Source organism: Salvia hispanica, chromosome 4 (genome assembly GCF_029641045.1).
Source record: "Salvia hispanica isolate PSC_SH4W2 chromosome 4, Shi_PSC_v1, whole genome shotgun sequence".
In the NCBI taxonomy this organism is placed as follows: Eukaryota; Viridiplantae; Streptophyta; class Magnoliopsida; order Lamiales; family Lamiaceae; genus Salvia; species Salvia hispanica.
Window position 1 is genome coordinate 10,444,069 of NC_142695.1, and position 60,948 is coordinate 10,505,016.

Sequence of the window (60,948 nt, forward strand, 5' to 3'; positions counted from 1 at the left end):
ATGAAGAATGAAACAGGAAATGAAATGACCTTGAGGGAATTGGGAGGGTAATAAATACCAGCATGGATAACTTCACTGTTGCGAGAACTGGACCCACTCCCAAAAGTCGGCGCCGACTCCACCACTAAAACCTCTCTTCCGGCCTTCATCGCCAGCTCACGCGCCACCGCCAACCCCACCACTCCGGCGCCTATCACTACAGCTTCTGCCGTTTCCTTGGGTACCGATTCCAAACTACTGCAAACCCACCCATCTTTCCCGGCCGCTGACATTAGGCGCCGGTAAATCTTGATTGAGCTGCTCAATCTCATCTTTTTTTTTTTGCAAAGTAATAAAAGATTAAATATAAATAAAATGAAAATACAAGTCTTCCTTCATTTTAGGATTTCAGTCAGTTATCGTTATAAGAGAAAGTATTTCCACTCCACCAGGCTAGCGAGAATTTTAATGTCTGGGATCAAATTACTATTAATTGAATATTGTATAATACCATAATTATGGAGTATTTTTATTATTGTTTTCAGATATAACTATTACATAAGCGGTACGAATGAAAAAAAAAAACAATTAAAGATGAAAGATAAATTAGAGATGTACTACAGTGGCTATTGGTAAAAGCAGAGTTGACGTTTAAAGAAATTGATATATTTATATGATATATTCATACATTTCAGCTTAGATCATTTTATTAAATCTTAAATTAACTTTTTACACAAATTTATAATAAAATTTGGGAAATAACAAAAATAAACAAGTAGAGAATGAATACAAAAATAACAATATTTTAGATTGCAAAAATTTTTATTTAATGATCTTAGATTATTTTTTACCATAAGTTAGGGTGAAGTTACGGAAACTACAAAAGTAAACAATGGGAGAATACATACATAAATAACACATTACAGTAATTTTTATGTCACATACGAACGTGCATTCTTTCTTTTTATTTAGAGCATCCATAATAAGAATAGGTCAGCCACTCTCTCTCCTTGCCACGTCAGCAGCACTAAAAATCCACCTGTCACGTCAGCATTTACTCAAATAGGCCAACCATAGGCCAGCCACAATAAAAATAATTCAAAACAACTACATTTACGGAATTAAATTTACGATTAAATACGAAATTAAATTTACGAGACATATACGGGAAAATTCATTAATTGCATTAAAAAAAAGTACATTCATTTAAAAAAATAAATTACATAATAAAGAAAAAAAAACTATCGTCGTGCAGTCCTCCGTGCCCACAACTCTTCAATTATATCCTTTTGGAGTAGAATATGGGCATCCACTTGGCGCATGTCGGCATATTCCTGGAGGCGGCCGACTTCATCAAGAGGTACCCCATGTCGTACGCTAGGGGTGGCCGTTCCGTGGCTTGGACCAGCTTCATCGTCATTGGCCCAACTAGTCAGTTGTACGCCTTCGTCTTCGACGATCATGTTGTGCATGATAATGCAGGTGTACATTATATCAGCAACGCATTTGACATCCCACAAACGCGTTGGACCCTTAATTGCCGCCCATCGAGACTGGAGCACACCAAATGCGCGCTCCACGTCCTTGCGCGCCGACTCCTGTCGTTCTGCAAAGTAGGCCTTCTTGTCATCCGCCGAGTGCCTAATCGTCTTCACAAAGACAGGCTACCTAGGGTATATCCCACCCGCCAAGTAGTAGCCCATATCATGCCGGTTGTCGTTGGCCACAAATGAGACGGCTGGACCGATGCCCTGATACTTCTCGTTGAAGAGGGGCGACGAGTTGAGGACGTTGAGGTCGTTGTTCGACCCGGCTACCCCAAAATACGCATGCCAGATCCACAGCCGGTAATCAGCTACGGCCTCGAGGATCATCGTGGGATTCTTTCCCTTGTAGCTGGTCGTGTAGGCCCCTTTCCAAGCAGTTGGACAGTTCTTCCACTCCCAATGCATACAATCTATGCTGCCTAACATCCCGGGGAACCCACGCTGCTCCCCGTGCATCTGCATCAGATTCTGACAATCTTGGGGGGTAAGGCTTCAAAGGTACTGCTCACCAAAAATTTGAGTCACGCCCTGACAGAAAAACTTCAGACATTCCAGAGAAGTCGTCTCACCGATGTGGAGGTACTCATCCCACATATCTGCCGCGCCTCCGTAGGCCACCTGTCTGATTGCCGTCGTGCACTTTTGGATAGGGGTGTGGCCGTGTCTGCTAGCCGCATCGTGCCTGAAGCGAAAATAAATATATCGACGCTCCAAAGCGTCAACGACACGCATAAACAACTTCCTGCGCATTCTAAAACGCCGTCTGAACATGGTTGCTGGAAACCGCGGGTCCGGGGCGAGGTAGTCGTCATATAGCCGCTGATGTGCAGCTACGTGATCCCGATCAATCACTGCTCGGCGGTGGACAACCGGTGGAGGGCGACGTACCGCCTGCTGTTCGACCCTTCGCATGTACCGCTCTAGCTCGCGGTTCATGTAGGCCTCCATAGCCTCGTTCATCTGCCCTTCGTTCTCCTCAGTATCCCTACCACTACCACCACTGCTACCACCCGTGTTACTCATCGCTCGATGTTGCTCTTGTACAGTGACTCAACTTTATTTTACCCAAATAATACCAGCAAGTGTACGGGGTTATCGTAGCAAATAGCAAGCAAGAGTATATCGTATCACACAGAGACAATTAAGTGTAAACCTAAGTACCACGAACAAATTTCAACTACTATCCAGACGATCCAGATTTTTGGTTTGAAACTAACACTACTAAAAGCATATAAATCAAAGATTAAAAAGACAAAAACTTAAACAAGAGAACAAAGAAGCAAGTTGCAAACAAAGATGAAGAAATATGCAGAATTCAAGGATCCGATGCACAACTCATAGCCTAACCCAACTGACATTCAATTACCATTTAAAGTCTCCAGAATTGTTGAATCAATCACATATATGAATTTAACCCTTTTCCAAGGTGAGAAATCCGCAGATTAAGTGTAACAATTGAAGTCCCCTTCTAATTCTTAGACTTAACTCCCAACAGATCGATTAGATTAATGAACCCACTCAGAATCTCAACTCTCCCGAGTTTTATTGAATTAAGGTGTGAATTATTCCTATTTCCAGATTAATTATTTCACCTCCTGATTACTCTAAGAAACCCTACACTACCAATTGGTGATCAAGCAATTGACAGGAAAAAGCACAGGAATAAACCAAACAATTACAAGAGCTAGATAAAAACGAAATCAATTGGATTAAAACTATGAATTAATGCACCTTCACCAAGAATTCTACACAAAAGAAGTTTAGCTAATCATATTCATGGAAGAAAACAAGTCTAAACTAAAGAAAACAACGGAAAACATGATACGGAGTACAACTGGCGGAGGAATTGAAGCTTGAATCTTCAATCTTCTTCCAAGAGTGCTTGAGAGAGATGGGTTGTGTGTTTCACGGCGGTAGAGAATGAGTAGAGTTGCCCTAACTTTTCTTTCTTATTCCCCTCTTTCAAAATCGCGTTTCACTTCAGAAAATCGCCAGAAATACGTACCCGGCCGGGTGGATTTATTGTACTGGAAAATCACCCGGCCTGGTGGGACTCTTTCGGTACTCTCTGGAATTGCGCACGCCAAATTGTGCCACCCGGCCAGGTACAATTGTTGTACTGTAAAATCACCCGGTCGGGTGGGACTTCTTCCGAGCTCTCTGGAATTGCGCAGGCTTTTAAATTCCACCCGGTCGGCTGGCTTTTCTGCACAAAACCTCACCCGATCGGGTGAGACCCTCTTGCACCCCAATTTTGCCCATTTTGTCTAAAACACTCAACAAACACGTGAACTCCAAAACATATAGTAATTGGCTGGAAATAACCATTTTGAGCACAAAAACTCAACAATTAAGCATATCAACACACCAATCATGACACTAAAATGTGAGTTTGTCAACTTCCCCAAACTTAGACTCTTATTTGTCCTCAAATAAGAATAAGAAATCATGAAGAACAAACTCATGCATAGAGGTGGGATTGATGTTTTGCTTCAGAAAGTTTTTCAAAAAAGTTCGGATGTAGGATACATACAAGAATCAACCAAACATTAATTGAAGCTACTGTCTCGTATGTCACCTGATATCAATGCTCTCACAAGGTTTAGGAAGTGTGATTTTTTCCCTTTTATTCTTTCTCACTCAAGTGTATAAGAGGTACCATAAACACTCAAATTAAGTAACATGTAATGCTTACCATAGGCTTGCTCAACGTCAAACGTCTCCTCTGTTCTGGTGTGAAAGTGAACCTAAGATCAGAAAGGTCTTTATTTGGGTTGTAATGTAGGCTCTTTGGACGGTAGGGTGAATTTAGGCTATAACGACTAAAGAATATAATTGAATCACACATCTCCACAACAACCATTCCCCCAAATGATTCTCAATACTTGGCTTTATCAAGCTTCCTTCCAAGACCCACTTATTCAAAACTCCATCACACTTTCTATTTATTTACAATACTTCTCTCTTTTTCTTTTTTTTTTCTTCTAGACTTCGTCTAGCTTATACCTCCATTTTTTTTTATATACATATCTTCCCATCCTTTGTAACATTGTGTTTTTCTCCCCTCTTATAGGTTTTTCGAACATTCCCTTTCAACTATCAAACACATTTTTGGCTATGAAGGCTAACTAGGGATTTCTAAGCGTATGAGGATAATCAAAGAATACCTAACTTCATCCCTTAAGTTCACATCCACAATATAGACTTGACATGACGAGGAGCAAGTTCTAGAAACAAAAGCAAGTACCCAATCAAATCACACATGAACAAAGTATGGCTCAAATCTACCGGGATTAGCTTGACCAAGCAAACAAGCACTTCACTCGCAATTAAATCATGAAATAATCACGCAGTCTCTAACCATTCTAACCACAATTTTTAAGACAAAAACAATTATCATCATAAGCCATCAACCCCGTACTTAGCATCAATTATCTTACATTCATCCATATTCGAATTTGAGTTCCACAGGTGGGACTTACACCAAATGACATGAAATAAAACATTAAAAAGAAAAAGTCTCAAGAACACAAATACACATCATTAGCAAATGGAGAAAGGGAACAACCAATCCACAGAAACCCCCCCCCCCCCCTCCCCCTCCCCCAAACTTATTCAAGCCAGAGGATAGAATAAGTTTGAAGAGAAGTGGATGGTTGAGATACCTCTATTCGGCCGACGGTGGGAACCTCGCGTAGTAGGCATGGTAGAAGGCCTGGCGGTTGGCATCACTAGCATCAAAACGAGTCTGTAGCTGCTGAAGCTGCTCTCCATAGTGATCCAGCCGAGTTCCAAAGTTGTCAAGTCGAGTGTCGCACAGGGACCTCCATGCCTCGGCATTCGCGTTCCACTGCTGTGCCTGGATCCACCGGGCCTCCTGCTGGTCTCGGCTCACCTGAAGTGATCGAACTCCTGCAGCAATTTCTGCCAAGTAACTGTCGTTGGATGGCCTCCCTCGTGGTCGGCTCCTCTTGGGCTGGCTGCTCTGGCCTTCTTCATACTCCGTGGCGGGCTCTTCATCATCCTCGTTCATAGCTGCTGGGGCGTTCTCTATCTGCATGAGCTCCTCAGGGATATGTGGTTGCGGAAGATAGGCGGGGTCGACATAATTGGGCACGACATCCGCGGCTCCTTCTCCTTGAGGGGGGTCAGTCTCGATTTTCTCCAAATGGTCTGGAGTATCCATCTTCCAATTGGTCTGGTAGCCCCATTCGCTGACCGCGAAAAGCTGGGGGTCGGGGAACCTAATGCACGTGTTTTGATCTATCCTGAAGTACCCTGCGCCTCGTCTATCAACCAGAATGATGTTGGACCTCTTAAAGCTTACTCCAAATTTGAAGGCCAACGCCGCTACAATTCCTTCACAACACAACTTGTCGCTTTGTCTCTTTGACTGCCTTTCCAGGTTTTTGATTATATAATGCCGAATGTTGATCCTCCTTCGTTTGAGCATTCCCCACAACACAAATAGTATTTTTCTGTGGACATGCTGTCTGCTTCTGTGTGAGCTAAAGGGTAGTAGACCAAGGCCTTTGCCATGTACTGAAGGACAGAGTTTCTGATTGTGTTAATCTTGGCTCTGGATGGGATGAACACCGCTTCGCTGCTGATCAAGCTCCATAACTCGTTTCTATTATAATCCTCAGGCTGGGGATCCTCGAGAATGCCTTCCTCACCGTCTTCCATCAGTTGGAAGAGTTCATTGAACTCTTCGACAGAAATTGTGTGTTCTTCGTTAACGAGGCGGAAGGACATTGAGTTGATGTTCCTCCCCGAGTACTCCACTGTGAGGGTAGTGAAGAACTCCACCGTGAGGGCCTTATAGGACCCGTGCTTCAAGGAGAACAAATGGCCAAGGTGTCCAGCTTGGACAAGGATATCCCAGGAGTACTGAATTCCAAGTCCGTTTAAAGTGCCTCGATTTTGATACTTGGACGGTAGGCTGTCTAGAGCCGCCAAGGCCTCCCATTTCCTGTTCTCTCCTTTTCGAAGGGTGACACCAACCTTCTGCGGTTTGAGAGTTCTCGGGGCCATCAGTAGTAGGTACCTAGAAAGAGAAATATTAGTGACTCCCCCAAACTTAGGTTACAGACAGGGATGTAGGAAGATAGACTCTATTCCCAACATTTTTCAATACCAATCACAACATTTAGGGCATACGAGCAATCTAGCTAGAAATTAGAAAGATAGACTCGATTTCTAAAATCTATAAACACAACTTAACCAATTTTTGGGAGATAGACTCAATCCCTATGCCCATTGTTCACCAAAATCCTTGAAGGGAGATAGACTCAATCCCTGAACTCACATAAATTAACAAATTCAACAATACTATCCTCACATCTAAAGAATAGCAACAATGTTCATGCCCAAACTCAAACTCAACTCAAAAAGGACAATGTAAACTCTCAAGTCAACAATGCATACTTAATGACTTCACCACAAGCAAAATTCATACCAAAACCCATACAATTTCACAAATTAAGCACAAGACTATCATATCCATGGATAGAGAGGGTTGGAGGTTAAGAACATACCTTTGTTGCTTATAGTGAGAGAAAATTCGAAAATTAGGGCTCCTTCTTGAGTTTGTTGGTAAAACTCCTCCAAATACACAAATTAATCGGACCAAAACACTCTAGCAAGATGGAATTGAAGCTAGGAGGGTGGAATATGTGGTGGGTGTGTGAGATGTGAGTGAATTTGTGTGTGTTTGTGAGAAATCGGGTGGGGGAGAGAGGCGGGTGAGAGTGAAAAGATAAAAAAAAAACGCACCTGCTTTATACCTAGGGCGTGCGGCGACGGACCCGGCCGGGTGGCATTTCACAACTAATAATCCACCCGGTCGGGTGAAAGAAATTTAGTACTCTCTGGAATCCCGACGCTGTTCGGACCCGACCCGGCCGGGTACCATTGTTGAACTGAAAAATCACCCTGCCGGGTGAACCCTTTCGACCCCTCTCTGGAACTTTTCTTCACGATTTGGATGACCCAGCCGGGTGGTATTTTGTTTGTGGTAAAATCACCCGGCCGGGTGAGACTTTCTGGGCAGATTTTTATGCTTATTCCGAGTCTACATTCCCTTCTAGCCAGTATTTACAACCCAATCCTGTAAAACATCAGTTTCCAAGCAAAACCAAGTCCACATTCCACTGAGATACTTGAGAAAGAAAACAAAACAAAGAGACTAAAGATACAAGAACCAAAAGAAAGAAGGAAAAAACAAACACACCAAAAATCGAAAGACAAATCACACAAAAAGCGATAGAGTTACCTACTAGGGGTTGCCTCCCCTAAAACGCTTTTGGTTAAAGTCGTTAGCTCGACATCTCCATAGTGCATCACTGCGCCTCCAAGGAGAGACGGAACACCTCTTCCTTTTGTTCCATAGAGTGGAACTTCTTCACATTCTGACCATTGGCCGTGAACACTCGCCCATCATCAGCTTCGAGCTCCAAAGCTCCATTCTTCATTACTGTCTTGACTTTGAAAGGGCCGGACCACCTTGACTTGAGCTTTCCGGGGAAGAGTTTTAGACGTGCATTGAACAGTAGCACCAAATCTTCGGGGAAAAACTCCCTCTTGTCTATCATCTTGTCATGGTACGTCTGGAGGCGCTCCTTGTAAATTGCCGAGTTCTCAAATGCCTCGTTCTTAAACTCATCAAGCAAGTTCAGATAAGCTTGCCTCTCCTTTCCGGCCTTATAGTAGTCGGCATTCAACTGTTTCACCGCCCAATATGATTTGTGCTCAAGCTCCATGGAAGATGACAAGATTTCCCAAACACCAATTGATAAGGTGACATGCCGATCGGCGTTTTATAAGCCGTCCTATATGCCCAAAGTGCATCATCGAGCTTCAAAGCCCAATCCTTTCTATTGACATTCACCGTCTTCTCCAAGATGCCTTTGATTTCTCGATTGGCCACTTCAGTTTGACCATTGACTTGAGGATGATAGGGAGAAGTGATTCGGTGCTTGACACCATATTTGCCCAACACAACTTCCAGCCACTTGTTTTTGAAATGATACCCCCCATCACTATGTAAGGCTCTCGGCGCCCCGAACCTCGTGAAAAATGTTCTTTTTCACAAATTTTATCACCACCTTAGAGGAATTGACCAGAGTAGGAATTGTCTCCACCCAACGGGAGACATAGTCAATTGCCAATAGGATGTATTGATGACCGAAGGATGGCGGGAAGGGACCCATGAAATCGATCCCCAATACATCGAAAAGCTCTATCTCCATAATAGTAGTCATCGGCATTTCCTTCTTCTTAGAGATACCCCCCGTCCTCTGGCATTCATTACAGTGGAGAACAAACTTCTGACAGTCTCCATAAATGCTTGGCCAATAAAATCTGCACTGGAGCACCTTCATCGCCGTCCGATTTGCTCCAAAATGACCTCCGGTGGGGCTTGAATGGCAATTTCTGATCACAGCTTCCCATTGTTCATCGGGGGTACACCTTCGAATGACCATATCTGCACATCTTCTAAACAAGAGCGGCTCATCCCAAAAATAGAATTTGATATCATGAAAGAACTTCCTCGTTTGATACTTGTTGAGGCCTTCTGGGACCACCTTGGCTACTAGGAAATTTACGATGTCCGTGTACCATGGCAACGAGCTTTGAGCATAGAAGAGGTGCTCGTCGGGGAACTCCTCGTTTATCGGCCTCTTCAAATTCTCTCCTTCAAAGCAATGCTCCAATCTAGATAAGTGGTCGGCTACCACATTCTCACACCTCTTTCGATCCCGGATCTCCAAGTCGAATTCTTGAAGCAAAAGAACCCAACGAATTAGACGGGGTTTGGCATCCACCTTAGCAAACAAAAAGCGGATGGCGGCATGATCAGTGAACACAATAGTTTTCGCTCCAATGAGATATGGGCGAAATTTTTCGAAGGAATACACCACAGCTAGCATCTCCTTCTCCGTGGTGGTGTAATTTGCCTGAGCTGGATCTAGAGTTCGGCTTGCATAATAAATCACTCTGAACACTTTATCTCTTTTCTGCCCCAGCGCCGAACCTACAGCCACATCACTAGCGTCGCACATGATCTCGAAAGGTTGAGACCAATCTGGAGCTATGAGCACGGGGGCACTCACCAACGCCTTCTTCAAAATTTCGAAGGCTTGTAAACATTCTTCGGAAAAATGGAACTTGACATCCTTAGCTAGCAAACTGGTCAGAGGGTGAGCTATCTGAGAGAAATCCTTGATGAATCGCCTATAAAATCCCGCGTGCCCCAAGAAGCTCCTCACAACTTTCTCATTAGATGGTTGTGGCATTTGCTCAATCGCCACTATCTTGGCTCTATCAACTTCTAGACTTGCAGCAGATATTTTGTGCCCAAGCACAATACCATCACGTACCATGAAGTGACACTTCTCCCAGTTGAGCACTAAGTTGGTCTCCTCGCATCTCTGCAATACTCTGGTCAGATTATCCAAGCACTGATCATAAGACGATCCGAAGACCGAGAAGTCATCCATGAACACCTCCATAATATCTTCCACCATGTCGTGAAAGATGGACATCATACATCTTTGAAATGTGGCTGGGGCGTTGCAAAGCCCAAAAGACATCTTTCGGAAGGCGCAGACACCGTAGGGACAAATAAAGGCCGACTTGTGCTGGTCCTCCGGAGCGATCAAGATCTGATTGTATCCGGAATATCCATCTAGGAAGCAGTAGTACTCATACCCCCTCAATCTGTCAAGCATCTGATCAATAAACGGGAGAGGGAAATGGTCCTTCCTCGTGGCTGCATTAAGTGTCCTATAGTCTATGCAAACTCGTCACCCGGTCACCAATCTTGTGGCTATCATCTCATCATTGCCACCTTGTACAACAGTCATCCCACCCTTCTTGGCCACGACTTGGGTGGGGCTTACCCAATCACTGTCGGATATCGCATATATGATTCCAGCTTTCAACCACTTCAATACCTCCTTTCTGACCACCTCTTGCATTATCGGATTTAGCCTTCTTTGCTTCTGTGCCTTAGTCTTGGATCCTTCCTCCAATAAAATTTTGTGCATGCAAACAGTGAAGGAACTGGCAGCGGAAGCGCACACATAAATCAATTACAGATAATTCAAATCTATTTAGCGGATTATTAAGACAAATTCTATTCGCGTAATTATCTCACGTATCATGCTCATAACTCAAATAATAACATGCTTTAAATTAATTGAAACCTAAAACATGCTTTTCTAAGGTTCAGCCATTATACCTTGATGATTCTCCAAAGAATCGAAGATGGCTAGCTTCTTCTCCACGTGAAGATCTTTAGTACAAAACCACGGATCTTCTAACTGGTTCCCGGACTGTGAACTGATATCAGGGTGGGCTGATCTCACCAGTGCACTAGGACTTAAATAGAGAAGACAAAAATCCTTTTCCTCGGAGGAGAGAAAAATTCGACCACTACAGCAGTAGGGGGGCCAAAAATTTAAGAAAATAATTAAGTGTATTTTCTGTCTCCTTTATTCTCCTATTTATAATAAGTCACATATTGGGCCCAGGCAGGGATCTATGGAAGGCTTTGGATATGGGCTCCTCCAATTAGCTTTTTACTAATTAAATTAAACCCAATTTAATATAAGCTAAAAATTGGAATATTACGAGCAGCCACTACAGAAGTAATACTGCACTCCCCATCCAAATCCGAAATTATAAGTACTTCGGGTTTCCATTACTTTATATTTATTTCTCGCGCTTAAGATAGAAACATCCATTAATTAATTATTGTCTGCTACGGACTTAATTAATTAATATCTTTATTTATTCCAAGAGAGGACTCAGCAAGAAAATCTTATTTATTATTCATAGAGTAATTAAACTCCAACTAGCTAGGTTCCGAATAACAAAACTTTATTTCAAGCTTCTCTTGAGGATGTTATCAAACGAGACTCACCTCGCGCACGATTCAACGTAATAGCAATCCTAGCACCGCTAGGTATTAATCACCACTACCCAATATACCAGGCTTATTGGGTTACGAAAAACCCGCACCATTTGGTAAGTCAAAGTAGTGCATAATCAATACCGTATGCTCAATGCTAACGTACATTGATTGAGAAATAATTTACGAGACCTCGTCTTTCATTAGATATCATAAAGACTGTCTCGCTGTTAGATCCATTCAGTGCTATACCACACGAATGTCATCTTATTTCAGTAAGGCTTAAAAATAATCGGACTGACATTGCAACCTTTCACGATAGGTAGTCTAAGCCTATCTAGGTTGTGAAATTATTCTTTTTCTTTGTTTAGAACTGACCGTGTTACCTTAAAGTGAACGACGCCCACAACCGGTCTACTAAAACAAAGACTTAGACTTTGTTAAGTTACTTATACATTTAAATATGCAATAAACATCCATTAAATGTAAAACATAACAACATTATGACAAAAATAATCTGTTTATTCATTTGGAAAATAAAATAAGAGTTTTAACAGTATTCAATCACTCGAAAGGTGATTTCTAGTATACAAACTCTAACAATCTCCCACTTATACTCAAAACAGCTTTCGAGTATACAAAAAAAATGTGCACTACGTCTAATTCTCCCACTTATACTGAAAGCGAGTTGAGGTCTTGAGCGAGTCGAACTCCCATTCCTTCTATATGGCGCTCGAACGGTTTGACCGCCAATGCCTTAGTAAAAGGATCTGCCAAGTTGTTCTCTGACGCAATCTTGACCACTTGTATGTCTCCTCTCTGCACTATATCTCTGATGATATGATACTTCCTTTCAATGTGTTTGCTCGCTTTGTGAGCTCTTGGTTCCTTCGAATTTGCCGCAACACCAGAATTGTCACAATAAATGGTGATGCTCTTGGGCAGATTCGTAACCACACCTAAGTCCATAAGAAAGTTCTTGAGCCATACAGCCTCCTTTGCAGCCTCCGAAGCGGCCACATATTCGGCTTCCATGGTAGAGTCTGCAAGGCATTTCTGCTTTACACTCTTCCAAATTACGGCTCGACCTCCTAAGGTAAACACATAACCAGAAGTAGATTTCCTCGAGTCTTGATCAGCTTGAAAGTCTGAATCAGTATATCCCAAAGGACACAGCTCGCCTGCTTTGTAAACTAGAACATAGTCCTTAGTCCGTTTAAGGTACTTGAGTATGTTCTTTACTGCAGTCCAATGTCCTTGGCCCGGACTTGACTGATATCTTGCTACCATGCCAACAGCAAAGCAAATATCAGGCCTTATACAAAGCATAGCATACATGAGACTACCAACTACTGAAGCGTATGGTATCCTTCTCATCTCTGCTATCTCAGATGCAGTCTTAGGACACATCTCTTGAGATAAATGGATGCCATGTCTAAAAGGTAAGAAACCTTTCTTGGCATCTTGCATGCTAAAACGACTAAGTACAGTATCGATGTAGGGTTCTTGGGATAAGCACAACATCCTTTTCTCACGATCCCTAAGGACCTTGATACCTAGGATGTGTCCCGCATCTCTCATATCCTTCATCTTGAACTGGTTTGACAACCAAGTTCGAACTGATGACAACATCTTTTTATTGTTTCCAATTAGAAGAATGTCATCTACATATAAAACTAAGAACACCACATTCCCTTTTTCTACCTTCTTGTACACGCAGCTCTCGTTAGGGCATTTTTCGAATCCAAACTTATTAACAGTTTGATCGAAGCACTGGTTCCATGATCTAGATGCTTGCTTGAGGCCATAAATGGCCTTCTTAAGCTTCCAAACTATGTGCTCTTTGCCCTTCACGGCATAACCCTCGGGTTGTTCCATGTAGATGGTCTCCTCAAGACTACCGTTCAAGAACGCAGTCTTAACGTCCATCTGTCATACATCTCAATCCATATGAGCTGCTATAGACAACAGTATCCAGATCGATTTGAGCATGGCTACCGGGGAGAAGGTCTCGTCGTAGTCGACACCTTCCTTTTGGGTATACCCCTTAGCCACTAGTCTTGCCTTAAAGACTTTAACTCGTCCATCGGGTCCACGTTTACGCTTGTATATCCACTTACTCCCAATGGCAGTACAGCCATCGGGTAGGACGGACAAATCGTAGACGTCTTTGTCTATCATGGATTGTAGTTTCGAATCCATTGCTTTCACCCATTCACAATGATCGACATCTGTCTGCGCCTCTGCAAAATTCCAGGGATCTAGTACACTGCTGTCCGAGGAGTGATCCATAGATTCTCCCAAACCAATGTACCTTTCGGGCTCATGAGAGACCCCCCCACTACGGCGCGGTACTACAATATTAGGTGTAGAAGTTGAAGGTTCGGGAATTGGTTGTACTATAGGTACTTGTTCTTGGTTAATGGAACTTGTGACTGAAGTGAGCTCTTCAAGAGCTACCTCACTGCTGGGTTTATGATTCATAACAAAGTCTTCCTCTAAGAATGTCGCGTGAGTACTCACAATGACTTTCTTGTCTCGGAGACTATAGAATTCATAAGCTACGTGATCCCGATCAATCACTGCTCGGCGGTGGACAACCGGTGGAGGGCGAGGTACCGCCCGCTGTTCGACCCTTCGCATGTACCGCTCTAGCTCGCGGTTCATGTAGGCCTCCATAGTTTCGTTCATCTGCCCTTCGTTCTCCTCAGTATCCCTACCACTACCACCACTGCTACCACCCGTGTTACTCATCGCTCGATGTTGCTCTTGTACAGTGACTCAACTTTATTTTACCCAAATAATACCCGCAAGTGTACGGGTTTATCGTAGCAAATAGCAAGCAAGAGTATATCGTATCCCACAAAGACAATTAAGTGTAAACCTAAGTACCACGAACAAATTTCAACTACTATCCAGACGATCCAGATTTTTGGTTCGAAACTAACACTACTAAAAGCATATAAATCAAAGATTAAAAAGACAAAAACTTAAACAAGAGAACAAAGAAGCAAGTTGCAAACAGAGATGAAGAAATATGCAGAATTCAAGGATTCGATGCACAACTCATAGCCTAACCCAACTGACATTCAATTACCATTTAAAGTCTCCAGAATTGTTGAATCAATCACATAGATGAATTTAACCCTTTCCCAAGGTGAGAAATCCGCATATTAAGTGTAACAATTGAAGTCCCCTTCTAATTTTTAGACTTAACTCCCAACAGATCGATTAGATTAATGAACCCACTCAGAATCTCAACTCTCCCGAGTTTTTATTGAATTAAGGTGTGAATTATTCCTATTTCCAGATTAATTATTTCACCTCATGATTACTCTAAGAAACCCTACACTACCAATTGGTGATCAAGCAATTGACAGGAAAAAGCACAGGAATAAACCAAACAATTACAAGAGCTAGATAAAAACGAAATCAATTGGATTAAAACTATGAATTAATGCACTTTCACCAAGAATTCTACACAAAGGAAGTTTAGCTACTCATATTCATGGAAGAAAACAAGTCTAAACTAAAGAAAACAATGGAAAACATGATACGGAGTACAACTGGCGGAGGAATTGAAGCTTGAATCTTCAATCTTCTTCCAAGAGTGCTTGAGAGAGATGGGTTGTGTGTATCACGGCGGTAGAGAATGAGTAGAGTTGCCCTAACTTTTCTTTCTTATTCCCCTCTTTCAAAATCGCGTTTCACTTCAGAAAATCGCCAGAAATACGTACCCGGCCGGGTGGATTTATTGTACTAGAAAATCACCCGGCCGAGTGGGACTCTTTCGGTACTCTCTGGAATTGCGCAGGCCAAATTGTGCCACCCGGCTGGGTACAATTTTTGTACTGTAAAATCACTCGGCCGGGTGGGACTTCTTCCGAGCTCTCTGGAATTGCACAGGCTTTTAAATTCCACCCGGCCGGGTGGCTTTTCTGCACAAAACCTCACCCGGTCGGGTGAGACCCTCTTGCACCCCATTTTTGCCCAATTTGTCTAAAACACTCAACAAACACGTGAACTCCAAAACATATAGTAATTGGCTGGAAATAACCATTTTGAGCACAAAAACTCAACAATTAAGCATATCAACACGCCACAATGGCGGCCAGCGCATCGTCCAGTGCATCGGCTAGCCCACGTCGAATTTCTCGCCGATTCTCGGCTGGCTGGTTGCAATGGTTCGGCTAGCCGACCGGCTAACGACGCGGATCGGCTAGCCGCTATTGTGGATGCTCTTATCCATCCTCTATGGAGTATTTTATAATTTTGAAGATTTATTTTATATTCATTTCACTCATTTAACACAATATCTTATTCTTTGTTCCGAAGAAACACATCAACTTAAATGATACAGAGGAAGTGTAAAATATAGAAATTGTTGGAGGGACAATGGCCCCCCGCCCTAAACATGACTTCGCCACCGGACTCAATCCTCATTAAACGATAAATATGTTACTTACATATATCTATAAAAATTAATTTTATTATTTAATTATTTTAAGTTATCTATCAAAATTAGAAAAAAATTTCTTCACCGTTTTTCCTTTTTTTCTCTCTTAATTTTAGTAAATTTATTCCTCACCTTTTCTCCTTTTCTTCATCCTAATTTTATCAACGTCTTATTTTTCTTTTTATCACTTTTATTTAAGGCCATGTTTAGTTGGCGGGAAAGTAAATTTGGCAAGAAATATGATTCCTGGGAAAATGAATCCCGAAAATATGATTCCTAGTAACTTTACTTTCCTGTGTTTGGAAAATATCAAGATTTTAAATTTATATTTAATTTAAACACCAAATTAAAAATATATTTATTATTATTTTATTTATAAAAAGAATAATATTGTAAATTTTTTATTACATTATTAATTAAAAATAATAATAATTATATTATTATATTTATTATTACGATGGATAGTTTAAATATGGATTATCCATCATAATATATAATAATATAATTATAATTATAGTTACATGGAGTATTATAGTACTCATTTATTATAACAATAAATATAATAATTATTATATTATAATTTTAATATTTATGAATATTATAATTGAATAAATTTTATAAATTAAAATTGCACTATGACTTTATTGATTAATTTTTAATTTATAAAATAAAATATTAATTATTTATTATAAGATTTATATTATTTAATTATATTTTAATTATTTAATAAATTATTATTTTATTATGAATTATTATAAAATAAGTTATAATTATGATATTTTAATCATAGTTTTTTTATTATAGTGAAATTAAGTATGATTTATAATTTTAAATTATTTTAAAAACATTGTAATTATTATTATTATTATTATGATTATTATTATGTTATTATTATTATTATCATTATTATTAATAAAACTATACTATATTGCTTAAATATGTAAGAATCCTAAAACTGAGAAAAAGAATACCTAAGAAAAGTTAGGATTCAGAATGTTGGAAAGTTGTACTAACTTTCCTTGTTCTCGGATTCTGATTAAAAACCAAAACAAACACAGAAATTTAAAATTTAAAGAATTAGATTACTTTCCCAGACAAAATCCTGACAACCAAACATGGCCCAAATGGATATCACATTTCATGAAATATTCATTCTTTTGATAAGCAAGTTTAATTTGAATGTTTTGGGCCTGAGATTATTCGACCAGGAGGCCAATTTAGGTTATGAAAAATAAATTATGGTATCAATTAGCCCATTACCTGAAATGGATTTCAGAAAAATAACTTCTAATACCAAAATAGTTATTCTCAGATGAAGAAGATTGATTTTGTCATTTTTTAGACCCAATTTCCTCGATTACATGTCCTAATATTTTCAGCTTCGCCCGGCCCATAATTTGACAGTTGAACATGATACTAAAATAGGGCTGGTTTTGGTTACATCACCACATTTACACTAATGTATTCTCATTATAATAAAGATCATAACCCAAAATTTATAATTTAATTTAATTGACTTCTTAATCAACCAATCAAGTTCTCAAGGGGCAGGAAAAATCTATACATCCCTATAACTATAAGGTATTATTTCGAGTTGATTTCATATATGGTGTTTGTTTTGTACTTTGTTTTTAAAATAATTTGTTTCAATTTGAATTTCGTGTGACTGGTAATATTTATCAGAAAATCACATTCAAGTATGCATAAAATATCTCGAATAAATGAATTCATGATTCTGTCAAGAAGAAATATACGTTCCCTGCACTGCATAGCATCTTCTTCAGATAGCAGCAAAAGATCAGATATGGGGAATATAAGTATTTTTTATAGTTTAAATATTTTTAGATATGAATGTAGGGAAGGGATATAAGTACAATATTCCCGAAATAAATATCCATGCATCCCTTAAGAAATCAACACTACATTTGTACCATATAAGTCTATTTTTCAAAAATAATAGTAGTTTAAATGCATTATACATTTCTTTCCTATATTTTATTTGTAAGTAAACTATGCTTAACAAAAGAATTACTACTAGAATAACTTGATAACTTTTTCTTTCCTTTTGAGCAAACACCACACATTTCTCGATTGACAGAATTTAAGGCAGCTGGTTAAAAAGACTAATAAGTGGAAAATTAAATTTTTTTTAAGGTTAAAAATAAAAGAAAGCACCACAAATTGAAGATGACAAGACTAGACATCCCCATGCTTGTCGGGGCGTTGGGCCCCCAACCCACCTGCTCCTCTTCCCAGTTGCAGGCACAAATATATACACATTTATTTACAAAAAATAAGACTATATTCGCATTTAATTGTATGATAGAAATTCAATGAATTAGAGTAGTTGATGAAGAACAGTGGTTGGAAGTGTATATATATGTGGCTATATTCGATGAAAATATTTCCTAGACTGGTTGGAACTAGAATCCTTTGGTAATTAATTTAGATTGGTGAGAAATATTGATCTCAAACAAATAAAAATAATACTCCTCCGTATTAACATTAAAATGTCACTGTTACTAGAATGGATATGAATGTTAACCCACTATATATATCCACAATGTGCAATGATGGAAATACTAGGCAAAGTAAAAGACTAATGCAAATATAAAAGATTAGAAGAATCGTTTACATCCAACTCTTTATGTGGACTTTAATTCTAGATTAATAAGTAAATAATCTATGGCTCGATTATCATTGATTGATCTAGGCTGATTTTTTCTTTCTTTCTTGAATAGGCTCTAATTATAGTCTTGTTGATTATTTTAATCACACATCTTTTCTTCATTTCAACAATCCCCTGCAAATTGAGTACTAGGAGTAGTACTTAACTTGCAAGGATTTTCAGATTGATAAATACTCCCTCCGTCCCGGCTAAGATGACACATTGCTTAGCCGGCACGAGATTTTAGGAGTTATTAGTTAAAGTGTTTAATTGGAGAGAGAGAAGGTGGGTGTAAGTATTAAAGTAGAGAGATAAAGAAAGATGGTATTTTAATAGGAGTGAGAAAAAGTGGTTGAGTGTATCAATTGGAGAGAGAAAGTTACCAAAAAAGAAAACAAAAAAGGAAATGTGTCATCTTAGTTGGGACAAACTAAAAAGGAAAACGTATCATCTTAAGCGGGACGGAGGGAGTAGTTTATACTCATATTCAAGAGTTCTTCAACTTTCATTAATAATTTATTTCCGCATCATGGAGTTTTGGAGTTTTTTCATTCTTCAATGACAATTTAGGCTCATTTCAAGGAGTTTTTGCAAATCTATTGATAGTTCAGATTAAGGAGCTTATCAGTTTTTGGTTAATATATTTGACTTAGATCCTAGAGCCACTTTACTTTTCCTTTTGATAGTGTTTAGGAGCCCATCAAAACTACTTTTGCTCATATTTAGGAGCCAATCATTGACAGTTTAAGCTCGTCTCTAGGAATATTTCTTTTTTTCGTCGGCAATTTTGCTCTTGTTAAGGAGCTTCCAGTTGTTTTTAATCATTTTTATGGATGGTTAAAATCAATCAACTGTAGGTATTATAATGAACCAACTAAAGATTAATTATAAATAGCTAACTGTTCTGATAGTACTCTCTCTGTCCGTCATCAAATGTCCCATTTCACTTTTTCTGTCCGTCCGCTAATAAATGTTCAATTTCACTTTTACTATATTTGGTAAGTAGATCCTACATTGCTCTCATATTTTATTATAAAATTAATATATACAAGTAGACTCCAATTCCACCAATATTTCTACCCACTTTACATAAAAAGTTAAATAACTTTTTAAAACTCATGTTGGTTTAATATGGAACATTTAATCATGGATGGAGGGAGCATAATAAAATGGTAATACATAAAATAAATGTCTTTATTTATTAGTACTGTATATCATTATAAAGCTAGCTAGCTCGAGGAAGTTAACATCGATTTTTTTTTTTTTTTAAAGAATGTTAATATTGAATATGTGAAAAGTATAGTAGTGAATGGAGGGTTTTTAAGCTCTCCCAGCTCCCCTTCTGTAAATAGTGCACAATATTAATGAATGCACCATAAATTGAAGTAACAGACATTGGAAATTCAAGAGAATTATGCAGACAATTTAATTTGTCGACTTCTTAAAAAGCCTGCAGTTGATGTTAGGTTAATTTAAGTCACCCGCAACATTTGACAGTAACATAGTTTCGTGAAGAGTACATGCATGTTGTTGTCTGAACCTATAGTTGGTCACCAAATAATTAATAATTGGGCCACAAATATTTGTTGTGACTTCTATTTGACTGATTTAGAGGCTAGACAGATCATATTATTTCTGCAGATAAAGTGATAAATAATTAAAATAATGAATGATCCATCAGCAAATGTTTTCCGGGCACTGATTACTACAACTCACTAATAACACAAGAAACACACTAATCAAAAACTCAGGTGGAAATTTTGTTTTTACATTATTAGTTAATAACGTCATATAAATTCCAAATCACAATGGTATTATAGATTTCATAAATGCTAACTTTATATCAACTTTTCTATCAAACAAGAGCCTTCTCATCCGTATAAGGACAAACCCCAAGAGATAAAGAGTTGTAAGGTATCTTCACAAGTAACCGAAAAAGATTAAATCTAATGACTATTCGGTAGAGACAATGTTATAATTGAGTCATTCCACTCCTTATAATCCACTTAATTATAGAAGAGCCAGGATCATTATTTTATTATTGTGGGATAATAAAGGGTTTTGATGCCCCTACAATGTATGGGCCAGAATGATTATTGCACTTCCACACTTGCAACAAAGAAACTAATTACTGACTTGTCTCCGTTTTGATAACATATAAGAAAATGAATCACTTACCCCCTTATAAGGCTTTTTAAGATGGTGAATGACTCATTTCTACGTACAACATATATTACCAAAGGTAGGATTTGAAAAGAATTCTCTCGTTACTTCTTTTTATAAAAAATAACAAACTGAATTATATTAATGCAATGAAAATCCCATGGACATATATATTTTTCCAATAAAATTAATACTAGTAGGTCTGTTGAAATTATATTTGTAAAGTTACGTGTGTTGGATGTAGACATGCATGTAAAAGTGCAAATGTAGGATAGTAAATGATAGCATTGACAAAAAAACATAGGAGTAGGAAAATTGATTGAGAGGAAGCAAAGGGCATGCATGGGGAAATCTTTATAACTGTAGTGAAGGAGCAGTAGTAAAGAAAGATGGGTCAATGCCAATTCAAAGGCAAAAAGAATGAAGAGCCACCAAACAACTGCTTCACTAAATGAATTTCATCACATCACCATCATCTATTTATTAAATTTAGGACTACTACTATTAAATTTCATATCACTTAATTTATTCACTACTGTTAATTTTTTCTTAAAGTTTTATAAAAATAATTATAATTAAACGGTGCAGTACGTGAAAATCAGTGCAATGGTGATGATAAAAACATTTAACAGCGAAAACTGCTACTTGAAAGGCAGTACAAATGTGGTGTGTGGAATAGAGGTATTCTGGATTCAGACACGTGTCAGACGATCTGAGGTCTAGGTGGAGAGAGATAGAGTGAGTGAGTGAGTGAGTGATAAGGAGAGGTCACGGTCAATAGTCATTATCATATCCTTCACATGCATTTATGGAGTTGTCAAATCAGATGCGAAAATAAAAGAAATTGAATAAAATAAAAGAAATTACTTACATATTCAAAGCACCCCGACTTCCGTTATATGTCTGCCTACCCTAAGTCCCTAACCCCTAAACCGTGTGCAGCTGCTCCTTGACCGGTCACCAACCGTACTTTTTTGGATAAGACAACTACGTCAACATTTACATTTTCATAATCACATTCCTTAGGTTGAAATTAATTTTTTTTTATCTTTATATTTAATTATTCTTGGTCCCACTTAATTTATCTTTTTTTCATTTTTAATTTTTTAATTTATTTATATTAACTTCATTAAAATACTAAATTCATTAAAAAATTTAAATTTATACTCCCTCCGTCCCAAGTTACTTGAGTCGTATTTCTTTTTGGATTGTCCTAAGTTACTTGAGTCATTTATCTTTTTGGCTAAAAATAAAACATCTAATCACACATATTTTATTCATTCTTTTACTTTACTCTCTCTTCTTTCTCTACCTTATCCCCTCTTCTACTTTATTTAACTCACTAAACACATTTTTCTTAAATCTCGTGCCAAAAAGAAACGTATCAAGTAACGTGGGACGAAGGAGTAGTAAGTATTTGATTGAAATCCAAAAAGACATAATTGAAATCCTAGTAAGTACTCCCTCCGTCCCACTCAAGATGACCACATTCTTGAGTGGCAAGGGATTTTAGGAAGTGTTGTTAGGTGGAATAAAGTAGAGAAGAAAAAGGTTGTTGAATATTTTATTGAGAAGAAAGGAGAGAGGAGATTATTTCAAAAATTGGAAAATGGTCATATTGATTGGGACAAATAAAAAAGGAAATGTGGCTATCTTGAATGGGACAGGGGGAGTATTCGATTTGGTCTCTATTAATTGTCTCATTCTACTCATCGTTACTGCAAAACTAATTCTATATATATAAAAAAATGAGACTCGTATTTCACTAACTTTTTCCTCTCACTTACTTAACAAAATCACACAATTCATAAAGCTCGCATCGATAAAAAAAATGGAACAATTAATGAAAACCGGAGGAATAATTTGTTAATGAGAAAAATACTAAGTTACTATGAGAAGAGCAATAAGCTATCTAGAATGGATCATCTTGGATTACCGAACTTTATGTTCAGATAACTACTTATATCAAATGTAATAGTTTTGTGTTTATCTTTGATTGTATGATAGAGATAGAGCAGGAATGGTTCCATCCCAATGTCGCGTATTAGACCTAATGTTACTCTGTTTTAGATTTTGGGACACTCCACTTTTGGGAGCTAGGGTTCGATGTAACATGCGTTTTAGTAGTATATATGGGATGAGGGTTCGGCTAATTCTCCACCATGAGAGTGTTTGATTTTTTTTTAAAGCAATAAGCTATCTACAAGTATAAGGAAGATTTGTAGTATTAACTAGGGATGTCAATCGGGCTAGTCCATCGGGTTTCCGGCCAACCCTATTCGGATTGCGGGTCAATTGGGTGCGGGCTAATCGGACTGTGATTTTTTCGGGTTACAAGAGTTCAACCCTAACCCTAAAAGCTCGGGTTTCGGGCTAGCCCAACGGGCTAATCGGGTTGCTACCGATAAAATTAACATGCGTTCAATCCTATAAATAATAGTGAAAATTAGTTATATTTATAGAATGTAAAATATTTAATCATGATAAATTTGATATATATGCTTAAACTCAAATATAAACATGATCAAATACTAATATTTGAGATTTATGTAAAATAAAACATAAACATCAAGAAATTTTAAAGCATGTTTTAGAAATTTAAATATATATTTTTAGTGAATTTGAAGTTTCTAGTTTATATATCTATTATTATGTTAATAAAAATTTAACATATAATTTATATATTTAATATATAAAAATAAAAGTTATTTTTTAGTAATCTATATTATAAAATAACCAATGAAGTGTCGAATTAGAGTCAAACAAATAGAACGATAGAAATTTTATCGGGTTTCTGGGCCAGCCCATCGGGTTTATGGGTCTGGCCCTGACGGGTTGCGGGTTAATCAGGTGCGGGCTAATCGGGCTGTAATTTTATCGGGCTAGAAATTTTCAGCCCTAACCCTGTAAATTTGGCGGGCTATTCGGCCCGACCCACGGATTGCGGGCTACATTGACATCCCTAGTATTAACAAAGACTGAAAACCCTCAAAATTAATGTTTTATTGTCCAGCTAATTGATATTAAGAGTCTACCTATTTTTCGTGGGTGTCTTTTTCATTTATATGTTTGTAATTTATTACATAACAAAGTAAAAGGTAAAGCAAAAGAACAAAGACACGAAATTGTTAGTATTTTTTCCATAACCAAAGTCTATTTGCTAAATTGATCTCTCTCTCTCTCTCCACCCAAGTAATACTTAATAATCTTTTGTTTAAAGCCACAAACCCAAAAGTATGTAAAATGACGTCCACATCGAAAAGATGAAGAAGATAACAAATTGTGATTTTGTGCATAAATTAACCTATACCAGATTCGTAATACATTTCCACCTAGTATAACATTTCAACTTTCCTTTTCCTAATTAGGAAACTATAGGCGACCAGGTTAATTAAATATCAATACATTTAAACTATGCATCAAAGAAATGATTGCAGACCCTACATGTGACAACTTGATTTAGTTTATATTATTCCTATCTACAAATGCAAATATCACACTAAGACTTGTGGAGACAACTTGATTTAGTTTATATTATTCCTATCTACAAATGCAAATATCACACTAAGACTTGTGGAGAGAATATTTATATTAATGTGATCTTTTTTTTTTTAAAAGAAAATGTGATATATTTTTGTAGAATAACTAAAAAAAAAAGTATAACATCTATTTTGTTTCATTATCTATTTTCTTATAATTTTTTATTAAATGTTGACCCTTACATTAATTTATTTGTTTTATTAGATTATTTTCAATTTTTTGTTTTATTAGCTTCTTATACTAATTCATTTTTATTTACTCCCTCCGTCTCCAAAAAATATGCACTTTGGATTCAACACGAGTTTTAATGTAAATTTGATAAAGTAAGAGAGATGTAGAGAGAAAAAGTAGTAATTAAAGTATTGTTAGTGGAGAATAGGTCCCACCTTATAAGACTTTCCAAAATTAGAAAGTGCATATTCTTGTGGGACGGACTAAAAACGAAAAAATGCATATTCTTGTAGGACGGAAGGAGTATGAGATACTTTGCTTGAATCTTTATTTAACGTACTATATATATAATCTAAATATTGATCTTTTTATAGTATTACTTGATTTACTTTCTTTCTTTATTTATTTTGAAAGTAATCCAATTACAATATCAATTGAATCATTTAAAAATAATATATATATAGAGAGAGAAATATATATATATAAGTTGATAACGAGAATATCAATAAAATTTTAATTATTTTAATGATTTTTGAGTCGATACTAGAGCAAATTAGTTTCAAAATAAATATGAGAAAGAAAGAATAAATCAGTGACACGAGAAAAGTTAATGAAATTATGAAGTTCATTAAATACATATCCAACCAATTTAAAAATAGTATTATAAAAACTTTTTATATCAAAATACATTAGTATAATGATTTAATGAAACAAAATAATTGTAAAGAATTTAATAAAACAAAATGCATTGATACAAAAGATTTAATAATCCAAAAGGACCTAATAAATAAAAAGTATTAGTACAAATATCTCCAAATGTATTTTGTCGAAATCAATTTGAATTATCATTTAGTGACTTCCATTAAGTATTATTTAGTTGTGTAGACTCTTACAGAAGATTAGTAAAAACTGGTTATGATGCGTTGGCCATCAAATTATACATATATCTACAATGTATTATGATATAATTTTTATTCAAAATTAAGTAGTATGATATTCCTTCCGTCCCATTAAAGATGTCCATCTTTCCTTTTTAGTTTATCTAATTTAAGATGTCCATTTTCTATATTTATAATTAAATCCCTTTTTCCTCTCTACTCATCAAAATATTCAATCATTTTTTCCACTCCACAAATAATTAATCCAATTAAAACTTCGTGTCACTCAAGAATGTGGTCATCTTGAGTAGGACGGAAGGAGTAATAAAATAAATATATACTCCATCCATTCCACAGTAGTGAAGACATTTCTTTTTGGCACGAAAATTAAGAAAATGATGTGTAATGTATTACAGTAAATAAAAAAAGAAAGAGAGAATTAAGTAAGAGATGTGGAAAAATAAGTGAGAAAAAATATATTGACTTTTACTAAAAAGAAAAATGACTTTACTACTATGGAATGTAGCAAAATGACAAAATGACTCCACTACCGTAGAATGAGAGTACTATAGTAGTATAAAGTAAATCTATAATATGTGTTTTTATTATAAAATAGTATGAGGCTACAGTGTAATAATAAAATAAATGTATATGTATATGTATATGTATATGTATATGTATATGTATATGTATATATGGAGTATAACAGAGCATAAACTAAATTTTTATGTTTAAATAGACGATAACCAATTATTGTTTTACTTTTAATACAGTAGCCTCTCATTTTGTTTGAAGATGCAGTGTGACCATTATTCTTTTGCGATTGAGAATTCATGGAAAACAACGTTGCATATGCTTTCTGGTTTGTTATACTCCCTCGATCCCCTATTACATCTCCTATTACTCCACTTTTATCATTTTCATCTGTCATCTATTAATTATTTATTTTTACTTTTTTATTATAAATAGTAAGTAGATATAGTCCACTAACTTTCCATTCATATGTTGTTATAAAACTAATATACAAAATTGAGACTCGTATTTTACTAATTTTTTAATTAACTTTTCTTTATAATTTTTAAAATTCGTGTCAAAATCAAAGTGGACAATTATTAAAGGACGGGAAATCCTAGAATCATATACCATCTATAAATTACAGTATATTTTTGTGGGGAGTATATTGACAAGCCCAATACTCACTCTAATTCTATGAGTAATTAATTGCAATTGATTGTCACCTCACCTCAATCGATTTATATGTGTAGAAATATTAAAAAATGTCACCTCACCATATTTGACTTATTTGTGCTGCAATATTAAAAATGTCATGCAATCCTGGGCCAATAGATTTGGTGATCCAATTAGTCTCATATCAAATAATTTTTACCATGACCAACTACAACGAAATTGTCAAACCCCATTGTGTCAGTGTATGGGACATCATTTCATCAGGTCAAACATGGTCGACCTTCCATTTAAATGTGCTGCATATTGGGATAATTTTTTCGTAAAAAAGCCTCAAATTCGGTTGGTATTAATTTCCCAACTTTCATGATCCTCCAATAAATGGAGATTACTTTGAATTTGACTTTTGCATCGATTCCATTATTACATATTTTCGCCTTCCATGAAAATAGTCTTATATTTTTATTTTAAGATGTACATGAAAGATAGATTTATTCAAAATTGACAAGTTTCTATCAAATTATTATTACTCCTACTATTTTATCTATGTTTACTCTTTCTCTTTTATACTTTGCCTACTTTTCCTTCTTCCCTTTTTCAGTTTATCAAGTCCTCATTAAAATTTATATTGTCCACCTATAAGACTATATTTAGTGGATGAATGGAGTATATGATTTATACATATTCTTCGATCTCCAATACTATCTACCTTTGCAATTTATTAGTTATGATGCTATAAGGGATTCTTATTAAACTATATACTCAAAACACAAGAATTGGAAAAAAAAAATATTTAGATTAATTACTATACCTTATAGCTAGATATCCATATCAATCATGTATAGATATCTAATAGGATTAGAATTATGTCTTCCCCACTCTCTGTATAAAGGGAACATAATACATGATGTATGGAATAACCAAGCATAATATAGTGTAGCCTTTATAATTCTTCGAGTATTTATGTTAATATTAGTCTTTTACTTCCTCCGTTCCATAGTAATAGAGGCTCATTTTGCACACTCGTTTTGAAAAAATAATTATAAATAGTTAAAATGGAGAAAAAGTAGAGTAAGAGAGAGAATAATGTAGAGAAGAGTCTTATCTATAATATTCTCTCTCTTACTTTACTTTTTCTCAACTTTAACTATTTATAATTATTTTTTCAAAACGAGTGCGCAAAATGAAATGTCTCTATTACTATGGAACGGAGGGAGTATATATTATCCTCATTGTATTGTCTATCATTGTTTTAGAGCATCTAATGATCAATCATTAATCGTTAGTTCGTTCATTGTTACACCTAGTTTATCGTACCGAAAGTCTATATGAAGTTGATATCTTGAATGGTTCATGCAAAGTCTCTTGAAGAGGAATAATTAATCTACCGCCGTGGAAAAATTTCGAGAGGTTGTGAGTGCTTTGTATCGTGTAAAAACTTAATTTCTATTAGTGAGAAAAATATTTATTTCAATTCACACTATGTGTTTCACTTTAATAGATAGTGGCCGTTTTATATAATTAAATCATCCAAAAGTACAAGTCTAAGTATTCTGTATTATAAATTGAGTAGTGTAACATGTCATCACAGTAGATGACTCAGTTAATTCCTTATAGAAGTAAAACAGTTTCACAACACGGCTTTGGCTACCTACATGAAAGGTTGCAGTTTAAGTCCGAAAGTTTTCCTTACCTTGAAAAAAACTAACGACACTAGTGTGGTACAACATTAAATGGATCTTAAGTACCAATAAGTCTTTAATGCTATCTACTAAAAGAAGAAATTTGGTGAATAATATTTCTCAATCTTTGTAGATAACATTGATCATACGTTATTTGTTTTATAGACTATTTAGATTTATCAAAGAGGTGTGAGTTTTCAGTAACCCAGTAAACATGATATCTAAAGTTGTGGTAATTAATGACTAGAGGAAGTTAGTTTTGATACCATCATAGGAGCTAAGGATGAGGAGCAAGTGATCCCAAACCCGTTAAAGTCCTTTGGAGGACCTACAACACGCTCGTTGTCCAAGAAGGAGCTCGAGAGCCTATCCGTGCAAGTCAAGAGGGACGAAGAGGAAGCAAGGATGAAGCTTGGCAAATGAAGCCAAGTTTAGATGATGTCGAATCTCGAGAAGGGAAGGGAGGACAACAGGTTGGAGCGGACCGCTCAAGAATAGGGTAGCCAAAGAGGGAACAAGGCGGACCGCTCCGAACCAACGCCGAAGTGGAGCGGCCTGCTCTGGATAGAGAGAGATAAGTTTGGAGTCCAGGGAGTTCGAGCAGACCGCACCAAACCTACACCGAAGTGGAGTGGCCTGCTCAGAAAGGTAGTCGAACATAGGGGTGGCAAATCGTGTGTGTTGAGTTGTTATCGAGTCAACATGATAACGACCCGACCCAATAAGGACAAATGCGAACAGGACCTGTTAAGAAAACTCCAAACCAGAACACGAACCCGACCTGCTACCCTCAAACCCGAACGCGACACGAACCTGACACGAACCCATTAATGACACTAACCACCTTGTGTCAATACGACACGACAACCCATGTACATGACACGACACTATAACAACACCACCTGATAACACGGTTAGAACATGTTAACACGATAAGAACCTGATAATAATTGTTCTTGATTAACAAAAGTGACAAAATGTTGAATCTGATCATTAAGAGTCTAATTAAAAATCCAAAATTTGATTACACAATCTAATATGATGAACAATAACATCAATATATTCATAGCAACAAAATAAAAAAAAATATCATTTTTAAAATACTAAATATTAATAGTAATATTATAGTATATTATTTTTTAACGGGTAATATGAACACAACATGAAATTTTCGTGTTCTTAACGGGTCGACCCGATAAGGACACGAACCCAATAAGCTTTGACCCAAATCCACTAATTTCGTGCGGATTCGTGTCGGATTATTGTGTTAAGCCAAAAATTTCCAACCCTAGTCGAACAGTAGGGGAGTGTAGAGAGATCAAGCGGACCGCTCAGAGAAAAAAAAAATCATATCAGTTTTGTTATTGCACTGAATCGTGTGCCTGCATACTATTCTATCCGTCTCACTTTAGCAATCTCGTTGACTTTTTTGCACTTGTTTTATAAATCTTCTCTACATTATTCCATCTGTTACTTTATCATTTATTCACTTTAACTATTATTATCATTGTTTATAAAACAAGTGCAAAAAAGTCAACGGAACTGCTAAAGTGGGATGAATGGAGTATTATTCAAGAAATCCGTTCGGTTTGGATTTAATTAAATTATTTGTCTATAGTGGACTTTGGATTAATTAATGGGTGTTGTTATCTTAGACACAAGAAGTAACTTATTAAAGAGGTAACTCGGGTTGTTTGTAGCCTTAGATTGGACGAACTGGACCACTATTTGAAAAAAAAGAATTAATTAAATTATTTGTCTATGGTAGACTTTGGATTAATTAATGATGTTGTTATCTTAGACACGAGAAGTAACTTATTAAGGAGTTAACTTGGGTTGTATGTAATCTTAGATTGGGCGACGGTTAATATTTCTTCTATGGTGGTACAAGATAATATTCCTCTGGGGTTGGATAAAATTAAGGGTTATAATTTTAATGAAAAAAGTTAAAAGGGGAGCCCAGTCCAAGTTTCCAAAGACACCTAACCTAGCCTAACAACAAAACTCTAACAAAAGGAGATGAAGGAATACAAAAAACCAAAGTCTCCAAAAGATTGTTGCCTGATTCTTGTGTTCATATTTTGCTCTCTCCAATAATAGAGGAATTGATTTTTGCCTTGTTATTGTGTTTATATTGTGCTCTTCTCTTTCAAGATTAGTCCTTTGTTTCTGTCAAGCTTCTCCAACAAGAAAGTCAAATCTAGAGTGTGGGAAATAGTTAGAAGATCTGAGACCTAACATTCAAACACGACACATGGACAAATAGCGAGCCACTTCGATTCTTTGGAAAATCATCAAGTAAGATTTAATTCCGTAAATTTGATTTGTTATGTGAAACTAAACGCGCAATCAACAAGTTCTTATGTGTTCTTAATGCGTATTGAATTGATCCATATAATAAGCTAAATTGATAATATTGTGAATTTATTTAAATTACAATTTTCGTTATGGAAACCCAACAATTATGATAAGTCTCGTTTTAGTCCTTGGTTACTGGTCAGGATAACGCGCTTAATTGGATAATATCTGCAAAATAGTTGCTATAGTGTGCAAGGTGGGGTACTAGTCAGGAGGAAAGGGTCGGAAAAGATTCAAGTGAAAATAACGCCAAAAGGGTGTTATAAATGATCACAAGATGGAGCAGATTGCTATAAATGATCATCTATCTAGAAGGGGCAGAATTGTCAACTCAAGAGAATGAGCAACCTTAGGAAATTCTCTTAGCTTAGCGTAGCTAGTGTTACTTGAAGTTGCCGACCACCTGTCGGGAGAGGGAGTCTACCATCCGTCCAGTCAGTCCACCACTGCAGTTACAGAATTTCATCCAGCTTACGAGGAGCACAACACCCCTTTATATGCTTTCTTTAATGCTTTCTTAGTTTAAATACTTGTTTCTTAGTTTTAATGACTTGGATTTCATTAGCTAATTAGTTAAAACATCTTTTGGTTTGAATATCTTGAGAGCAATGAAGTTTATTATGGTTTTATGTTGTGTTTCAGCTTACTTATCCTTTCTTTCAGCCTAGTTAGACAGATCTAGCCGTTATACGTTGTTTTTTGTTAGCCAAGCATTTGGATTTGCCTTAGTTAAGTTAGATCTAGTGTTTCTTCAAGTTTTTAAAGGTTTCAATTGGTCGTATTTTCTGAAAAATGCATAGATCTGAGTTTTCCGCCACCTTGCATGCTGATCTGTTTGCACGCTTGTTGCTTCCTGCTAGACCAGTTGCATTAGTTTAATCTATCGCCTAGACCAGTTGCACGCTTGTTGCTTTCCGCCAAGGCATTGGAAAATAATCAAACCAGCAGCACATCAAACCAATCAAATTTCATCAAAGGGCATGCTCACATGAACAATAAAAGCTCTCAGTATAATTTCATCAGAGGGCCATGAAAAATAATCGAACACCACAAGTAAATAATAAACACAGTGGGAAAAATTATACTATAATAGAGGAGTGATTAAACCTCCAAACCTAAACTGGGAGTGGTTGGATCACAGGACCACTAAACCCCTCGGAAACCCAGAAACATCCCAACTCAACATAACCTCAAAACCCTAAATTGGGGGTGGCCAAATCGTAAAAACACCAAACCCCTCGGAAGCCCAGAAACATGTAAACCAAACATAAGCTTCTCTACATTATTCTCTCTCTAATTTTACTTTTTCTTCACTTTAACTATTTATTAGTATTATTATTCTAAAATGAGTGTAGAAAATAAAACACTTATATTAACATGGAACGAAGGGAGTATTTTTTGCGAAATGAACATTTTTTCTCTTTTGAAATATCTACCAATATGTACTATTATAATATTTGCAAAATTAAAAGTTAGGAATTAAAAAACAATAGTTTTAAACATATAGTATATGGCATAATACGATAGACTTCCCCTAAAAAAGAGTATTTTTTCAATTTTTACTTTGTAAAAAAAGGAGCAATTTTTACTATGAATAATTATTCTCTCTAAAATTTTATTGTGAATCTATTAATAACTAATGATATTTTCAAGAATAAAATTAATTACATATTTTTTAAAATAATAATAAATTATTAAGAATAATTGTAGTAGTACAATTTTTTCCTACAATTACAAATAGGGTCAAATTATTCTTAGATGTATGTATGTAACTAATTATACTTCTAATTCAAAATAATTTGATCTTATTCTATTCGATACAATTTTTCATTATTCTAAAAACATAGCTATGTCATTAGTGATATGTATTGTTCTTTAATCATTATCATGCATCAAACTCTTATATAAGCATCATTTACGACCTTTTTAGGCGTAAGCATCATTTAAGACTTAATATTATCTCAATGATAGTTCGACTATCATTGGAGGAGGAACGAAACCATTATTAATATTTCTTTTAGGAAAAATAAGACCGTTACTGAAAATATACCTAAACTAAATACTTCTTATATATTTTTCTATCATAAAATATTACATATTCGCTTCTTAGAGTTGACTAGCCGACGATTCTATTCTGTTGACAAAAGTTGCAATATATAATAATAGTAATAAAATAAAATTACTTCTTTCAGGAAATTTTTTATTATCATAGTATTAAGTTAAATCCAATGATAGGATGTCCGAACAATCTTAGAATATGACATGAGCTAATTAAATACCTCATTTTTTACGGTAAATTTAAATACTTTAATAATTTCTCCAAAATCAATAGTAGATTAAGTAGGTGAGAGTATTTTCAATTTCCTTGTAGCTTTCATTTTAATTGTTGCTTTTTAAGTAACACTGATATATTCTAAAATTAGTTCCAACTCAAATTTTATACACGAATTAACATGTGTAATTAATGACAAATTTCATAAAAGGAAGGCTATCGACGGTGCATTTAAGAAATATAAAAGGAAAGGCAGTGATAAACTCCAAGAAAAATCATTAATCAGGAGCACTAATGTGTAATTAGAAACATGGTTAGACCTAATTAATTTAATGTCATATGTTTCCATATATTTAAATGTGTAATTAGGCCCGAAATGAAGGACCAAGTTAATGAATAAAAAAAAGTGAAGAATATTAATCTGAGCCGCCCAAAGTAGCCATTTGTATTACTACTCACATCATAGTCTCTCTCTAGAAATATCTCACCACATAGGTAGAGTGAAAGAGAGAAACAAATAAGCACAGCACAGTAGATCATCAATCAACAGAGTTGAATTGAATTGAAGAAGAGGAATCATTAGAACAAGCAAGCTCCTCGACCTCGATCTATCTCCCTCTCTCACTTCAGATATATACATACATACATATATATATCCATCCATCCATCAATCTGCTGCACAGAAAAAGCAAAAAAAAGAAAACAATGAGCCCAGAAGAGTCGTTAAGATCTCTCTCTCTAGACTACCTGAATCTGCTGATCAACGGGCAGGCCTTCAGCGACGTCACCTTCAGCGTGGAGGGGCGTATGGTCCACGCGCACCGTTGCATTCTGGCTGCCCGGAGCCTCTTCTTCCGCAAGTTCTTCTGCGGGCCCGATGCGCAGGACCCGCTCCGGATGGGCCCCGGCCCAGCCTCCTCTCCTCGAGGGCCTGGCCCGGCTGTCATACCGGTGAACTCGGTGGGATATGAGGTTTTTCTCCTCATGCTTCAGTTCTTGTACAGCGGGCAGGTCTCGATTGTACCTCAGAAACACGAGCCGCGCCCCAATTGCGGCGAGCGCGGCTGCTGGCACACGCATTGCACCTCCGCCGTCGATCTCGCCCTCGACACCCTCGCCGCCGCTAGATCTTTCGGCGTCGAACAGCTCGCTTTGCTTACCCAGGTTTTGATTTTTCTTTTTTTTCTTTTTTATTTTAAAAATACGAGTAGAATATATTTATTGGTTGCACTGTTTATCAGCAGTGTTGAAATTTTTGAATGCGGTAGCTAGTAATTGTCGAGGGCGTTGGAAATTGGATCCTTAAAATAAAATTTAGTGATGCGAGTGGGGAGAAGAATTTCTGTTATTTCTTGCTCAAATCCATGATTGAATTAATTGTATCCTCAAATCTACTGCTTTCGGAAGAATCCACGTTTAATGAATTCACCTTCTTCTTTTCAAATTTCTTGATTTCATGTGCTTTTGTTGAATGGATTTTGCCCAACTTTCTGATCCTTCACTGCAAAGTTTCTACATTTGGCTCTCTCTATCTCTAGTCTTGTCTCTCCACAGTGATCACATTAATTATTCATTTCTCCCCACACAACCTAGCTTTTCCCCATTTGGTTTTTTAGTTGAAAAGCAAACCAAAACCTTTAATGCCAATATTGAAATCAAACTACATAATAAAATTGTTTTTGAAATTAAATAAAATGTGCAGAAACAATTGGCTAGCATGGTGGAGAAGGCCTCAATTGAGGATGTGATGAAGGTCCTAATCGCTTCTAGAAAGCAGGAAATGCACCAGCTATGGACCACCTGCTCCCACCTCGTCGGCAAATCCGGGCTCCCACCGGAGGTCCTCGCAAAGCACCTCCCCATCGACGTGGTAGCCAAGATCGAGGAGCTCCGGCTCAAATCCTCGCTGGCGCGGCGCTCCCTAATGCCGCACCAGCACCACCAGCAGCACGACCACCTCGGGGAGCACCTCGACGACCAGAAGATCCGCCGCATGCGCCGCGCCCTCGACTCGTCCGACGTGGAGCTCGTGAAGCTGATGGTGATGGGAGAAGGCCTCAATCTGGACGAGGCATTAGCCTTGCATTACGCGGTCGAAAATTGCAGCCGCGAGGTCGTCAAGGCGCTGCTGGAGCTCGGCGCCGCCGACGTGAATTACCCGGCGGGCCCCGCCGGGAAGACGCCGCTGCACGTGGCGGCCGACATGGTGTCGCCGGACATGGTGGCGGTGCTGCTCGACCACCACGCCGACCCCAATGTGAGGACGGTCGATGGGATCACGCCCCTTGACGTCCTCCGAACCCTAACATCGGATTTCCTCTTCAAGGGGGCCGTCCCGGGGCTCACTCACATCGAGCCGAACAAGCTCAGGCTTTGCCTCGAGCTTGTTCAGTCGGCCGCGATGGTTATATCAAGGGAGGAGGGGAATGTGGAGGAAGGGACGGGGGCGTCTGCCTCCATATACCCCCCGATGAGTGGCCGGGATCAGAATCTTGATTCGAGAATGGTGTATTTGAAGATGAGTGAAGGGGAGGAGACTAGCAGCCATGGAAGCCAAAGAGAAGCAGCTATCAATAGACATGATGCTTCTTCAATGTATCATCATCAGCATCAGTACTGAAAACAATCATAATTCTCTCTCTTGGGGTATGTATGCTCTTGTCTTTTGTTTCCAATATATGACTAATTAGTTGAATGAAATCAATTCCTTTCTCTCATTTCATGGGATGAGGTTTTAGTTGAGTAGTAATATGGATTTTGTCTGCTGTGTCTGTCACTTCTGTTTTTTATTTTCTTTGATGAATTGGATTTAGGCATTAACATGATATACAATGATAAGAAGTTGAGAGATGGGGACAAGTTCAGTACCAGTATCCAAGTTCTTTGCTGTGATGGATGGAGGACACAGGTCAATCTTTTCAACCTGTCAATCCATTTTGTTTCATGGCTACATTTTCAATAAATAAATTTAATTAAATAATATACACACATTATCTATCAAATATGCATGGAATCGATTATTGAATTCAATCATTGTTTAGAAACTGATATATATTATTTTATTGTAGCTAACCTTACCCTCAATTATATTCTAGTTTATATACGAATTTATTGTCTGTTTTTATTCCATTCAATATTATAATCATGATAATTTTTTTCCAAGAATGGATGTTTTGGTTTCTAGTAGTGATGGTGGGGTATTGGTCTTTTGGGACTTTGTTGGGGCATTAGACTTTGTTTAAAACAAATTAATAATTAGAAAGAAGAAAAACAAAAGAGCAGAATTTTTTATAATGAGGGAGGTGAGCTGTCTCTTCCTTTTCTCACTTCTTCTATGTATGATTTAATAATTATGCATATTTATATTACAATTTGTGTGAGTGTGTATACATATATTATAATGCATTTATATTGGGTGATGAGAGGTTTGATTGGAATTTTTGTGGATTTTAAGAGGGGCATCATTTAGCTTTAGACAAATTGATTGGTTGTCTAGCATGAATGCAACATTGAGTGTGACATAACAAAGCAATTTATTTTAGTTGGTAAATCGTGATTTTGGATTCCTTCCATATTTGATCCCCCTTTTGTCTCCACTTTGACTTGTTTGGGGCTCAGCCAAAAAATTATAGCATGATAAGAAATTATTTTATGAAACCCTAGATAGATATTTCAACGATTTTTGCCTTAGAATACTTGTTGATTCTAACTAATAAATTGCCACCAAGCTTATTACTAGAGACTTGTTTCACAAATAACTCATTGCATCGGTATAAATTTAAGTTTGGAATAAAATATAAGGTAATATTGAATTAACATTGAATTTCGAATATCGTATTAATTCTTGTTACCCCTAAATTAATTTGCTCTATCTCTAATTTGTTTATTTTTGGGATTGATATTGACTAGGGCAAATTGCAGAGCTGTTTCATGCATTCTGGAAATAATGTAACAATTTTATTTTTATTTTTTTTTATATAATCCTATTCTACACGTTTGATAGTTTGAACGCCCCCCTAATATTGTCTTTTGAATTAATTTAGTGATGAGATTCTAATGATGGGATAAACAAACACACTCCGTTTTCACTTATTCCATGATTAATTATTTTTCAAATAGTATTATTTAAGTTTCTTCACTTGACACTACCTTCTTGAGTTCACAAACAGTATATGTTGTTTTATCAGATAGTATTAATAAATGGTTCAGTTCGTGAAATCGCTTTTGCTCCCGTGTGAATATTCCAAAAGTTAAAATGAAAAATATTTCCATTTTGCTTATGTCCGTTTGGTATTATGGAATTGAGGATGTGAAATTGGATACCTCAATTTTAATTCAACGTTTAGTACTATAAAATATTTGGAATTGAATTACAATTTCAAATCATCTCGATTTCACATTTTAAATTTCATATCTAAAGTAGATATTTGAAATTTCATACTCATATATATAACTATAAAATTAGACATATTCACACATTCCACACACACAGAGTGTTCATACACCCACACGATACACATACATAGAGTGCACACACTCACGCAATACATACACAACGCAATTTGTGTGTGTGCAATGTGTGATCTATGTATTGAGTGTGTGTGTGTCTATGTGTGTTCAGTGAGTGTGTCTAGTGAGTGTATTATGTGTGTGGTTGCATGGAGTGTGTGTATTGTATGTGTGATTACATGTAGTGTGTCTATTCAATGAGTGTGTAATTCTTTAAATCAAATTATCTTCATTTTATAACCAAACAATGAATCTGAAATTGAATTAAAATTCAGTTCCTTCAAATTCAATTCTATAGAATATCAATTCAATTCTAATTTCATATATCCAACGGACCCTTAATTTAAGTATTTTTCATTCTTATTCATTTTTGTGTGTATGTATTTGTTTAATACAGCTAAAGGAAATTGTTGTTTTCTGGTTGTAGATGTGTACGTATTATTGATCTTCTTATTTCTTTGAACGGGATTATATAGACCGAAATCATACTAGTACTATTACCTAGTAAATGTGACACAGTACTTTTAAAAACCTAGTAAATGTGATACTCTTTTTTGGAGATGTTATACTTTGTGTTTACAATTTGAACTTTGCATCATTAAAAGATGTATTTTTATTCGTAACTAACTGATTCCCATCCATACATAAACCTCTGATCAGTTTGACAAGAGGCATATGTGGGTTCTTTGTTTGTTAGAAGAATATAGTAGAATATAGATTCTTCAAATGGAAACTTTTTGCTAGTAATTTGCAAAATTGGTAAAAATGAATAGCCAAAACTGGTTTTTAAAAAAAATGTAAGTGAAACTCATTTTTTAAAACGCATTACGCCTATGCATTTCAAAACAAATTTTACTTGCACGTTTTATACTTAAGTAAAATTTGAGCAAAAGTACTACTATGACATAACTGCTCAATTGGCTAAGGATGGCGCTTGTTTTCTTAAGGACATGGTTTCAAATCCCTCCTCCACAATTCCTAACCATATTAATTATGATTTTATTTTCTTGGATTTTAATTTGTTTTTAAAAACGAGAAGGTGAAATGCAATAATAAAAGCATGTTTTGGCTACATGTTTTTACCAATTCTACAAATTAAAAAAAATCGGCTTACGTGGGGATGTTTTGAAAAATTTATAAAAAATGAAATAGTACTCCCCCTCTGTGTTCGAGGTAGTTTAGTCTTTTTTGTTATGATAAAAAACTTCATTCTATCCTACTTTATTCTCCTATACTACACTTTAATTTTTAAATATTAATTTCTTAAATTTTATGCTAAAAAAATATCTCAACTAAGGAACGAAGAGAATATATGTGAAGAAATTTGAGATGGTAATTTGCCCCAAATAGTGATAAGGTTGATCCGCCATTATTCGGGATGGAATATCAAATTTTTATTTTTTATAAATATTTTTTTGGTGATGGTTCCACAGTGACGAACTGATTTCTTAATGTGAGAATGAAGTTGCAAATATTGTCATTGAGTTTAAAATTTTAAATTTAATTGAATATAAATCATGCAAATGAAAAATTTAAGTAAATTTGTGGTAAATGTTACTTAACATAAAGTAGTTAAGCAACTGAAACACTGATTTTTTTAAAAAAAAAATAAATATATAAAGCTATATCTAACCAATTATCTACACATATTTACATTTTTTTTTTCTGTTTAGACCCTTTTACCATTTAAAAAGAAAGGGATACTAATATACTATTTATAAGTTCATGAGGAAATAAGATACTAGTATTAGATTATTGCATTTTCCTGAATAAAATAATGAGGAAATAAGAGAGAGAGAGAGAGAGAGAGAGAGAGAGAGAGAGTTTGGATGAAAAGCTTATAAACAATCCCATATTATGCTAAATTAAAAAAAATAAAGACTAGACTTCGTTCAATCAATAATAATGCTGTTGTGATTTAAATAAATCGTGTAGGCCACGCAGAAATAATTTTGGTGGAATAATTACAAGGAAAGGGGCCATCATAATTTATTTTATTGACAGGTTTTTCAATATTGGAGATTATGACCGAAACCAAAATAAACTAATCTGGTGATTCGTTTGATATTGATGATTTCAACTCGTTTTAAGTTGAGATATTCTATAGCCTTAAGAAATAAAATAAATATCACTCTTAATTTATTTATAATGTAAATAAAATAAAATTTATCAATGTACTTTTTTTATGAGCTGTATCAGTTTATATCAGAACGGGCCAAGCCTGATATTTTTAGGCCTATAGATCAGAATGGCCCAACTATTGCAGTCCCCACTAACGTTTAAAAATATTACTACTACTACTTGTAGGAAAAAAATAATGTGTCACGTAATAATTTGCAAGAATAAAATTAGATTGAAAAAATAGCTCATACTACATGGTTCTAATAATCGGCCTTCTGTTCGAAAACTAGTTAACTAAGAATCTAAGATTAACTGTAATCAGATCTTTTGCAATTTTCTAGCGTTACATTCATTTGTACGGCAAAATTGCTAAAAAAATTATACTCCCTTCTGGCCTTCTCCATCCTCGTTACATATCCACTTTTTTTTAGCACGACTTTTTTTAAATTATAAAGGAAAATAAGTTCAGAAAGTTAAGGAAACATGAATCTCACTTTTATAAGTATAATAAGTGATCTCACTTTTATAAGTATAATAAGTGAGTGGAATGGAAGATCTACTTATCATTAGTAAAAATGTTTCTTTGGTTACTTTTGCACAATGGAGTTTATTCTTTAATATTTGTTAATTGCGTTTATTGCGTTTTCTTCACTAAAATTTGTATGTTTATATTTGGATAATCAACGTGCGTTTTGTGGATTTTGAACTTACGTTTTTCTCTGGGAATGTGAAATTTCAATGATCAATCTTGCTCTTTTTGTGTGTGTCAGTGTGTGTGATCCTTTGAATTGTTTTGTAGGCCTTTTAGATGGTTTAGGGTTTATATGCATTTTGAGCTGCAGGAATTGTGTGAGGCTTGTTCTTAAACTAAATGATTGGTTTCAATTTTTAGGTTCAAGAATTGTGCAAAATGTGTTTTGGTTTGCCCTGAGAAATTTGCCTTGGTTGTAGGGTTGTTGATGATTCTTGCCATATCAGGTTTTCTTCCAAACATATTTGCTTAGATTGTTGAACTCATCGTCTGTTGTGGTTTGAGGTGAAATTTGATTTAAGAACAACCTGCTTTGGTGTGACTGATCTATGCGATTGCGAGTGGTTGTGATTGTTAGTGGTCATTGGTTGGTGTTGCAAATAGCCTCCTTCATTGGCGTTTGTTGATTTAGTAATTCCTGTATAGTGAACAGATTCTCAGTCACAGGGTGTACTTGTGTGTGGCCGTCTTCTTCGTTTATATTGTTTTATGAACTATCCTGTGCTTTAGTATCCCACTGTTTTGTATTATTCCAGGGCTGTGAGAGAGAATTTGCAGATCGAGTTAATGATTGTATTATGCGATTGTCGTGGGCTCTTGTTCATTCCAGACAACCTGAAGATGTGCAACGAGGGATTGCCATGCTCGAAGGTGAGTTTACATAGGCTTAATTGAACTTGTTCAACTGTATAGCAGACCATAATAATGAGTGAATGTTTCCTATTTGGCCGTTTCGTCTTATGTATTGCCTTTTCTGCTGCCATTGTCATTTTGCGCTCTTTGGCTAATACATGTGCGATTTAGCTGTCTGTATTAAATATTAATGCCATTATGATCAACAATGCTACTTAGATGTTGGTCGTCTACACTAGCATCTGCCTTTGATGTGCTTCGCATCCTGCCCTCTCATTTATGCTACTTTAATGTAATGTGTAACGAACCAAATGCAGTCGGTCTTTCTATTTTCAGTGAATATCTGCTTATGTGTGTATTATTTTACTGGCAGCTTCACTAACCAACACCGGTAGTCCATTGCAAAAGAGGGAGAAACTCTATCTGCTCGCAGTTGGTCACTACAGGGGTGGGGATTATTCAAGGAGCAGACATTTTCTAGAGCAATGTTTTTCGGTTTTCCTCCTCGTCCTTTATTTTCAATTCTCTTATTTTTTTCTAACAAGCTCGTATTTAGAAATGTAACTTGGGAGACGAGCTCACCAACACTTTGTTCTTTAAGAGTTGCCATTTTTCGTTTTCTAGATTGCACCAGACTGGAAGCAAGCTCTGTCTCTAAAGAAGAATGTTGAAGAACGAATCACTAAAGGTACAACCCCCAAACATTGAGCGGTGAAATGCTTATTAAATTTGGCTTGACCTTGCTCCACTCTTATCTTAGTTATCTTGCATTACAGATGGTGTTATTGGAATGGGCATCGCTGCGACTGCCGTTAGTCTCATAGGAATAGCAGCTGCTGCGTTTGCTCGGAGAGGCTGATCTTTTCTGTAGGGATAAAATGAATGCATTCCTCTGCTTTTGCTTTGTTATAATAGATACAAGCCTCTGATAATCAATTGGAAGAATAATTTGACAGATGTTTTATTAAGTATTAAAAACACTTTCTTGATGTGCTACCAACCCCTTGAGAGACGAACAGAGAGCGTTCTTGATCACGCTACGAACAGACTAATAAAACTTCCAAAGAGTAGAGATTTCACTCAGGAATTGCAGACTGCAACACTTCTTCAAGGTGCTTCTCAGCAGCAGCAAATTGCATCTTCTTCTCTTCAACAGCCAATGCAGCTAGGGCTTTGTCCTGCACACACATAATACAGAAAAAAGAGCCCAATATTCATCTACAAAAGGAAAGAAAAACACACACCAACAGTAAGCCGTGAATTAATTACAGGAGGCAAATCGTGGTAGCTTCGCAGAGTATCAAGGATTGGTTTTGTTTCCTTTTGCAGCTTCCTTCTGTGATCTGCCATTTCCGCCAACACTCCATGCCTGATCTCAGGACTGTAGTTGAGGCGGTCGAGCATTTTCTGGGTCAAAATTATTGCAGGAATCAACACACATCCACCATATAGAATAATGGAAATGATAGTATATATCACCTTGTAGTTAGAATACTCCTGCAGATACTGTGTCCCCTTCTTGTCCAAAATCACCATGCTCGATCTCCAGTGCGCCATCTCTGATTCGGAAGGCACTGTGTCATTCTCAAGCTGCGCCAAAGTTCTGGCGAGAAGCAATGGCAAAATTAGAACCAACAGAGACGTAGCTAGCTCAGCAAACGACTAATAGCTAGATTCACCGTTTCAGATAAGTCAATCGGGCAAGCGCCTTTCGGGTGAAATCAAGAAGCTGTCTGGACTCTTGATTTGCTTGAGCCTTCTTCTCTGCAACTTCATCTTTCCTCTGAGATAGATCAAATGCAGCTACAAGAAAACTAACACCATGTTTCCCTTCATCACTAAAAAAACCAAATTCCTTTGCATCAACATAAAGTGCTAAACTTAAAAACTCATATATTATATATACCTGCTTAGCTCTGTATCTCTAATATCCAACAGATTTGCCACATTAGCAAGAATTTTTGCTGATGCCACCAATTTTGAAGGCAACCTCTCCATTGACAATCCCATTTTCTCCAAAACCTCTCTCATTCTTGCAGCTGTGATAATGATCAAGGGTCAGACAGGCAAAACTGTGTAAACGAAAGCATTGAAGACGACAAAACCTTGAGAGCGATACTCGGCAGATTTGTGGCGGAAGTCATTCGAGAGAATGGTGGCAGCCTCAGTTTGAGCATGGGACCGAGTTACAATATTATGGAGGTAAGAAATGGTCTGAGGGGTGTCATCGAAATCGGGCACGTGTTTTCCAGCATCGTGAAACTGGGAGATGAGCCATATCTTCACTTGTGTGATCCGAGCATCACTGAGACAAGCTGCGCCACTGCTCTCCGGTGAATCACATGGTGTGGAGTATTGCGTCGGAGACGGTGGATCAACATCTCCTATGCTTAAGCTCATTTTATCGTTCATTTTGGAGTCAAAACGTTAATTCATCTAACACATGAATACAGGAAACATGATCACATAGAAATAATAGTACTAATTCATAAAAACACAAAAGTGATACAGATCCTGTTAAAGAAAGCAATTTTTTGTATCACATTACACAATATTCTACGTTAATAAGAAAAAAATAATAAAAAAGAAAAGAACCTGTGGAGGGAGGGGGAGGGGATCATCGTGATAGCGAGGATCGCCGGTATAAACGAAAGACAAACTGAAAAATTAAAAATAAAATCGCATATTTTACGCCACGTAACTCCACTTTCTATTTTAATTTCAGTAACTGTTAAGAATTGATTTTTTTTTTTAAAAGATTGAAATCATTTTTTCATCAATTTTATTAAATGTGACGATTAATATTTGGCGTGGGGTTCTTCAATGATTATCATTCGATTCGAATATCTGTTCCATCACATTTGTAAATTGTAATCCTCCGCCAACACACCTGAGGAGGCAAGCTCACTGCTTGCTCCTTCAAAGCCTCCTGCAGCTCGAACATTAAATCAACCAATTCGTTCTGCTAAACAGGAAGAGAAAACTCACTGGTGGCAGAATAACAATCTTCAGGCTTCATATCAATGCATTGATTCTCTCACTCAGTCCTTTTCCTATTGGAACCCTCCCAAAACATTGGTCAAATTGCAGCAATTTAGGCGTTTCCAACGAATTGCAACAGGAATTGAGGAGTGCAGGAGATAGGAGAGTGTGGTGGATTAGAGAGAGAAAGAGAGGGGAGGGAGGGAATCAGTGGATGGGTTGGGCTGGAGCCTGGAGGCTGGACGAGAAAAGTTTCATAATGTATCGCCAAATTTCAACCCTAAACATTTTTCTTCGATCATCAACAAATTTATGGCATGTACCTTTAAGCTCTGTTTGCTCTAATTTCTATGCACAAAAGTTTCACTTGTTGAGATTGTATCACTCAATGACCGAAGCTGAAAAACAGTCGAAACTATCAATTCCCAGACGAGATTACTCTCTCAAACAAGACGTGGCTAGGGCTAACTGTATGATAACATGCTTATGCGAAGAGGGGAAGATTCGTGAAGCGCGCCAACTGTTTGAAGTAATGCCTGAAAGGGATGTAATCTCGTGGACGGCGCTGATCTCGGGATACATGAAGTGTGGTCTGGTCGGAGAAGCGCGGGAGCTTTTCGACAGGGTTGATGCTGAGAAAAATGGAGTTACTTGGACGGCTATGATATCCGGGTACTTGAAAATGAAGAGAGTTGCCGAGGCAGAGAAGCTTTTCTACAAAATGCCGGATAAGAATGTGGTGGCTTGGAACACTATGATTGAAGGGTATGTCCGAAGTGGTGAGATTGACCAAGCATTGCTGCTGTTTGAGGGGATGGGAGAGAGGAATATCCTCTCTTGGAACATGGTGATCTCGGGGTTGGTGAGCTGCGGAAGGGTGGAGGAGGCGAGGGGGATCTTTGACCGGATGTCTGTAAGGAATGTGATTTCTTGGAATATTATGATATCAGGATTGTCAAGATATGGGAAGGTGGGTGAAGCTAGATTGCTCTTTGATAGGATGCCTGAGCGTAGTGTTGTGTCTTGGAACGCGATGATCACTGGTTTGATGCAAAACGGCGAGCTGGAGAAGGGGAGGAGGTTGTTTGATGAGATGCCGGGGAAGAATGTGGTTTCTTGGACTGCTGTCATAAGCGGGTACACGCAGCATGGCAGAAGCGAGGAAGCTTTGAGAATGTTTTACGAGATGAATAGGAGTCTAAGGGTGAGGCCGAATGAAGGGACATTTGCGAGTGTTTTAGGAGCTTGTAGTGACTTTGCTGGTCTTGTTGAAGGATTGCAATTGCATCAAGTAATAAGCAAGACTGTATACCAAGAAAGCCAGTTTGTGATCTCATCACTTATAAACATGTATTCGAAATGTGGAGTAGTGGCGATGGCTAGAAAGGTGTTTGATCACGGGCTGAGGCACTGCAGAGACTTGGTGTGCTGCAACTCCATGATCTCCGCCTATGCTCACCACGGATGTGGAAGGGATGCGATCATGGTGTTTGAGGAGATGCGGAGGAGGGGTTTCAAGCCAAACGAGGTCACCTACGTTGGTTTGCTCTCTGCTTGCAGCTATGCCGGTTTAGTACAGGAAGGGCTGGATTACTTTGAAATGCTCACGAGAAACAAGTCTATAAAAGTGAGGGAAGAGCATTACACATGCATAGTCGATCTGTATGGCCGAGCAGGGAGGGTAAAGGAGGCATTCGAGCTTATGAAGAAGCTTGGTGGTAGAGCATCAGTAAATAGTTGGTGCACACTTCTGTTGGGATGCAAGATTCATGGGAATGAAGAGATAGGTAAACAGGTTGCTGAGAAACTTCTGGATGTGGAAACAGAAGGAAATGCAGGAACCTATTCTCTCGTGTCTAGCTTATACGCTGCTCGAGGGAGGACAACGAAGGCTGAGATGGTGAAGCTGAGGATGAAGCAGGAGGGGCTCAAGAAACAGCCTGGTTGCAGCTGGATTGATGCTGGGAACAAGTTTCATGTTTTTGCTGCTGGGGATAGATGTAATGAGTTTTTAATCTTTGATCTTCATGAGAAAATGAAGAATATTGGTGACGGTGACATGCTACTTGGTAGTGAATAACGGAGGATATTGCAATACTGAAATCCAAGAGATGAAAATGGTGCTAGCTAGGTAAACCAATATTAGTCACGAAAATTACACTGATTAGGCTAATTTAATTAAGCAGAAGTCGATTACTACTATAATAAAACCTATCGCAGCTCAATGGGCTTACTAATATATGGACTACTATTTTCGATGTGGTGAACAATTTACAGCAAAAGTTGAAAAAAGCTCCAAAATTAAATATCACGGCCCAATGGGCTTACAGTAACACCATTTCTTCTTTTATCATTGTTATTATTATCTGTATTTCAAATTATGCACATTTGTGTTCCCGCTCTTCAAAGCTCCAGATTTGATTTCAAACTCTCTCTCTCTCTCTCTCTCTCTCGAAATGGCTCTACATTTCGTCTTCCCTCAAACTCTCACCTCCCTCGAAGAAGACAACGACTCCGACTGCACACACCTCACTGTTCAAAAGCCATTTCCTGTTTCCTCTCTCCCACCGCCGGAGCTTGAAGAATTTGTCAAAGGTTACCTCTTCGCCTCCTCATTCGCTAATCGATTTTTTTTCCACTTAAATTGACGCCTTTTTTATGCCCTCCGTACAGGTGTTTCCTTTGATTTGTCAGACAAGGAGTTATTCTGCGTGGAAGAGCAGGAGGTTTTCGACCGCGTCTATTCCTTGGTGAAGGGTTTCGCCGCCCTCACCCCCGCTTGCAAGTTCAATTTGGCGGAGGCGCTGAGGTCCAATTTCAGTGTATTATTGCCGAATGTCGACTCACTCTGCCGGCGTGCATCACTTTCGCGGGAGGAGGGGAATGATGACGATCAGTTGGCTGCTGATAGAGTGGCTTCACATCGCAATGCGTTTAAGATTTACTCTTTTTTCCTTGTGCATATTGTGCTTATCGAGGAGTCCAGTTCGGGCTCGGCTAATGTTGCAGCTAAAGTAAGTGCTTAATATGCATCTTTGCAAAGTGTATGCATATAATAGAGCTAGCTTTTGGTTTTGAAATTTACTGATACTCTAAAGTGGAAGTGACTTGATTAGTTTCCTGGTTGAGGGAGAAAGCCTTTCTAATGTTGGTTCAATGTTGTAGGGGTTGGTTTCTGGTAGAAAGAAACAGACTGTGAATTTGTGGAATTGGGATGCTCAGAGAGGCCGAATAATGAATTTAATTGCAAACTCATTGGAGATCAACCTCTCTTTGCTCTTTGGTTCATGCGATCCTGATGAGAATTACTTATCTTTTATTGTAAAGTAAGTGGAACAGGACTTTTCTATTTGTTGCATAAATTTGGAAATGCTGATGATATCTGATGTGTAACTTGGCTTATTGTAGAAATGCTTTCTCGATGTTTGAGAACCCGTCACTGCTAAAAGATTCTGATGCAAAAGATGCATTGTGCCGTATAATTGGGACTTGTGCTACTAAGTACCACTACATAACCCAATCATGTGCCTCCATTATGCACCTGATTCATAAATACGATTATGTTGTCATTCATTTGGCTGATGCCATTGCCGGAGCTGAAAAGAAATATGCTGATGGAAGCCTGGCAACTACCCTTATCCGGGAGATTGGGAGGTCAAATCCAAAGGGCTATGTTAAAGATACTGTTGGGGCTGAAAATATTGGGCGGTTCCTTGTAGAGTTAGCTGATCGAATGCCAAAGCTGCTTTCTACTAACATTGGCTTATTGGTCCCTCATTTTGGGGGAGATTCTTACAAGATAAGGAACGCACTTGTTGGGGTATTGGGTAAGTTAGTTGCAAAGGCCTTTAGTGATGTTGAAGGAGAGATGAGTTCAAAATCTATACGTCTTAGAACAAAACAGGCTATGCTGGAAATCTTGTTGGAGCGGTGTCGTGATGTTTCAGCTTATACCAGGAGTCGAGTTCTTCAGGTCTGGTCTGAATTATGTGAGGAGCATTCTGTGTCAATTGGTTTGTGGAATGAGCTTGCAGCAGTGGCTTCTGGAAGGTTAGTAGATAAGAGTGCCATAGTCAGGAAATCAGCACTTAATTTGCTTATAATGATGCTGCAGCACAATCCTTTTGGACCTCAACTCCGAGCTGCTTCTTTTGAGGCAACTTTAGAGCAATACAAGAAGAAGTTAAATGAGCTCTCACCAAACGACCCCCCTGAAAATTCAGATAACCTGGCATCAGACAATGAGACCTCTGGTGGAGAGAGTGGGGTTGAAAATGAAGAACTGGAGAAGGACTTGAAGAATCAGGATAGTTTGACTGATAGTTGCGTAGCTGAAGTGGCGGATGGGACAGGGCATGTGGATAGTTCTGTACCTGATGTTGGGAATGTGGAGCAAACCAGAACATTAATTGCTTCACTGGAGGCTGGCTTGAGGTTCTCAAAATGCATGTCTTCTGTAATGCCTACCCTCGTTCAATTAATGGCTTCATCATCTTCTAGTGATGTCGAAAATACTATTCTTTTACTTATGAGATGTAGACAGTTTCAAATTGATGGATCAGAAGACTGTCTTCGGAAGATGCTGCCTTTGGTAATTCCTCATTATTGTTATAAATATGATTTTTGAAGAATTACAATCTGTTTCCTTTACAACAGTACCCTCTGCTCTTATTCCAATCTTTCTGTAAGCGTTTGTTCTAAGATCCCTTATATAGGAAATTGACATGTCAATCTCCTGGATGCCAACAGGTATTTTCACAAGACAAATCAATTTATGAGGCTGTTGAGAATGCTTTCATCACAATATATATAAGGAAGAATCCAGTGGAAACTGCTAAGAATCTTTTACATCTTGCCATAGATTCAAATATTGGCGATCTTGCATCCTTGGAGTTCATTCTTGGTGCTCTGGTATCTAAAGGTGACATAACTGCAAGCATGGTAAGCTCCTTTCCTTGACAAGAAGCATTTGAGCTGAAGGATTGCTTGTTGTAGTGTTATATCACACGAGTCGCTTGGCACAATATTAGGTAGCAGAAAATTACATTATATGATAATACTTTGAATTAGTTATTTGGTCTATCATTGTTTATGTTATGTCACAGAATCTGATAAATCTGGAAAGCCTTAACCCACACTATCTGCCTTGAACCACCTAAGGTGCCCTTTGCTTGGTCTGGCTGACTAGGCCAAAACCATAGGACCTCGGAAAGCTGCTTAGGTTGTATACTGAACACTGCTTGTGCACAAGATATTATTTTTAGGAGTGGTTTATAGTATATGATTTATTTAATTCTATCAGAAAGATGGTGAGGCATTGCTTTATGAAATTTTATAAAGGAATGGTAGATTAATATAGCAGAACTGCATCTTCTTGATTTTTATCTCATTGGCATCTGTAGAAGTAGAAGATTATTGCATGATTTTTTAGGTTGTTGCTTTGTTATCTGATATTCTCCTTCTTGATTCATCTCTCAAAGAAGATTTATTTTCTGGCACTTGTTTCTTTTGTCCAGTTATCAGCACTTTGGGATTTCTTTTGTTTCAATATTGATGGAACTACTGCCCGGCAATGTCGTGGTGCTTTGTCAGTGCTGTGTATGGCTGCAAAAGCTTCACCCTCTATTCTTAGCTCACACCTTCAGGACATTGTTGACATTGGATTTGGTCGTTGGGCCAAAGTGGAACCACTGCTAGCTAGGACAGCATGCTCTGCACTACAGAGGCTTTCTGAAGAAGATAAGAAGTTATTGTCTACTAATGGAACTCGTGTATTTGGTATTCTAGAATACTTAATATCTGGCTTTTCACTTCCAGAAAATATATGGTATGCTGCTGCTGATACAGCAATAAGTGCACTTTACATTATTCATCCAACTCCTGAATCTATAGCTGCGGATCTAGTAAAAAAGTCCCTCAAGTCTGTTTTCGATTCTAGTGGAGGAAGTGAATCACAAGCTGATCTGGATTCTGACAACCCCAATGTCCTTACCTCTATGCAAGTTGTAAAGCTCAGCCGATATCTGTTTGTTGTTAGTCATGTTGCCATGAACCAATTGGTTTATATCGAATCTTGTCTCCGGAAAGTTCAGAAAGCAAAAGCCAAGAAAGAGAAAATGGATGCTGAGAACAAAAATCTTGATGTCAGTACCGAATCTGATGTACAGAAGGTAACCAGGTCTTTTATTGTACGGTTCCATGCGGACAATATTGTTCTAGCTTCACTACTTGTTTATACTCTAAAGTCTTATGACCTGTTGATTTCTTGCAGGATGATGGGATCAACTCCGAATTAGGCCTTGCAGCTTCTGAGGATGCAATGCTTGATAGCCTTGCGGAAAGAGCAGAGAAGGAAATCATTTCTGGTGGCAATGCTGGAAAGAACTTGATTGGGCACTGTGCACCTTTTTTGACTAAATTATGCAGAAACTTTAGTTTAATGCAGAAGGTGATTTCATTTTCACATTAGTGTTATTGATATGTTGGAGAGGAAAAAATGCTTGATCCCATATGAACGTGATTAACTTTTTTCTGAAGTTGCTGATTTTATTTTTTTCATGCCCACATTTATATGATGAACTGATGCAAGCTCTCCCTCTTTTCAGTACCCTGCACTGCAGGCATCTGGAATGCTCGCTTTATGCCGTTTAATGATAATTGATGCTGAATTCTGGTAAGAAAAGAATTGCTCATTTGCTACATGGTTTACCTTTGGCCATAATATCGTGTTTACTTCTCAGCGAGTCAAATCTACAACTTCTTTTCACTGTTGTGGAGAATGCACCATCAGAAGTTGTCCGTTCAAATTGCACCATAGCACTTGGTGATCTAGCAGTTCGGTTTCCTAACCTATTAGAGCCATGGACGGAAAATATGTATGCGCGTCTTCGCGATCCATCAGTCTCCGTCAGAAAGAATGCGGTGTTGGTTCTTTCTCACCTTATATTAAATGACATGATGAAGGTTTGACGTGCTATCTCATCCCTCCTTTCTCATTCCCTGCGGACATCATGCGTGGTATTGATCTTTGACTATTAAATCTTTTAAGGTGAAAGGCTACATATATGAAATGGCCATGAGATTGGAAGATGAAGATGGTAGAATTGGAAACTTAGTCAAACTATTTTTTCATGAGCTATCCAAGAAAGGTGAACCAATTACACATTTTTGTATTCTTGAATTGGATTGTTTGCACACTTCTGTATTTAAGAAATGGAGAAAAATTGAAATTCATTTCCATTGTAGGAAGCAACCCTGTATATAATCTACTTCCAGATATCCTGGGAAAGTTGTCCTCCCAGAACTTGAATGGAGAGTCTTTTGGCAATATTATGCAATTTTTAATTGGCTCCATCAAGAAGGTATTACAAGCAAAGCTTTGTCTTCCACTTTTCCATTTGATTCTTGTGTGCATTTGCTTATTTTTTTGTGGATTCTCAGGATAAACAAATGGAATCTCTTGTTGAAAAGCTCTGCAATAGGTTCACTGGTGTCTCTGGTATGGATTACTCAACAATTGCTATATTCCTATTATTTTTATTCTAATGATCACAAACTCCTGTCACTACTGAGGCCCAGTTGTTTGTTTAAAATCTCTCTGTGATGCTGTTTTGTCTATAAACCTATCCAAAAAGGCTTGTATATGCCAATTATAAGTAATGGTACTTCTGCTGATATAACATTTTGCTGCAGATGTCAAGCAGTGGGAATGCATTTCATATTGCCTTTCTCAGCTTGCATTTACTGAGAAGAGCATGAAGAAGCTCATGGAGTCTTTTAAAACATACGAACATGTCTTATCTGAGGACATTGTGATGGAGCATTTCAGAAATATAATTAATAAGGTTCTGACTTGTGATGTGGCTACACCTTCATTCACTTGTTTAAACTTTGTTGCATAACTAGAGTTGCTTCTTAACTTTTTCCAATATTCTCTCAGGGGAAGAAATTTGCCAAACCTGAGCAGAAGGCAATCATTGAAGAGTTCGAGGAAAAGATTGATAAATACCATAATGAAAAGAAGGAACAGGTTATCACTGAAAAGAATGCACAAGTTCATCAACAAAAGGTTAGTAACATAGAAAGCTATGTTGCAAACCAGAAGGAAGCAGAGGAAAGTGGAGAATCTGAAATCACTGAAGGTATGTGCAGCACTATTCATACCAGAAATTTTCAGCATCAGCTGTTTTATTCGAAGTGATTTGTATTCCCGCTTCTGTTATGGAACAGATGAAGTAGAAACCAGCAATTCTGAGGAGGCTGAAGTTTTGCATTCAAAATCAAAACCAACCAGATCAAGAATGCGCTCAGAAGCTTCTAGCGAGATGACAGAGTTGGAATTGGAAGATGATGAAGTCCAATCGCCTTTTATTCCTCTAAGAGGTTATAGGCTTAGAACTCTAATACTACATCTGTAATGGTCCAGTGCAGCCATAGCTAACTCGTTTGCTGCTTGCAGGTGCTTCTAAATCCACAATAAAGAAAAGCAGTATCAAATCTGAAAATATTTATACTGAAACCTCCGCTAAAAGAAACACAAGGTCAAAACGAAGGTATCACACACTCTCACACTCTCCCCTCTACTTTGCATGGATTTGCATAGAGAAAGTAGTCCAGTAATTAGGATCTATCTATTCATTTCAAAGCAGTCATGACCCAATGTCTCTGTTATTATTTCTTTCGTCGCGTATGTTTGAGAAAAATAAGCTTCATATTCCCCATTTGAATGAACAAAGTTATATACTGAAGTTCATGATAATTGCAGGTAAGCAGAGCTGTGTAGGGAGACAATGCTTCAGATGATTCTGGACAAGTTTCATGTTACAAGAGTTGTAGACTAAGATATTGTGAATGTGTAGTATGTCGTGTGTATTCTCCTTGTCTGAAATCTCACCTTTTCAGCAAGCTTTTCTTATGTATGGGCATAGCAGTATAGGTATTGGCGCCATTTCACATCTTGTCAATGAAAACACCACATTAATCTCAAATGTGGTATTACTAAATTTCGTGTATTCTTTTGCCAATTGTTTTTTGCGGCAACCTTTGAAGGTCTTGAATCTCCTACTATTGTCTTCAATTTCATCTGTTTGATAAACATTTAATATGATGATATAACTTTAATTTGAAAATCTGTTTATTGCTATTTTAGAAATTAAAAATTTATGACCATTTTAATTTGCTCTAAGCGGCACTCTTGTACTAATAATTCGCGCCAAAATGCAAGTGATTCCAACAGAAATTATAGAAGAAAGTAGTACTACCAATTTGAGGTTCATGCAGTGGACTATTTATGACAAAGCGAGAGTATATTAGCCAAAATTCACGGATGATAAAATAAAAGACATTCACATAATTACATTTTCCACTTTGGGTCAAATATTGCACTACATTCACATTGTACTAATTTTTTCACTCATTTTCTCTATAATATCACACTTTTTCTTAAAATATGTGGCGAGTTAGAACGTGTCTTTTATTTGCAGCAGAGTAAAATCTGTGGCGAGTTAGAACGTGTCTTTTATTTGCAGTGGAGTGGGTATTAACTAAGTGTAAAGACTTAATTTTGTCTTATCAGTTTACTTTGACATAACAGCACATTATTCGCCCTTTCCATTATAAAAGAATAAATAATTGGCTTATTTTGATATCATATAGATACATAGAAGCGGTTGGAAAGTAGTGTATGCTAGTACATTTATACATTTGAATTCATATGATACACAACTATTAATTTAGTATTTGTTTTTCTTTAGTCAAGACCTACTATTTTCAATTGGCTGTGAGTTGGTTGCTTCGTCCACTCACCTAACATGATCATCATACAATACCAATAAACGAGTTTGGTAAAAGAGAATCAAATCAAATCCAATCCCAATAAACTCATAAATTACCCACTAATAATACAATATATATGTGTATGCATGTATGTATCTTGTATCATCCTTGAATTAGTAAATAGAAGTACAAAATTGGATGTAAATTTTTCTACTTTGTCAAATGTGTACAGATATATTCTTCATCATTCATGATGAACCACACCCCTTGATTTCTCTCCCTATACAATATCTTACAACCTCACCAAAAAAAGCAAATATAAAAAAAGAGTTATATTTATAAAAAAAGAACATTATGGAAAAGAAGAAGAAAATTAGTTGGACATAACAGTAAGACCATTATTGTATCTAGGCCTTGTTCTGTCTGGTGATAGCCCTTCATCCATAGACTTCCTTTTATTGTTATTGGTGTTGGATTGTGGTGTTTGCTGTGGCTGTGATTGTGATTGAGATTGAGATTGGATTTCTGTTTCCACTATTTCTTCATCATTGTCTTGATTTTCATGGTTTTGAGTCTCTTTGCCCATGGTTTTCATAATGTGGGGCTTAAGCTTGTTTACATCTGCTAATCTCACTGGCTTCAGAAAAAACTCCTCTGCCCCTTCCTCTAGGCATCTGTGTAGCAAACAATATTTCATTTAGTCACATCTTTATTAGTATTATCCAATTGAAATTGAGGATTTCACCATTGTTTACCTGTTGATCCTTGAGGGGACATTCTCAGATGACATGATCACCACTGGTATATCTCTCAGAACTGCTGATTCCTGTCCAATTTGAGATGCAACATTTTTATTACTACAAGCATACAATAATAAGTAAATGTCCCATCAACATCTTACTATACAGAATTAGGTATCAAATCATTCAACAAAATCTTGGCAGGGCCATATTTTTCCACAAAGTTAACCTCTATATTCATTCACTATCCAAAAATCTCACCAAAACAGACAATTTGAATTGCAAGATGGCAAAGAGGAAATACCTTAATTTTCTTGAGCAAATCATAGCCTGTCATTCCAGGCATACAGTAGTCTGTAATAATAAGATTAACTTCCACCTCCTATAATAAAATCACAAAATAGATTCAATTAGTAAAACTCTGCTCAATATAAAGAGAGAGGGTGAAGAGAGGGAGTTTTAATTACCTGATTATTTTTGGGAGAGAAAATGGCTTCATCAGAGTTTCCTTCATTCCAACCAAGAAATTCCAGAGCTTTGCTACCAGAATCAACTGTAGTAACTGCCACAAGCAAAAGCAAAAACTAAGCAAACCAATTTGTTTTCAAGAAACAAAACCAACTCAATGAAAACAATTAAGTACCATGGTAAGAAGTCTTCTTAAGCAGCATCTCAATAAGCTTCCTATCAATCACACTGTCATCAACAGCCAAAACATGAAACTGAGCTTCTGCTGCAGCCAATCCCATTCCTTCAAATTTGTCACAACCCCCAAAAATAGAGCTAAAAATCAAAGAAATGAGGGGTTGAAGAAGAAGAAAGTGAGGAATGATTAAAGAGGGGGAAAAAGGTTGCTTCTTTTCTTTCTCTAGTGGGGGTGCTTTTCTATACTTTGTTTTAGGCAACAGTTGAAGGAAGGAAATGGAGATGAAATGGAAATATGAAGTCCCACCAAAATCTCACAACCCACAAAGCAAGATCTGACCAGATTTCAAATGAAGATATATGCCTCAAATTTTCCAACTTGGAATTTGAATTACAAGGCAAGCAAGAAAGAATAAAGAAATGTGTGAGCATATGCATTCAAATCAAAGATTGATTCTTGAATGAGAGAAAATTGAATAGAAAAATGAAGGAGTTTTTATTTAGGGGATAGGGGGTCCCACCAAAATCCTCACAAGAGATACAGGTGATGTCAGCATATATAGGTTCCCTTTTTTCCTGGTGTGAAATCATGTGCTCTTTGCCATATCTTGAGCAGGTGCAAAGAGAGGGCAATTTCCTTTGATTCTCTTTTAAGATTTGCTTCCCATGCCCATCCATGCCCATGCATGTCTTACTCCATGCCTTTATCTATTTATTTCACCTTTTACTTAATTTAATATTTTATTTATTCATTTTCAACATTCCATTTTTTCATTTTGCTTTTTTTTCTTCTTTTACTTTTACCACCTCAAAAAAGGTTTGTGTATACAAAATCTGAAAGGTTAGTTGTTTAATGTGAGTATTATATGCAAGAATTACATATTTTTTTTGTCAAATTGAATGCATCTCTTCAAAGTAACATGATACTACAAAAAATGAAGTAAAAAAAAATAGTATTAGTGATTAAAATTCACAACAATTCGATGTTTAGTAGATTGCATTTAGTTTGTCGTATAAAATATAAATATAGTCTTCTTTTTTTTATCGAGATAGACAATTAGTCGGTAATAGTACTTGGTGAATCAGATTTGAAATGTATAACGAGCACTGAAATATTTACCAAGCACTATATGTTGCTCAGTATTCCAACGTTTTTAATTTCTTAAAGTAGTTATGTCCCAATTGTTTAATTTTTGCATTACTTAGCCTTAATAAAATTCCACTCACCCTTTTCCGTGTGTGACCCCATTCTGATGTGAAACGAGTTTTGATAGCATGTAATTAAGATAGATGAAGATTTTGTTGATTTCTCTCTTTTGCTTTTTTTCTTGGGAAATCTTAACTTTTCTTTGATTTAGATTTGCAGCAATCTTGATATGTTTGTTTTGTAAGTATGTTTTTAGACAAGTCTAAGATAATTCACTTTTGAAAATTTGGTTAAATGTAATTTTTTTTGGTAGAAGACTTTCTTCACTATTCCAACGCGTGGTTGCTTTACATGATATCTACAATTTGCAAATGATTTTAATGGTCCAACAAACTTTAATTCTAAGGTATAATTTTTCATTAAAAATTTATTGCTAGAAAAAAACATTTCATCCATCCCTCAAAATAGTCTCTCTTTTACATTTCAGTTCGCCCCACAAAATCAGTCACTTTCATTAACGGCAAGTTTCTCTCTTTTTCAATCATTTATTTTTCTATCTTTCTCCTACTTTATTAATTTAGTAATATTAAAATTTATGTTATTCCCAAAGTTTTCATTTTTAAGACAGAGGAAATATTATTTTCTGACATATATCTTTTGAGAGGAGACAGTGTGAATTATTCATTTGTTTAAAATTTTGACATCCGCAGCCCCTCTGTTAAGGGGTGGTGGTTTAGTATAGTAATGTGGTTTGTTGAATTATTACAAGCTAACAAACATTTGATGAGGAGTTAATATTTTGCAAACTTTAGTTATATTTTTTAAAATTAATAAAGCAAGCATGCAATCTCTTAATTACGTGTCGATATTCAAATTACAAAAAAAAATTATTTAATTGTTCCATATGTCAAAAGCTATTAGCCATGAGCCCATGACTATGATAATTATAACTACAACAAGATAGATACGGTCAATATTTATTTCCTGGACTTTTTGAATTTTTGAATGAGTCATGTTTCTTAAAGAGGATGAAATGATACTAACCTAATGCATTAAGTTTCCATGAAGTTAATTTTGATAATCTAGAAAATATTGTACTGTGTTTTGATAACAAGATATATAATGAAAAAAAAGGGAGATAGATTATTGGTCATATTAGTCATTTCTTCGTCAACTCTCTTGTTTTTGTTGAACTCATTTATACAACAAAACACTAAACAAAATAAACATCTATATAAGTATTAGTAGTACTAGCAAAACAGCTATGTTGAGCTACTACGTATATACAAGTATACATAAATTATAATGCGAAAATACACTAGTTTTATTTATCTATCTATTTTGCTTTCTCAAATTCATCAATAACATTTTCTTGACACATATTTTCAATAAAAGCAACTATTGTTTTACGGCAATAATCTAAACTTTGCAATTAAACTATAGAATGAGGACAACAATAGTAATTAGTCTAACATAAAAAAAAAACAAAAAACAATAGTAATTAGTCTTTCAAGGAAAACTTAATTAGACAATGGTGAATTAATCTTTAATCCAAAGTTGATTGATATGATGCAGTACCCACATATCCATATTAATTACCCATGCCATGTGCTCCATAATCAAGGCAATTAATTTGATTTGGATTTGATGACAAGAAAATGATGTTAAACTACCCTTGTTTCACACCTAACGTAACTCATTTACTTTACTTAAATAAAAAATCAGTTCATGGACCCAAATTGAGATTTGCCAGTTAAAGTATCCTCTGATGAACATAATATGTGTCATATGAGGATTTGTCGATAAGATTAAGGATTATAATTTTGTTAGTATATTATTATTAATAATTGATTTTCTCTTTTCTGCGTGTCTTCTTCTTTTTTCTTTTGAAAAATTAAATAAATATAAAAATATTTAGTAGTATATAGTATCTTGTCTTGTGAGAAACCGATTTGTAACAAATTAATTCCATACTAATCTATATGCTAAGAGTTCGATTGACATCCATTAATTAGATAAATATGTCAACTTGGGATCGCATGGTAAGAGTAATTAAGGAATATCCATGTTTACGACACCCTCACATATAATAAATAATAAAATAAAATCGCAATATTTGTATTGATTCTTTGGATTATGCTTACCAGTTACCACCTCCCATTATTAATACAAATCTTAATTATAACCAATATTAAGTACATTTAATTTAATATTTTATCAAACAATGAATTACAAATTTTTAATATTTCAACACAAATTTCAGTCAAATATATTACTATCTTATACTTCAATACTTAGTCAGTTAGTTGTAATATATGATTAATTGTATTGGTTGAACCCGTCAAACGGGAAAATGATGTCAATGGCTAATGTTTGACTTAGTTTAGTTATGCATTGTTATTATTAAAAAATCCAGAATAAAAAGTTTGAGTGATTTGGGGGTTAAGAGCATCCGCAACGGCGGATGTCCCGGCGGACGTCGGATCGGCGTGCCGGGAATCCGCGCGGGACGTCCGCCATTGGGTCGGGAGAGGCTGACGCGGATGTCCCCGGTGGATGTGAGGTATCCGCGGCCTTCCAGCGACGTTCGCCATTGCGGTGCCACGACGGACGTCCCGCTTTTTTATTTTTGTTGTTTAAATAATTATGTATGTTTTTTACTATTTAAATAAAATCGATGCACTTTCCATGTGTTCGTGTCGAAATTTTAATTCCATAAATTGCATATTTGTGAATTTGTAATTTTTATTATTGTGAATGTCTGTCGGGATGTCCTTGGGGATATCCGCTATTGTGCAGTGGAATGTCCTTATGACGTGGCAGTACAGTGAGATGTTCATGACGTGGCAGGAAGTGTTTTTTGGTGTCCGCCGGGATGGACATCTCTGTCCCCATTGTGGATGCTCAATAATGCATTCGATCTTATTGTTATTGTTTCTCAAGTAGAATATTAATGTATTAACTGTATACAAATAATATATCATATTAGGGATGTAATTAATTGCTAACTAATTACTAATCCCAAATTGAGACCAATTTTCAACCATTAGATTAGAAGATCTTGTGGTTAATATGATGCCAAGTGTAATATATTTTAAATTTAAATAATTATTAATTAAATTAAAAGGGTATTAATGTCAAATCCTATATGTAGTAATTATAACTAACTACTTTCTCTCTCCTCAAAATCATCTCAAATCTTTAAATTTACGTAACTCTCTCAATTTAAATTATTTTTTCGCAAAAAATATATCAAATTAAAGATAATTTAATAAGGATTCCAACGAGATCTCAATTGCATATGTTCCGATGATGTTCGGGTGATGAAATTTGATAAATTATATTTCAATTTTCGTACATGTTGATAAGCTGCTATTTTCAACAAATGCAACAAAAAATCTCAATATATTGTAGGCAAAATCTCAATATTATGCATGTTCAATCTCAATAAAAATGTGTTGATATTCCAATGTCATATTGTTGATATTTGTAATACACAATGTTGATATAAAAAAACACTCACGAAAATTATCATATGATAACATAATGACGATATTACCCTTTTGTTGATATTTTGTCTACTATTTATTGAGATTTTGTGAGCTTTAATCTCATCCACTCATTTTAAAATCCAAGGGTGGAGATTTAGTCTTGATTTTGGATTAGGGTGCTAAAAGCATTAAAATAGGACCCTATCATACTATTGTATATGCAATATACTATAATAAAATCGTTAATTATTACTTTTCATATTTTTAATATCACATGTTAATTTTAATAATAGTAGGCAACACTACGACAATCTCATTTAAGGGCATAGAATTGAAGATGTAATTACTTGTATTACAAATTTACAAAAATAACCAAAATCTAGAGCGAAAAAGAAGTCTTCTTTAGTTGAGACAAATTTGTCAATAAAAAATAAATCTTTTACTTATTCGTGACCTTTTATTGTGTCTCTTAATTTTAGTTTGGATACAATTAATATTGATGCTTTTAAAGTATGTGATATATTTAAAAACACAATTAACGTTTTGAATTGAATAAAAAATTTCCTTATTTGCTCTTTCTTTACAACCCCAAAATATCTTAAAAAATTAAAATGGACTTTACCTCTCTTAATTAATATATTATTTTTACACAAATCATATATAAAATTAAAGGTGATTTTATAAGAATACTAACAAAATCTCAATGATATGGGTTCACACGAAAAAAGAGTATCAATATGTATATATCTATGCTTACTTGTAGTATGATATTGTTAATTGCAGCGTTACGATGATCCAAGTTCAATGTATATAAATAATAATGCTAACTTTAATATAATATGTATAGAATATCGAAAATAATATACTAATATGTAAGTGTCTTAATATGTATATAATGTCGAAAAATAATATACTTACTAAATATGTAAGTGTGTTTTTGAATTCGCAATGATGAAAATGACAATTTTCCAACAATTTGTTGTATGTTATAGTGTATAATGATCCAAGTTCTACGGGCATGGTGATCTAAGTTCAATGTATGTAATATCGAAAAATATATATAAGTGTGTTTTCGTATTGTATATTATATATGTGTTATACGCATGATGTCAAAGTTTTTTAAATATCTTGATTTTATTAAATTACAACTAAAATCATCAAATTATAAATTAAAATGAATATTAAAGCACGGGAATTCTTTTTAAAAATTAAAAATTATTAAAACATATATCATTATTTTGTCTATCAATATAATTAAAAATTAAAGGAGAAAGTGTTAAATTGGGTTTTTGCTCAAGTTCTCATGATTTCTTTTATTTATTTATTTTAATGAAAATCTT

At 36.2% G+C, this 60,948-nt stretch overlaps 7 protein-coding genes across 12 annotated transcripts in view; 4 read left to right on the plus strand and 3 right to left on the minus strand.

Annotated features, from left to right (window-relative positions):
* LOC125196864 (FAD-dependent oxidoreductase family protein) overlaps positions 1–416 on the minus strand; it is a 2,185-nt gene extending 1,769 nt beyond the window's left edge. The window contains exon 1 of the mRNA XM_048095523.2: positions 30–416. Within this exon, the coding sequence (XP_047951480.1) occupies positions 30–311 (282 nt within the window). The 5' untranslated portion in view covers positions 312–416. The remainder of the gene's footprint in view (positions 1–29) is intronic.
* Positions 417–33,251: 32,835 nt separating this feature from the next.
* Positions 33,252–35,931, plus strand: LOC125192272 (BTB/POZ domain and ankyrin repeat-containing protein NBCL-like). Of its 3 annotated transcripts, XM_048089796.2 has the most exons (3): positions 33,254–33,979; positions 34,518–35,461; positions 35,629–35,931. In XM_048089796.2, exons 1-2 carry the CDS (start codon positions 33,521–33,523, stop codon positions 35,433–35,435), a joined length of 1,377 nt encoding a protein of 458 aa, XP_047945753.1. In that variant the 5' UTR covers positions 33,254–33,520; the 3' UTR covers positions 35,436–35,461; positions 35,629–35,931. The 3 variants fall into 3 exon arrangements, with proteins under 3 accessions (XP_047945754.1, XP_047945753.1, XP_047945752.1); XM_048089797.2 differs by lacking the exon at positions 35,629–35,931 and having other exon boundaries at positions 33,252–33,979; positions 34,593–35,560; XM_048089795.2 differs by lacking the exon at positions 35,629–35,931 and having other exon boundaries at positions 34,518–35,560.
* A 3,967-nt stretch (positions 35,932–39,898) lies between these two features.
* On the plus strand, positions 39,899–41,818 carry LOC125196446 (mitochondrial fission 1 protein A-like). Of its 4 annotated transcripts, none has more exons than XM_089070208.1 (5): positions 39,899–39,983; positions 40,733–40,847; positions 41,203–41,324; positions 41,454–41,517; positions 41,606–41,818. In XM_089070208.1, the coding sequence occupies exons 2-5, from the start codon at positions 40,775–40,777 to the stop codon at positions 41,686–41,688; spliced, it is 342 nt and encodes a 113-aa protein (XP_088926334.1). In that variant the 5' UTR covers positions 39,899–39,983; positions 40,733–40,774; the 3' UTR covers positions 41,689–41,818. The 4 variants fall into 4 exon arrangements, with proteins under 4 accessions (XP_088926334.1, XP_088926332.1, XP_088926331.1 ...); XM_089070206.1 differs by lacking the exon at positions 39,899–39,983 and adding an exon at positions 39,996–40,423; XM_089070207.1 differs by lacking the exon at positions 39,899–39,983 and adding an exon at positions 40,059–40,105.
* Positions 41,788–43,281, minus strand: LOC125196445 (AUGMIN subunit 1-like). Its single transcript, XM_048094960.2, has 6 exons — positions 42,935–43,281; positions 42,736–42,868; positions 42,509–42,643; positions 42,309–42,432; positions 42,099–42,236; positions 41,788–42,007 (listed from the first exon to the last, which is right to left on the minus strand). Exons 1-6 carry the CDS (start codon positions 43,239–43,241, stop codon positions 41,906–41,908), a joined length of 939 nt encoding a protein of 312 aa, XP_047950917.1. The 5' UTR covers positions 43,242–43,281; the 3' UTR covers positions 41,788–41,905.
* A 351-nt stretch (positions 43,282–43,632) lies between these two features.
* Positions 43,633–45,914, plus strand: LOC125193184 (uncharacterized). Its single transcript, XM_048090941.2, has one exon. It carries the CDS (start codon positions 44,026–44,028, stop codon positions 45,889–45,891), a length of 1,866 nt encoding a protein of 621 aa, XP_047946898.1. The 5' UTR covers positions 43,633–44,025; the 3' UTR covers positions 45,892–45,914.
* Positions 45,915–46,084: 170 nt separating this feature from the next.
* Positions 46,085–52,874, plus strand: LOC125195678 (binding protein). The gene is made up of 17 exons (XM_048093825.2): positions 46,085–46,406; positions 46,485–46,825; positions 46,977–47,137; positions 47,220–48,402; positions 48,561–48,752; positions 49,328–49,981; positions 50,083–50,259; positions 50,417–50,484; positions 50,552–50,774; positions 50,860–50,959; positions 51,057–51,172; positions 51,252–51,309; positions 51,504–51,655; positions 51,751–51,952; positions 52,041–52,193; positions 52,270–52,363; positions 52,576–52,874. The coding sequence occupies exons 1-17, from the start codon at positions 46,268–46,270 to the stop codon at positions 52,577–52,579; spliced, it is 4,017 nt and encodes a 1,338-aa protein (XP_047949782.1). The 5' UTR covers positions 46,085–46,267; the 3' UTR covers positions 52,580–52,874.
* An 898-nt stretch (positions 52,875–53,772) lies between these two features.
* Positions 53,773–55,435, minus strand: ARR9 (response regulator 9). Its single transcript, XM_048093826.2, has 5 exons — positions 54,969–55,435; positions 54,793–54,887; positions 54,630–54,707; positions 54,341–54,411; positions 53,773–54,259 (listed from the first exon to the last, which is right to left on the minus strand). The coding sequence occupies exons 1-5, from the start codon at positions 55,072–55,074 to the stop codon at positions 53,959–53,961; spliced, it is 651 nt and encodes a 216-aa protein (XP_047949783.1). The 5' UTR covers positions 55,075–55,435; the 3' UTR covers positions 53,773–53,958.
* Between the last annotated feature and the right edge of the window lie 5,513 nt (positions 55,436–60,948).

Coding starts and splice junctions, on each gene's coding strand:
- LOC125192272 (XM_048089796.2), top strand. CDS start 33,521: ATGAGCCCAGAAGAGTCGTTAAGATCTCTCTCTCTAGACTACCTGAAT. Junction 33,980..34,517: donor AGCTCGCTTTGCTTACCCAG/GTTTTGATTTTT, acceptor TAAAATGTGCAG/AAACAATTGGCTAGCATGGT.
- LOC125196446 (XM_089070208.1), top strand. CDS start 40,775: ATGCGATTGTCGTGGGCTCTTGTTCATTCCAGACAACCTGAAGATGTG. Junction 40,848..41,202: donor AGGGATTGCCATGCTCGAAG/GTGAGTTTACAT, acceptor TTTTACTGGCAG/CTTCACTAACCAACACCGGT. Junction 41,325..41,453: donor TTCTAGAGCAATGTTTTTCG/GTTTTCCTCCTC, acceptor TTCGTTTTCTAG/ATTGCACCAGACTGGAAGCA.
- LOC125196445 (XM_048094960.2), bottom strand. CDS start 43,241: ATGAACGATAAAATGAGCTTAAGCATAGGAGATGTTGATCCACCGTCT. Junction 42,433..42,508: donor CGATTGACTTATCTGAAACG/GTGAATCTAGCT, acceptor GCTTCTCGCCAG/AACTTTGGCGCAGCTTGAGA. Junction 42,008..42,098: donor GCTACCACGATTTGCCTCCT/GTAATTAATTCA, acceptor ATGTGTGTGCAG/GACAAAGCCCTAGCTGCATT.
- LOC125193184 (XM_048090941.2), top strand. CDS start 44,026: ATGGGTTGGGCTGGAGCCTGGAGGCTGGACGAGAAAAGTTTCATAATG.
- LOC125195678 (XM_048093825.2), top strand. CDS start 46,268: ATGGCTCTACATTTCGTCTTCCCTCAAACTCTCACCTCCCTCGAAGAA. Junction 47,138..47,219: donor TACTTATCTTTTATTGTAAA/GTAAGTGGAACA, acceptor GGCTTATTGTAG/AAATGCTTTCTCGATGTTTG. Junction 48,753..49,327: donor GTGACATAACTGCAAGCATG/GTAAGCTCCTTT, acceptor TCTTTTGTCCAG/TTATCAGCACTTTGGGATTT.
- ARR9 (XM_048093826.2), bottom strand. CDS start 55,074: ATGGGATTGGCTGCAGCAGAAGCTCAGTTTCATGTTTTGGCTGTTGAT. Junction 54,708..54,792: donor TCTCTCCCAAAAATAATCAG/GTAATTAAAACT, acceptor ATTTTATTATAG/GAGGTGGAAGTTAATCTTAT. Junction 54,412..54,629: donor ATTTGCTCAAGAAAATTAAG/GTATTTCCTCTT, acceptor CAAATTGGACAG/GAATCAGCAGTTCTGAGAGA.